Here is a 72,089-nt window from a genome sequence, read left to right on the forward strand (position 1 = left end):
CACCTTGATGCTGGCCCTTTTCAAGGATCAGGCAGAGTGTCTGTGCAGCAGACGTGTGCAGTGGGTGTGGGTACAAGGTGCACCAATAGCACGCTAAAGGTGCACCAAAGGCAAGCCCATCTGTGCCCGCCTGCTGTCAGACTCTGGCATTAGCCAAGACCCCTGGTCCTTTTTCTACCCGGTCATACTCAAGGGAAGCATTATTGAATCTTCACAAAGACTGTAAGGCTGTACATTGTGTTTTCTATGGCTCTAATACTAAGCAAGACCTTTATTGTTGTCTGGGTTGTGAGTTTGGTCTGGTACCAATTAACCATTTCTCCTCAAACTATGACTTGCCACAGTCCATCACCGGTTTTAAATCTCACAAGAAGGACTCTCCACAGACTATTGCTTGCATATTGCTGAATACTTGATCCCTAATAAAGAATAAATACGCCTTCGCTGACTTTGTGGAGCAGCACATATTTGACATTATTCATCACAGAAACCTGGGCGTACGTTACTTCAGACCCTGATCTTAAAATCGCCTTACCTACAGGCTTCAACATTGAAAGAGTCGATCGTCAGGCCAAAAGAGGTGGAGGTATTGCAATCATGATTATCTAAGGCTACCTTTGAGCCTTTCACTCAACAGCGAAGCGCTCATCAGCTTTAACAATCTTAACTGGTTTTTTGGCATTTTACTATATTGGCCACCTGGGCCAAGAGATAAATTAATCTTGACTCAACAAGGTTTTATTGAATCTTGCATGGAATTTGATAGTTTCAGCATTCTGAGTGACTTTAATTTCCATCTAGAATTACTCGAAAACAATGATACAGAACACCTTGTAAACAGCCTTAGCTATTTTGATCTTAGGCAGATTGTTAATGTACCAACTCATTAACCAAATCATACTCTTGACGGGGTTTTTACCAACAATCCCACTCTTAGTTTTACTAAAGCCTTGCCTTTAATCTGGACAGACCACAGGGCTGTCTTCCTATCACTAAAAGCATCTGCTAATAACCCTTTCACATCCACTACAGCCACTACTTTCAAGTTCTGTCATCCATGGAAGAATATTGATCCCAAGGAATTAAATGCTAATATTGATAAATCCAAACCCATACTCTCATATAATATTGAAGCAGCAACTACAGACTATGCAAATTGGATAGATGCTGCAGTCTCTGCATTTGCTCCAGAGAAAATAGGGACTTGTGGCAGGGAGAAACCTTCAGCCCCGTGGTACTCCCAGAAGATTGAAGAAATGAGACAGAAATGTAAATTGCAAGAACGGAGATGGAGGAGGAGATATTGTGAAGAAGAAAAAACTAAACGCAAACTTCTACTCAATGTATATAAAAATTGAATTATCAACACAAAATCCAAATTTTATAGTGAAAAAATTATCTCTGCAAATAATTTTTCAAGGGAACTCTTTAAAACGGTAAACTTCTAAGCCCATTTAAATTACACAACCTCTTTTTGTCCTGACCAGTCCTTCTGTAACAAATTGTTCCAGACTAAAGTGAATCAGATCTTTCAAGCTTCTATCTGAAGTCAAAAGGATCCTATTCTGAGCTCTCCCAGGCTTGAGGTTGAGACTATAGGAAGGCAAGAAATAAACATTGATAGGGGACATAAACTCTTTGAAAAGTTCTCCTTGCTCTCAGCATTGAAGATTGGCAAACTTATCCTGTCCACAAAGTCTGGGGCCCCCTCGAATCTGTGCCCTCTCCGCAACTTCCATCAGGTCTCTTGCTCAGTGTCAGCATTTCTCACAGATCTACTGAATAAGACCTTGTCAGAAGGAACATTTCCTGTTGCTTGGTAAAAAGCCTTGTTTCTCCCACTGATTAAAAAGGTGTCCATGGACTCTCAAGGTGTTAAAAGCTACTGGCCCATCTCGCGCCTCCCATTACCAGCTAAGATTTTAGAAAAAACAATGAATGAGGGGATATTGGCCTTCTTAGGTTCTAACTACCTTCTGGACTCTTCCCAACATGGCTTCTGGTCCAACCATAGCAAGGAGTCCGCCTTATTGGCAGCCTCAGAGGAAATAGAAAGGGTGGTTGACAAGGTCGGGAAGCAGCGTTGATTCTTCTTGATGTATCGGGCGCTTTCGACACGGTAAACCACTCACTCCTTATCAGCCGACTGGAGACCATTGGTTTTAGAAACACAGCCCTTTCCCTTCTCAGATAATTCTTGCAAGACAGAGAGCAAGTTGTTGCCCTTGGTGATTTTATTTCTGATCCTCTCCCCCTCCCATTTAGGGTGTAACAGGGCTCCTCACTCAGCCCTATTCTTTTTAATATCCATGTCACCCATTGGCCAATCTTATCTGAAGCCATGGCTTTGCAGTCATTTCCTACACAGATGACACACAAATTGTGGTGTCAATAACTTCTAATGCAGTGGAAATGGGGTGCAGTAGAAGCGGCCAAAAAGTTCAGGAAATGTATGACTCATATTGTCAGCTAGATGGAGGAAAACTCTCTTAAGTTAAACTCATCTTACTCTGAATTTCGGCACTCCCAGCCTCATTGTATGTTTGTTGACTGGCATTTTAATGTTTTAATCTTTTCAAATTTGTAACACAATATGTGGCCTGGGCATTTTTAAATGGATGAATTGTTATACTGCAGCGGGAACACTAGACAAAAAGGGGGAAGCATCAAATTAAAGAACTGTAGCTTTTTTTGCCTCCTGTTAACTAGGTTGGGCCTGCCTACATACGTGCGGCTGTGGCGCAGGCGAACCGACTGAATTTCGGTACTCCCAGCCTCATTGTACATTTGTTGACTAGCATTTTAATGTTTTAATCCTTTTAAATGTGTAACACAATATGTGGTCTGGGCATTTTTTAATTGGTGAAGTGTATTACTGCAGTGGGAAAATTAAGCAACAAGCATTTGCAGTGCAATAGGGTCTTGCATATTTCGAACAAGTTAATTGTCATCTTTTGACAACAGCACCCAGGAGCAAAAACACAAAAAAAACACATATGTGGAAACTGAAAAGAAGACTTAACAAAATAAAATAAAGTTAGCTTTAAAAAATAAAACCTTGCAATTTTGTTTGTCCTACTGGGCACGTTTTTGCCAACCAGCACATATCACAACCACACATTTTAATGTCTAGTGTGCCACAGGGCTCCACCTTGAATCCGTTGCTTTTCAATGTATATGTGAGACCGTTGGCAGATATTGTAGAGAACTGGGACCTTACCCTTTTCTCATATGCAGGTGATACACAAATTGTGGTCATCTACGGACAGTCCTAATGTTACAGCTCTGCCCTCTTGTCTTGATCAGGTGTCAGCAAGGATGAGAACAAACTCCCTGAAGTTAAATGGAGACAAGACAGAGGTGATGTTGGCAGGTAATCCCGCCATACACTTTTGTGGTCTGGTTGTATGGACAATCCTCCCATCCCTGTGTGGGTGGTAACAAATTTGGCACTGTGGCAGGGCCCGGAGCTCACAATGAATCAACAGATTATTAAGGTAGCCGCTACTTGTTTTGGAATACTTAAATGACTCAAGAACACCCTTTATTACCTACCATTCACGGCTCAGAGGACATTGGTCCAAGCACTGGTGACGTCCAAGCTGGATTATAGGAATGACTTATTTTAAGGGTGGCTAAATCATCACTGAAACTTCTCCAAACTATACAAAATGCTGCTGTACGCCTCCTGCTTCGTCCTCCCAAGTTTACAAGCTCGGCCAGTATGCTAGGATCTCTATATTGGCTGCCCATCAAATGGATGGTGCAATTCAAAGCACTATGCTATATGCACAAATGCCAACACAACACTGGACCTACCTATTTGAGTTCATTGGTTTCCTGCTATTCCACCAGCTGCCCGCTTAGGTTGAGCTAATAGAAGCTGGCTGTGCTTCTTAGAACAAGGAAGATTTGTCAGGGGGAAGGCCTTTTCTTACTTGGGGCTTAAAGTTTGGGAATGGTCTGCATGTTAATTTGAGAGAATGTGAGTCTCTGTTGACATTTCATAAACTGTTAAAAACCTGGTTATTCCAACTATGAAACCCTTATTTACTCTTTCGGTATGCTGCTTGAAGTGCTGTAATCCTATAATTCATGCCAGCGCTGAGAAACCTTTTTTGGTAGCCATGCCCTCTACAAATTATGTATAATAATAATAATAAAACTGAGGTATTAGTGTTCAGGAATTACATCTCTTTCCGGTATTCCTCCTGGTGGCCATGAAGCATAGGTTCGCTCCCCATTCCAGTGGAAAAGGCAAGAAAGTGGGAGTTATTTTTAACAGGAACTTGTGCTTTTTTGAGCAAGTTAATAAAATCACTTCAGCCTGTTTTTATCTACTAAGAATCTTAAAAGGAACATTTCTACTCATTTCCTCAACTCTTCACAAGACTGTGATTACGGCATTAGTTACCTCAAAAATTGATTCCTGCAAAGCCTTGCTTTTAGGCTTGAAGCACCGGTTATTACACAAACTGCAGTCGTTTCAAAATGCAGGCAGTAGGCTTCTTTTGAAAATTCTGAAATTTGCTTTGGTTTCACAGACTATTTGGCACCTTCATTGGCTCCCAGTTCGGGGAAGGATAAAGTTTAAAGCCCTTTGGTGGTACATATAGCCCTCCATCAGACGGTCAATATATGTTCACGTGTCACATATCAAGACATACACTCAGATCAGGGTCAGCTAAATTAGTTGCCGTTCCCAGAATAAAAAAGGCGTGGTAGGGTGGCAGGAGTTTCTCTTTCTGTGTCTCTAGACTATGGAATTCTCAATCTAATCTGCTTCTCCTTAGGAAAGGGCTAAAAATCTGGCACTTTTCTCAGGCTTTCAACTAAACATCACCAACCATTGCATTCTGTTTGGGAACTTCAGTGCCTCGGGCATTCGAGCGCTTTATAAGCCGAATACATACTTACTTACCAGATACAGCAATTCCTGCCTTATGCTTTTTGGTACTATTTTTCATTTAAAACTTTAAAATGCATATCTCCAGTTCTACTTATAGGATTTTTGTTGTTCTGGAATCATTTTCTTTATTACAATGTATTCTATGTGTCTACATTGGTTTGGAATTTTTCCAGTGTTTTCACTTTATTACTGCTTGAATGCTGCAGAAATATTTAATAGTTGCCTCTAAGTGTGTGGCAAGCTACCAGGTAGTTAAGCACAGGCTTATTTACTGACTTGTGGTTTACCCTGGTAAAGACTGTGATTATTATTTGAGGGGGGTATCAGTTCCTTAACTAATACTTCAGTTTTGTACAGGCTGGAATTACATCGGCTGCCTGCACCTAACTTACCCTCCAATGATCCTTGCTAAAGTGTACTCATACCAATTACAGGCTTCAGTAAAGTCCTGCGTTGTTTAAATATATTTATAAAAAGGGAGGTAAGTTTGGGGCAGTTTACCACACCATATATAATAACTGTATATAATATATCTATATTAAAATATATATAAATAATAAATGTATATATATATATATATATATATATATATATATATATATATATATATATATATATAATATATGTAAATGTATGTGTGATATATATATCTATATAGTTATATCATCAACACCTGTAAAAGAAAACACCTAAGATGTTTGCTGTTCCCCAGTGCCTACATAAAGTGAAAGGAATAAATTAAAATGAGGTTAGAGTTTACACTTAAACATTCTAAAAATATATACTAAATGTAAACAAACTTAAAAAACAAAATATAAAAAAATGGAAACCGACATATAAAAGCTGAAAAAATGGTAAAGGTACATGATAAGATGAAATTCTGATAAAGTAAAGAAAAAAATATGGCATCAGAAATTGTGTTTGGGGAATTAATAATATGCAACTAGTGCTTAACGAGGTGACTTTAGGTCCTGGAGACCTAGGGCCACATGTAGGTAGCGGTTTGCACGTCACAAACAGCGAATTTCGCTGTTTGCGATGTGCAAAAAGCACATCGCCATGCACAAACCCCGTTTTGTGATACAGTAACCTGGTTACCGAATCGCAAAACGGGATTGCGACTCGCAATTAGGAAGGGGTGTTCCCTTCCTAATTGCGACTCGCAGTGCAATGTGGGATTGTTTTGTGACCGCGAACGCGGTCGCAAACCAATCGCAGTTTGCACCCATTTCAAATGGGTGCTAACTCATTCGCAAAAGGGACTGGGTCCCCATGGGACCCGTTCCCCGTTGTGAATGTCACTGTAGCCACTGCCTGCTCTGAACAAATTAAACAAAAACGTTTCATTCTTTGTTTTTGTAATGCATCTTGTTTTCCTTTAAGGAAAACGGGCTGATTTAAAAAAAAAAAAAAAATGCTTTATTGAAATGCAGTCACAGACATGGTGGTCTGCTGTCCGCAGCAGGCCACCATCCCTGTGAGGGCCACCATTCGCAAGGGGGTCGCAAACTGCGACCCACCTCATGATTATTCATGAGGAGGGCATTTGCGACCCCCTTGCGAATCGCAGATGGTGTCAGGGACACCACCCAACATTCAGATTTGCGACTCGCAAATTGCGAGTCACTCTGACTCGCAATTTGCGGGTCGCAATTCTGAAATTTGCCACATGTGGCCCCTAATCTCTAATCCTGACTCTTAACTAAAAGTATTCGGGTTTTGTGCAAATCAGTTAAGATCTAATTTTTGGAGGGAACGGAAAATCCTCTAATATCTGGAAGTAATTAACCTGTGGGTTTATATTTCCTCCACAATGCTGTCCCCATAGTTGAGGGAATGCCACTGGTGCATTCTCCTCAGCATTTAAAGATTTCTCCAGAAAGTAGGCCCTCAGTCGCCCTCTGCCTAATATTGCTAATATTGCAAATATGTTTAAAATATAAAGCAAATGTAAGTATGTAAAATGCAAAGGCATTGTATAACTTCTAATGTAAGTATGTAAAATGCAATGTCTTTGTGTAAATTATCAAATGCCTATGGACCAGCAAAATACGTTAGCTAGCTCCAATAATATACTTTTTATTTTAACATTATTAAAATCATTTTAAAGCACAAATATTACTTTCTTGATGAGATCCCAAGTCCAATATTTTTTCTGAAAAATATTGGTTTTGAATTGCAGAATATGATAGTGAATATATGGCATTTTTCTGGTAGCCTATAGCGGCAAGGTGATGGGGCAGGAAGCACATAGAAAGCACATTTCTTGTTGAGTTCATTTATTGAGGATCTGAATGTTTTTTGTGGGTTTGCAGTCATGCTTTTTCTTGGTTTATTTACCGATGCTACACAACTTCAGCAAAAAGCCTTTTGTTTTTCACTAATGCTTAAAGAATTGGTAAAAAGCATTGGCAAATCCAATAGGTCACGAAGGTGAGACCTTTTGGCTTGCTGACACTTGTTTATTTTTGTAGTCATCCTTGTGTGTTTAAACTATGCATTTTCTTTGCATCCATAACAATCATATTTTCCTGTGACACTAAAAATGGTTTCTACACTTGTTCTAACCACCGCTGCAAGGAGATACTCGTATTGTTCTATTAAAATTATAACCAATGTATTTTTTTAATTTTAAATGTGGTATTGCAAGTATATGGCTGCAGTCAATCCTTCATTTTTTCTTATTGCTTTTTAGGCATATGTTTGCTATGAAAAAAAAAAAAAATCCCTGTTGTACCAACTTGCCGAGTCAGTTCGTCTTCTGTAAGGCAACGCTAAGGATTCTCCTTTTCCATCAACACTACTTTCGAAGTTTTATTCTAGTGCAACCTCACAACCTGGCATAGAACTTAAGAACCACGTTTTAGCCGCGCAAAAATACGCCATGTGCAATTTTTATACTCTTGATGTATTTACACGCCGTAATAAAAGTCCCCCTTCCTCTCAACCTGGTGTTCTGGTTTTGATCCTTAAAGCTTCCCTCGGGGGTTTACAGCACAGAACCTGCAGCAGACGAACATTGTCTTTCTTCAAGACGACTGATTCCATCACTCGTGCGGCCTTTAGAGCGCCCTGGTGACAGATATGTTTTAAGCGCTGAATTTCACCACTTTCTGTCTGTAGATAGTTCGCGTTTCCTTTGAGCAGGTCTGTCCTTGTGGCTGACATTTCGCTCCTCAGTCTGTGTGGTCCCAGTTCCAAAGCAATCAGGAGATTTTTGACAGTTCCAATCCAATCGTAATAATGCTATGAACTATGTTCGTACTTGCAAAGCAATTTAAAAGATGTAGACCAAGCATAAACTACTGGTTAGTGAGAATATACAACTATGACTGACCTGTACTTTACTAAAGCCCTCAGCTGGGCCAGGAAATGTAAAGATTCTGTTAAATGCATTAATACACATTTAACATGATTTTTTCTACATATTGAAAAGAGTTATTTTAAATAGTTATTACCGTATTACTAATATGATAATACACTGTTACTACAAGGGAGATAGGTGCTTGTTAACACAAGGTAAAGCCATTTAGAAAACCATGCTGAAATACTGACCCTCATCTGGAGAGGGCCAGTAATCCAGTTTGCACCCAAATCAGAATTAGGAGTAGGGTACAAACTTCATACTTTTTTCCCAGCACTAATATTGTTAGGCAGTATAGCATGTTATGTGTGTGGGGAAATAAAGTGTTCTAGGTTTCACTCCTCAGAATGCGGGAAAAGCTGCAGTATTACCGTGCTATTCCGCATTTTTAGATAAGGAACTAGGAATGGGGAGGTAAAACCATATCCCTTAAATATTGCGAGTGGAATATTGGTATTCACCAGATGCGATTGTTCCTCTGCAAATATTGGGCCACTCAAAATGACGTGCATTGTAGCTATATGTTATTCCCCGTTTAAAGCTACATTCGCGGAATTGTCATGATTATCTGGTTAAGTAATGCCATTACCATTTCATGATATTGATAGGGGAGGTGCACCTTGTTAAGGGAAGTTTGGTCGTTGCATCTGTGGTTAGCCGGGCCCATGAGAAATAGGCAGAATTAGGCACCCAAGTTCTGCATATTTATTGACTCACTCCTTGACTGAAGGATGGACAGGTGCCTGCTGGAGGCTTTACAACTCCTGCAGTATTCTGGGTGGTAATACTGCAACCAGTCAATATTGTTAATGCAGGCTGCAGTATGCTTGGGGTGTAGTATTTCCACACTATTCTGTATTTTCACATTGTCAAATCGAGGGTTGCAGAATAATTATTTGTGTTTTAACCCATTACAAGGTGCAAAAACGCAGAATGCTACAGTTATACAGCACACATGCCACCAGATTTTACAAGGTGAAAATGTCTGGGGAAACCCCATGGGTACAGTAATTCTAACATATTTTTCGATTATGCTTTACATAAGGTCAATAATTCTTTTCACCCAGCATAAGGGGTAGAAAACTAAGCATAAAACTCAACCAGCACAATTCAAATTGACAATATGACCCATTTGGCCATACAAGGAAAACTCCAGTCTGAAATATAGTTAAGGATTTTAATACAGATTCACACTCAAATGTATATAAATGATTCGCAAAACAAGATTATAAAGATACAGAATCACCATGGGTTGACCAAGGCGATGAAAAAGATTCAAGCAAACTAACATCAAAAGAACTAAACTCTCGACAATAGCAGTATAAAACATCAACAAAATCATTTGATGGGTAGAAAAAAAGCACTGTTCCGTTTTTTTAAGCATTAAAGCAATTTAAAATCATCTACATTTGCTAGCTAGTGCAAGGGAAATCATTACAGATTAGCAAATCACAAATTAACATGCACTGGGTTAAATACATGAGGACATAAAATAAAAAGGAAAAGGACAAAAAGTATTTGGAAAAATGTAATAAGGGGCAAAAGGTGGTTAATCAAACTTGGAAAAAAGTAGGTAAAAAGGGAAAGCATCAGCATGTCAAAAGCTCAGTCAAGCAAATCACAAATTAACATATGAACAAATTAATATATGAAGGGTTAAGCACATGAGGACAAAAAATACAAAGAGAAAGGACAAAAACAATTTGGAAAACTGAAACCTGGGCAAAAGGTGACTAATCAAAGTTGGCAAAAAATAGGTAAAGAGGGGAGGAGTCAGCATGTCAGAAGCTCGGTCAAGAGTCTTCTCTTTGGGTCAGGAGAAAACTTTCTAAGTCTCAGCAAAGCATTGAAATAAAGGGTAAGGGTAGGAGGTCTGTACCTTTCAGAGTCCAATGGGATCCAGAAAGAAGAGTGGAGTGAAGAAGAGAGAGGGGCAGGATGCTGTTAGTCCAGCTGGGGAACAGTATATTAAAGTCCAAAGTGCAAGATGACTCGCTCATCCATCACGCCACATGAATCGGAAGGTGTAACTATCAAAGTTCATTATTAGCCTCATGATCTGGGCAGGGGACTATAATTGTGTATTGGATGGGGAGGAGGATCGTTACCCATCCAGGGATGGCACCAAACCAGTGATAGTGGGCACGCTAAGGGATGCAATGCAGAATCTGGGACTGCTGTATGAGTGGTGCCTGTTACATGCTGATAGCTGAGAATATGCGTGCCACTCTCTGACACATAATACTTATTGTCGACTTGACTGCTTACTGGTGGGTGGATTAGATCACATCCGAATAAGTGCAGTGATACTCATGGCGAGGTTCCTCTCGGATGATGCTCCAACTCTACTGACTCTGACCTGGGGAGGGAGGCTGCATGGACATCGGACATGGCGTATGCCATATGATCTGGTCTTGGATACAGCCTGTAAGGTGGAATTGGGAACTACTATAGAGAATGATATTACTGAAAACTGGGGACCTGTGGACACTAGGGCTGTTGAATGAGGGGCATTAAAATCTGTAGTTTGGGGAGAATGCTTAGGTACTGTCTGTGGAGTGCGCAGATGACTCATTGGAGACCTGAAAAAACAGGAGGACCGATTAGCTGACCTTCAAAGACAGGAGTCTCTTACAGCAGAGGCGTATGTGGCGACTTTAGCAGCTCATAGAGAAATCCACTCCCTTTGGGATACACTAGATAAAACTGGCCTTAAACCTTATTGACAGATGTTGCAGAGGGAGGGAGATAAATCTGGCAGACTGCTAGCACGGCTCCTTCGGCGGGAGACGGAGATACCCCCCATTTTGTCCATACGCAACGCACAGGGTCATTTACAATCTTGAATACAGGATATTCTGTCACCTCTGCTGGGCCATTTTGAGTCAGTTTATGAGCTGGCCCACAGGACAATGGGGCAAGATGGAGGAATTCCTGGCTTAGGTGAGGTTTCCTCAGTTACACATGGAGGCTGTCCAAGAACTATAGGAAGATCTCTCCTTGGAGGAAGTGAGTGCAGCTATAAAGGTACTTAAAAGCACCAAGTGGTGGTGGATTCCCAGCAGAATTCTATCACGCTTATGCTCCCGTCATGAAGGAAAAGTTGCTGGAGGTCTATCGGGAGGCAAGGGAGAAATGTCTTCTTCCTCCGACCATGAGAGAAGAGGAAGTGTGCCTGATGCTGAAGCCTGGGGGAGACCCTGGGGTCCCTGCCGGATAAAGACCCCTTACCATGCTCAATACTGACCTCAAAATACTATGTAAAATATTGGCAACAAGGTTAGCTGGGGTGGTTCGAAATCTAGTTCATGAGGACCAATGCAGCTTTGTGGCGGCACGTAGCACTACACACAACCTCCGCAGACAAGCCCATGTTCTCCATGATATATTGGAAAGGGAGGGTGAGAAGGCGTTAGTGGCCCTAAACCTTGAAAAGGCCCTGGACACCGTGGAGTGGGCCTTTTTGATGCCAGTGCTACAGGGCATAGTGCTTGCGCGCTTCGATACAACTTCTGTACACAGCTCCTTGTGTACGCATCAGGGTAGGGGGTAAACTCTTGGATGCTTGGTTGGTGGATGAGGTACTAGACAGGGGTGCCCTCTTTCACCCCTCCTGTTTGCCCTGGCAATTGAACGCCTTGTGCTGTTACTGCATGGAGAGCTGACACTCCAGGGGATCAAGGTGGGTGATACTGTCCATGTTGTCTCGCTCTACACGGATGACGCATTGATATATATACGTACACCTAGGGTATCTGTTCCCCTTCTATTGCAGCTCTTGGGAGATTTTGGCTTGGTTTCAAGTAAGTCACTACTGTTCCCCCTGGGTGACTTGGTTGGGAAACAATGATAACAGTTGCCAGATGTGGTTCTTCGGTGGGAATTGGAGGGATTTCGATATTTGGGGATCTGGATCACGCACAGTGAGGCACAGCATCGGAGAGAAAATGTAGATAGGGTGTTAAAGGGGCTGGAGAATTCAGTTAAATTCTGCAATAGGCTGCTTCTATCAGTGATGGCCAAGGCAGCTCTGGAAAAAATGTTTTTCTCTCTCGCTGCCTCTACCTCATGCAAAACTCCCTGTTTCTGGTGGAGGATCGTTTTATACGCAGGCTGGATAGCTTATTGATATCTCTTTTGTGGGTGGGTAGGCGAAGCCGGGTGGTGCTTGTAATACTGAAGAAGGATTTGGAGGACGGGGTTGGCGGTCCCAGACGTGCAGTTCTACTATGAAGCTGCATACCTGCAGCATGCAGCCGAGTGCCTTGCACCATCAGACAACTGGGAGAAATGGCTTTTGGAGACTGTATTCGGAGGTGACATTTTGCCCCAACTGTTAATTCAGGGGTACAGGTCGGAGTGCCCTGTCCCATACTTGGTCACATATACGGCCGGTATATGCGAAAAGTGGTTCATAAAGTAATTTGCAAAGCCCCCTTCAGTAGGGAATTGAAACTATGGAATTTGATGCTCTTTAGGAATATTGACTCAATCATGTCTATGGAGCAGTGGCGGGAGGGGGGATTTATGGAAACAGGGGATGTTTACCTGGGAGATACCTTCATCACATTCCAGGAGGCACAAGACACTTTTGGGAAATGACCAAACTATTTCTTACATTATGCAAAACTGTAAAGTGTGTCATGGTAGCTCTTGTTGGATTTTTCGGGGCGCCCCGGCTCTCTGTGGCCCTGAATGGTCTTATTGGCTGGGGAGAAGGATGCCACTTAATTACCTTTTTTTACAGAGCTCTGAGATCTGATATGCAACCACGCCAATTTCCTGCGCAGGGGGCCTGGGTGAGGGATTTGAGTACACTCATCTCAGACTTGGACTGGGCAGACAAATCGGGCCTGGTCTGCACTGTATCCTGTAACAACAGGTTTAAACTCTTGCACTTTCATTTTCTACATGGTACATATGTTACTCCTCAAAGCCTCAATAAAAAATTCCCCACTGGGGGGGCCACCTGTGCGCGTTGCAGGGAGGTTGGGGCCAATTTCTTATATTTGGCATGGGAATGTGTGCAAGTTCAGGCTTATTAGGGGCTGGTGGTACCGCGTATCGAGCCGGTTGCTGGACTTCATATTCCCTTGACCCCACTTGCTTGTCTTCTGGGGGTGATGGTATGCCCCAGGGGGCGTAAGATTCACATTTCCACAGATCTTCAATGCACTGGGCTCAAGGTTAGTCTCTCTGGCTCACTAGGCAACAATAGGACATCTATTTCCAAGCTAACATTTCAGGAGAACAAAGTCTGAAAGAAACATGATTTTAGCAAGAATGTCTAAACATTTTTTAACACAATCATGAAACAGGGCCTTGAAGGCCTCACTTAGGCTAAAAAAGTGAGTTCAAATGACACATTCATTTATACCAAGCAAGGCACATTTAACATTCAGAATTATAAATTCAACATTAATAAAATTTGTCAGTATTTATGTTACAGTAGATTTAAAAACGAAATAACTCTGTTAATACACTACCATTAACTATAGTGCAGATCTGCATATTAAACATTTTGCATGTAACATTAAAAAAAATTCTTCCTAGAAATTCATGAGCGTTTTAGTGCAAACTATTAATTAACATGATAAAGAAACACATGAAATCAAAACAAATGATTATAAGTAAAATTATAGGGCTACATTACATCACTTATATTTCATTATTTTACAGTGAATGCACGTTAATCTAGGCTTTCAGAGCACCACTTCACAGTTAATATCTTAGGGCTTCAAATAACAAAATGCAAAGATTGTCACCTATGGATGATTTGTGTGATATCAAAGGTAGCAATCACATTTCAGCTACATCAGTAATAACTACAAAACACAGAGTTCTGATTGAGAGATAAACTCAATGTTGCAACCAAATTCGTATTACAGCGGAGGTAGAATGAGGGTTCACATAGCTAGCGCTGGCAGTGCGCAGCCGTAATACTGGCTATGAGTCTTTGGGGTTCACCCTCTGATTTGTCTGCAGCCTTATATATTAATCTTGATAGCCATTAAGAGTAGCAATCCAAAATATTGTGAGTAGCACTCAAATATTGCCCGAGTGCATGCGCACAGAGAGGCAGTGTGCTAGTTAATACATTGAAGAGGGGTCGGGATTATACTTTGTGAGGTGTGCTTTCACTTATAAAGCAGAGTCTGGCACAAGTGCTTCCTGTTGGTAAGTGTGTACACTTACAATTGATAACATTTTGAGGTGCTATTGGAGGCAACCAGACCACAGATTACTAAGGTACGAAGGGAACATGACACTATTTCCCCGCCTCCCCCCCCACATCTGGTCGCTCACTGACGGTCAGTTATGCATTAGAGTGACAAACTAGTGACAAACTCACTACAGCAGGGCGCAAGTACCTTCACTTAGACCTTTTTCCATATATTTGTCCTGAACCCTTTGACCAGACACACCGCCTTGACAAGGTCCCACGCTTGCATGCCATGTGCGTGAAACATGTTGGTTGCAACCAGTATTACTTGTTACGAAAAGAAAAGAATAATGGACGCATCCTGAGAAGTCCAATTGTCTTCCTCTTGAATTTCACGTGTTTCTTAACCTTAATGTTTACTAATGTAACCTACTCTCAGGTGTATGATATGCAGGCGAAACCTTTCCTAATATGTTTTACAGCCATTTGAGAAGTCACAGCCTCAAAATACCATTTTTTTCTACACAAATGTGCGAAGGTGCCCAAGAACTCACTGCTTTTGTAAAAAGTAGACATACGAACGTAAAGCAAAAAACATTTCTCAGGTGTTTCTAGATATTTTTTAGGTAAAAATATTTACTTTTACTGGAAAATGGGAATATTCAGGGTATTTTCATCTACAATTAGCACAAATAGGATAGTGTCCTCTTTGCACTTTTAATACTAGTGAGTTTGACGCTTCAGTCCAATTCGTAAATGCAGATAGAGTGCCTAAAAGAGTTTTCCTGCAGTACTACTTCTTATACTCGTAAATGCATTTGCAAATCTGCCCCATAATGTGCTAGCTGTGGCGGCCGGCAGTTTTAAGAGGGGGGGGGGCTTGAAGCACACTCACACTTTCACACACACAGACACGCATGCACGCACGCACGCACGCACGCACGCACATCCATTACCAACACTCATCAACATTCAAACATACATGCATGCACCAAACTTTCATTTAAAAAGATCTCACACTCACACACACACACACACGCACTTACCTTCAGCCTCGGAGGTCCCAGGAGGATTGGGACTGCTGCCTTGGGTCAGCCAATAAGGGGAAGGCAGCAGTACCAGCCTTGTCACAGAGTGGGATGGGGTCAGTGAGACTGCTTAAACCAGAAGCGCGCAGGTCGAACTCAATGGGTGACGCATTCCTCGTCAACCGGGGGGAGGGCCTCGAGGCACCTATGCTGAGCCGAGGAGGTCACACCCATAGGAGCTGTGACCTCTTCAGCCCAGCAAAGTACAGTTAAGGCAGCCAGGGGTCTGCGCAAATCGCGCATGTCTGCTCCTGGCTGCCTGACCTGAACATGAAGAGTGTCTGTCAGGCTGACCTTTGCTCAGCCTGACAGACACTCTTCATGAGGGGCAAAAGGTGGGGGGGGCGTGGCCCCTCCGCCCTAAAGGATGGGCCGCGCCTGTGTGCTAGATATATCTTGCTTATGTGTTTTAACCAAGAGAGGCTATTAAAGTGGGTGCCTTCGTCTGGGCAATAAGGCAAGAGAAACTCACCCTGGCACTGCCATTGCACCCCATCACTTCATTATACAAGAGGGTGGACAGTGTGCATTAGGTAGTTAACCAGCTAGGCAGTGCCTAGACAATTTTCTTGGGTATCTTCAATTCTTTCTGAAATATCTGCTGCATTTCCTATGGTACATCTATTTTCATGGTCTGTGTCTGAGGAAAGTTTAAGGAGCATTTTGGTTGATATGGGATTTCTTTCTCAGTAAGTTATGTAAAAAAACGCTATTCAACCGAATGTGGGAAACAGATGTGAAAAAACACAAACTGGTAAAATGTGCTTCAAAAATGAGAATGTTTACTGTGCCACTTAAACCATCTCTGCTTTTCTTGAAACTAAGTAGGGATGAGCATTGCCTTCGCTTGGTTCCACAACAGAGCACTCATTACCCTCACTTTTCAGGTGAAAGGGTACCTAAAGAATAACCATGACAGTCATTTGGTTACTCGAACAAAATCATGGTATTGTGTTATAAAAATACATCGATGTGAATGACTAAATCTAATGGCCACAGGAAAGAAAGTGCATGCAGTAAGAAGGTGACCCCAGCGTATGGCCAGGACTTTATTTGGAGGTTCTTATACATTGATTTTAGGAACTGGGTGAATTTAAAGCTGATTTTACCATGCTTAAATTGTGGAAGTCTGCTGTGTTTGGTGCATGCTTTTTACAAGAAATCACTTTTCTCTCATGACTTTTATGAAAATTGTGTAGAATGGTTAAAAAAGCGGAGTTGAGGGTAGATTTCCTATAAGTTCACTAACTTCTTCCTCGTTCATCCTAGAAAATAGTCTCACATGTTGTTTGAAGCATTCTCTTGGCAAGTGTTTTCCAAAACTGGAAGCTAGGCTTCTGAATAGGATTCTCCCTGGTAAATGTTTACATTTTGTGTAATGTTAAAATGTTGACAAGAAGAAAACCATTCAAATGCATCATTTTGGCTTTTTCTTTACAACTCTCTAATTTACAAGGCAGACTACCAATCACTATTTTCAACACGCTGCAGCATAAAGTTTTTAACAATCATTTACTTTTCCTTATTACAGCTTTACAGAGTCCATTGCTAGGCATTACCATAGTTCTCTGTAGCTTCCTCATATACCTCAAAAATAATTATAAAATCATGCCAAGTGGGACTGCTCTTCATCAACATCACCATAATGGGTAAGTAATTCACCCTCTCCAATAGAATCTGCAGCAGGAGAAAGCATTGCTGATCATATAATTGCTGGTACTGTGATACGAATAGAGAAACTTTGTTGACCTAACAAACTGACCAACAGTTTTAAGAGTTAAAATGGCATCCCTCTGTCTACTCACCACTTCCACATCTTCTACTTCCCCCCTACAACTGTTGCTGTCAACCTTCCTTACAGCTTCCCATATTTATACTAGAAGTGGGCAAAAAGTTCCGCTCCATTGTCAGAGTTCGCAGAGTTTTGCCGACTCTGCGCTGTGCTTAGAGCACGCAGTTCCGGAAAACGTAATCAACCACTGTGTGGCAGAGTTTTTTCTCTTGTGTGGCTTGCCAACGTTATGATAGAGAGCACGGGCGAGGATTTGCATCTTCTAGCATGATTTTCTACCAAAAGACGCTTCTAGTTGAGATGTCTAAACACGGTGGTCGCAGCGGGTCACAACCACTCACTTTGAGAAAGCTGCAGCTCCAGTAGAAAATCTACTTGAGTGACAGAATCAAGCAGTACCCTCTGGCACACGGCATGGTGCCATTTGCATTGATTTTACAGTCCAGAACAAGCTTCCAGTGCTAAAAACCAATGCGAGCAGTGCGACGTGCCTAGATTCTACTCACTATCAGAACTTAATGGAATCTTGTGGAGTTTTTATGTAACTGCCGATTTCTATGGAGTGAAACTCTGCAAATTTTGCCCACCCTAATCTAAACATTCCTCACTCCTGATATTAGACAGAAACAATATGTGAGCTACAGTGGGAAACAGGCTTGCACACTTCTTTTCCCCCTTCTTTATGGAATACAATATGGCTCAAGATCTGCAAAACCTCCTGTGCTGCTAACACAACTCAAACTTTATTTTTAATTTACAACCGATTTCTGATTATCCCAGCTACCTTGAAAAAGTTTAATCTCAATGTTCTGTCATCCTGCTGGTCCTGTAACATCTCTGTTCTAGATGTTAAGCATATATTATTTGAATGCCATAACAGCTATAATTCTGGTTAAAGGTTTGGACACAAATCAATTATAATTTTCATACACACATACCTTTCTCCTATGCAAACTTATTTTTAGGTAGCCTTTCGGACGATTTGAATGGCTGTACTTTCAATGTGAAAAATGTAGGTTTACTAATTGCTATTGCATTTCAACAAATAACAAAAACTTGTAAAAATACTCTTGCTATATCTTTTTAAGCATGTTGGTATGTTTTTTGTTACAATCCTAGACTGGACAGAAAATACACCACACCAATGTCTATTACTATTAAAGGAGACATTCTTTGGTCCCCAGTAAAAATTATTTTACATGCCTGTGCTCTAATGGCTAACTTACACCAAGCCTTAATTGAAGAGGTATCTAAACCTCCGTTACCTCCCTAGTTATTTAACTGAATGTTTATTCCAATTGTATTGTTTTATTCAGTTTGTTATTGTAAAATTTATTTTACATTGATACGATTTTGACATTTTTAAGCTCAATCTTTTCTTCAATGCTTAAAATGCTCTTGTTTTTACTTCTCTCACCCTTCCTCCCTTTTTTCTCTTTCTCCATTCTTGTTTTGAAACATAAGTATAAGTACTATTTATATCAGTAGATACAAACATGTATTTATTATAGTGTTGACCCATCATACTGTGGAATGCTATTACTGATCTCTTTTTACTGCTCAATAAACTTTGGGACAGATCTAAGAGCTCCTTGCACCATCTACCAACATATTATCATAATATTTTTACACTAATGTGGCATTAGATGGCCAAAAAACGCTGCGCCAGATTTACAAAGTGGTGCAATGCATGCATTGCGCCACTTTGAAACCCTTTGCGCTACATCATGAATGCGCCATGCATAATATATCCAAAGGGGTGTTCCCCCGTTAGGGGGGCCAAAAACAGAGGTGTTTTATGCAAAGTGCCTACCTGTAGACTTTGGCATCTAGCTCAGCCGGCACCTAGGGAAACCTACCAAACCTGTGCATTTTTTAAAACTAGAGACCTAGGGGAATGCAAGATGGGGTGACTTGTGGGGCTCTGACCCGGTTCTGTTACCCAGAATCCTTTGCAAACCTCAAAATGTGGCTAAAATAACACGTTTTCCTCACATTTCGGTGACAGAAAGTTCTGGAATCTGAGAGGAGCCACAAATTTCCTTCCACCCAGCGTTCCCCCAAGTCTCCGGATAAAAATGATACCTCACTTGTGTGGGTAGGCCTAGGGTCGGCGACAGGAAATGCCCCAAAACCCAACATGGACACATCCCATTTTTTGACAGAAAACAGAGCTGTTTTTTGCAAAGTGCCTACCTGTAGATTTTGGCCTCTAGCTCAGCCGGCATCTAGGGACACCTACCAAACCTGTGCATTTTTTAAAACTAGAGACCTAGGGGAATGCAAGATGGGGTGACTTGTGGGGCTCTGACCAGGTTCTGTTACCCAGAATCCTTTGCAAACCTCAAAATGTGGCTAAAATAACACGTTTTCCTCACATTTCGGTGACAGAAAGTTCTGAAATCTGAGAGGAGCCACAAATTTCCTTCCACCCAGCGTTCCCCCAAGTCTCCCGATAAAAATGATACCTCACTTGTGTGGGTAGGCCTAGCGCCCGCGACAGAAAATGCCCCAAAACACAACATGGACACATCCCATTTTTTGACAGAAAACAGAGCTGTTTTTTGCAAAGTGCCTACCTCTAGATTTTGGCCTCTAGCTCAGCCGGCACCTAGGGAAACCTACCAAACCTGTGCATTTTTGAAAACTAGAGACTTAGGGGAATCCAAGATGGGGTGACTTGTGGGGCTCTGACCAGGTTCTGTTACCCAGAATCCTTTGCAAACCTCAAAATTTCGCTAAAAAAACACCTTTTCCTCACATTTCGGTGACAGAGAGTTCTGGAATCTGAGAGGAGCCACAAATTTCCTTCCACCCAGTGTTCCCCCAAGTCTCCCAATAAAAATGATATCTCACTTGTGTGGGTAGGCCTAGCGCCCGCGACAGGAAATGCCCCAAAACACAACGTGGACACATCACATTTTTTCATAGAAAACAGTGCCTACCTGTGGATTTTGACCTCTAGCTCAGCCGGCACCTGGGGAAACCTAGCAAACCAGCGCATTTTTTAAAACTAGAAACCAAGGTGAATCCAAGATGGGGTGACTTGTGGGGCTCTGACCAGGTTCTGTTACCCAGAATCCTTTGCAAACATCAAAATTTGGCCTAAAAAACACTTTTTCCTTTCATTTCGGTTACAGAAAGTTCTGGAATCTGAGAGGAGCCACAAATTTCTATCCACCCAGCATTCCCCCAAGTCTCCCAATAAAAATGGTACGTCACTTGTGTGGGTTGGCCTGGTGCCCGCGACAAGAATAGATCACACAACGGTCAATGTTGGTCCTTACATGAGGCAGCCGTTGACCCTGGGGTGATCCATTCCTGACGCAGGCACTAGGTGTAGGCACTCAAGTGGGGTAGTGTTTTTATCAGGACAGGTGAGGAATCACTGGGTGGTAGGAATTTTGTGGATCCCAGCATATTCCTGTAGTTTGTGTGACAGAAATGCGAGAAAAATAGAGTTTTTATTCAACATTTCAGCTTTGCAGGGTATTCTGGGTAAGAAAACTTTGGGGAATCCACACAAGTCACACCTCTGTTTACTCCCCTGAATGTTTAGTTTCCAGAAATGTTTGGGTTTAGTGTGTTTCTCTATATGGCCGCTGAACCCAGGACCAAAAACACAGGTGCCTGCCTTACAAAACCAGTTTGTTTTGCAATAGATAATTTTGATGTCTCCACAATACAATTTGGGCGGTGGAATTTGGGGCTGAACTACATTGGGGAGCTCCCAAGAGAGCACTCTCTCTCTCTCTCTCTGCTTGCCGCCGCATTCACCTGCTCTCTGGGTTGGGCTAACCCACTATTACCCAGTTGCACAGACTGCTTGCGAAGGAACAGCAGGACTGTCCTCATCACCTCCCTCATAATGTACTGGAAGAGGAGTTATTGAATGGGACTCCTCCGACTGAAAAATCACTCCCAGAGTCTGTGCCATTGTCCTATCCCTCAGATGCTGTCTCAGTATCTGATGTCTCAGTCTCTGATCCTATGTCAGAGCTGTCCTCTATAACCCGAGTGCCGGCAGCAGTCATCCATCAAGATGCCATCTCTGCTATTGGCTAAACTGTTGCTCTAAAACACTAGCCGACGGAGACAGTCACAAAATCGATGGTGTGTGTCAGATACGTGCAACAGTAGAGGCCACCTTACCTGCGCTTCTTCCCTCAATCAGCACGTTCTTTCAAGACACTCAAAAAACACCTTGTCACATACCATTCGTCACAGTCTTTAGCACCTCCTGCGCCCAGTCCAACAATCATTATTGGTGCTCCAACTCCCTCTTCCTCGGATTCCCTCATTACCACCCAGCAAAAGTGCCCTTCATCTCTCCATAGCCGCCCGCACATACATTTAATTTGTATTATTGCGCAGGTAATGCCTGACTTTACTAATGTACTCAGCTATTGACATAAAATACAGATTTGCTCTTTGCAGTAGTCATATAAACCTTCTGCGCTTCTTTATGGCACTAAAACTGCCACTAGACAAAAGTCTGATCCTTTCAAAGCAGAAACATATTCACAATACTTACTTGACTTTTTTATTGCTGTCTAAAAGCTACAGGTGAAATGCGTCAGTTGAAGTATGTGCATTGCTTTGAAGATGCAACTGCAAGACAACTGGTGGCAAATCTCTCTATATATATATATATATATTTATATATAAATAACTATGGGGGTCATTCTGACCCTGACGGGCGGCGGAGGCCACCCGCCAGAGTTCCCCCACCAAAATACCGCTCCGCGGTCGAAAGACCGCTGAGGGTATTTTGGGATTTGCCCTGGGCTGGCGGGCGACCGCCAAAAGGCCGCCCGCCAGCCCAGGGCAAATCATCCTTCCCACGAGGACGCCGGCTCAGAATTGAGCCGGCGGAGTGGGAAGGTGCGACGGGTGCAGTGGCACCCGTCGCGTATTTCAGTGTCTGCATAGCAGACACTGAAATACTAAGTGGGGCCCTCTTACGGGGGCCCCTGCAGTGCCCATGCCATTGGCATGGGCACTGCAGGGGCTCCCAGGGGCCCCGCGGCACCCCCTACTGCCATCCTGTTCCTGGCGGGAGACCCGCCAGGAACAGGATGGCGGTAGGGGGTGTCAGAATCCCCATGGCGGCGGAGCGCGCTCCGCCGCCATGGAGGATTCACATGGGCAGCGGAAAACCGGCGGGAGACCGCCGGTTTTCCGCATCTGACCGCGGCCGAACCGGCGCGGTCAGAATGCCCTGCGGGGCACCGCCGGCCTGTCGGCGGTGCTCCCGCCGACCCTGCACCCCCTATGTATATATATATATATATATATAGATATATATCACTTTTATATGTGGGTCTGGTTTTCCTGGGGGTCGATCGCAGCCCCCAGGGAAACCACACAATTATTGACAAAAGTGATAGATATATATATATATATATATATATATCTACATAGATATATCTATAGATAGATCTATATATATATCTATAGATCTATCTATAGATATATCCATGTACATAGATATATCCATGTACATAGATATATCTACATATGCAGATCTATATATATATATATATATATATATATATATATATATATATATATATATAGATCTATTCTTTTTGTTGTTGTATGGTTTCCTTGGGGGCCAAAATGGCCCCCAGGGAAACCCTACAACAACAACAACAAAAAAGTGCCCCCACAGAGGGTCGCCCTGCCCACGGGCGACCCCCTGTCCATGTATTTTATTTTATTTAAAATTTTAATATTAAAATTTCCGAGGGGGCCGACCCCCCGAAGTGAAATCCCTGGCGTCTAGTGGTGTTTCCTGGCCCCCGATCGCAGCTGTGCTGCACAGCTGCGACCGGGGGCCAGGAAACACTTTCAGGAAGGCCTCCTAAGAAAGAGGAGACTCTCCCCTTTCTTACGAGGCCTTCCCGAACGTGGGGAAGGCCGTTTTCCCCAGTGGAGCAGGAAGCGACCGCAAGGCTGCTTCCTGCTCCGATGGGGAAATCAACTTTGTTACGTCAGCACGCCTCGCGGCGCGCTGACGTCACAAAGGGGCGGGTGGGTATTCGGGGGAGACACGGAAGCTTCCGTGTCTCCCTGGGACTTAAAAAAAAATAAAAAATCCTCGGGTGCGACGCACCCGAGGATTTATTAACCCCCTCCCTGGTGTCGGCCACTGGTCGTGACCCGCACCAGGGAGGTAGTGTGGGCGTCGGCCAGTGGCCGACACCCGCATTGAAAAGGTTAGGATAGACTTAGATGCACTTCTCTTGAACTTAAAATATGCTTGAGATTTTTAATTGTAATTGTATTTACATAGCACTTCCTACCCCTGACAAGGCAGTGTAGTCCATTTCGGCGAGTTGCACTGTACTCCGGAACCCAAGGTGGACTAGTGGTGGATTAGTATAGGAAGCCTGTTAATTGGATTGAATAGAAAAATGGAGGGATATATTTGGGAGTGCCAAGTAGTAAAATGAAAGAAGTAAAGGCTGAGACATAGAGTAGTGAACTGGAGAGCGTTGATAATTTTTTTATCCGCAGTGGAAGTAAAGTAATAAAAATATAGATATTTTAACTGCATAAAAAAGATATACATGTACATGGAAAATATTAAAAAGATATACAATTTTATTATATTAAGTCCCACATACGTAATGCATGGACAAATATTTAGAAACTCAGGCTCTCAAAGTGTTGCTATACATAAAACTAATTTAATTATTTATTTTATTTTATTTGGTAATTTTATGTTTTTGTAATTTTATATATTTATTTATTTTCATTTATATTTCCCTAATATTTCAATAGTGAAACACTTATAGATAGAATTGTTATGATCATAGTTGCACAGTGTGATAAATAAAACAGAGAGCCATAAGCATGTAATCAAATGACTTACATAAACTATGCAGTGAGCTGTATACATGCAAAGCATAAAATTTGCCACTGGGTCGTTATACTTAGGATAATTTTTTGTGTTGCTAATAACTTTGGCCCCCAATCTACACAAAACGTTCCAAAAAAGTGCTAAATTTGGACTAATTTGCGCATGGAAATTTTCAGAGTGATCCGTCAAGCAGGGGCCGAGAAAAACGTGCTTTCCCCATTCAATTTTCCCACAGGAACTTTAGACACTGCTACAACCCAAACCTCTGAACAGATTTACACCTAATTTAGCAGAAAGCTAGATCTTGGTCCAGACATTTTTTGGTGTAAATCCATTCAGTAGGTATGAAGAAATACAGATTAGAAAAATTGCATACATATATTACACCACCGAGGATCCGCAGAGCCAACCGATTTCAAACTAAGGGGGTCATTATGAACATGGCGGCAAACACTGTCTCCTGCTGTGGCGACGGTGAACAGAATCCCGCCATTGGCGAAGAATAGAAACCCACCATATAAAGATGCAAAAAACAGACTCCGTCAAAAATATTCCTACCACCAGCCACCACCAGTGCCTTGTCGGCGAAAAAGCTGCACATCCCACCCCACCACCACAAAGCACTCAAATCCCCCGCCCTCCAAACAATGATGCACAAATCACCGCGGAGGTCAGTGGATGTCGAACGACCATTGGCAGTACAGACCGTCACGGCCAACAAGTGGACCCAACAGTATGAAATGCACACATTGGCAAGTTTGAAACCCACACACCTGACACACATCCACAACACTATAAAACACTCACAGACACACCCCACAATCCTTTGCATCGCCAATAGGAGAAGCCAGACGGACAACACTACAGGCAGACACTGAATGCCACATCACACGACTCACACACTCAACCACATAACAGCACCTTCTCACAACACACCACCCACAACACACATCATGGCACCCCCCAAGCAACCACGCTTCACAGAAAGGGAGCTAAGGACCATGGTGGACGAGATACTCAAGGTTGAGTGACAAATATTCGGGGCACAGGTCCAGCACACACCCATCGCCAGGAAGATGGAGTTATGGCAGACCATTGGCAACAAGGTCAATGCAGTGGGAAACCATCCACGCACGAGGGACGACATCCGCAAGAGATGGAACTACCTGCGCGGGAAGGTGAGGTCCATGGCATCCAGGCACACCATTGCGGTACAGAAGTCTAGGGGAGGCCCTCCACCAACACCCCCAACTACACTGACTGTGAGGAAAAGGTACTTGCCATCCTGCACCCTGAGAGCCTCACTGGACTCACTGGAGGAATGGACTCGAGTAAGTCATCCACAATTACCCCATATCCACCACACCTTGAATGCATGCACCACCCCAACCCACCCCTCTAACTACCACCAGGACCACTACCCCACCCAGGCCACAATCACTAAATCCAGTCACCCTGCATGCCCACAAACCCACTAACATGCCCACATCCCTCCACATTTGCACAGCCACCTACCCCTGGAAGGCATCATAATGGCACTACACCACCCACAATGCACCTCCACATCCCAAGCAAAATGCAATGGTAACCTCACAAAAGCACCCTGAATGGCCCACCAGTGGAAGCCCTGCACAAAATAGGCCTGCCCTGTGCACCCCATCTGATTTTGCAATTGTAACATACATGTCCATTCCCCCCAACAGGCACCACCACCCATGCCACCCGAAGGACAGAACAAGGAGTGGCAGTGGTCCACATGGAGACAGAGGTACCACTAAGGACACTGGGGAGGGAACTCTGGACAGTGAGGAATACCCTGGCCCTTCACACAGTCCTGGGCTGTCACCGTCCAGCAGCCCCACCCAGGACACCACTGACACCCCTACCACCCAGGCACCAACATCAACTCCGGGCAACCGGCCCCACACCTGTGTATCCAGGCCACAGACTGGTGGAACACAAGGACAGAGGCCACAGTCACCACCTACTAACAGGCAGGAAGACGATGGCCCCAGTACAAGGGGCACCACCAGACCTGTGCAGGGGACACAGGCTCGGGGGCTAGGCCCAGTGGGAGGGCAACAGTGGCCCAGGGGGAGGCCAAAGAATGGATGCTGCAGCCCAGGAGTTCATCTCTGAGGTCCCGGGAGTATACCACCATACCCAGGACAGGATGGGCCAGATCGTGGCCACCCTGGAACAGAATCAAAGGCTGCAGATAGCACACCACCAGTAGGCCCTGGAGCAGTGGAAACAGCACAATGCCACCATGGCTACTATTGCAGGGGCGCTGCTGCACCACTTCCCAACCCAGCCTGAGACCCCCACAGACCAGGAATCTCCTACCACAGACCAAGATACAGACCAGCCATCAACAGCAGCAGCAGCAATTGGACTGGTGCCACAATCTAAGGACACACAGGAGACCAGCACCTCCACCTGTACAGGCCAACACCAGGCACCCAAACGGTCCCTCAGGCCCAGATATGGCACAGAAACACCTGTCAAGATAAAGACACCCTCAAAGAAGTGACTCTGACACGAACTGTCCCCCAAGTGTGCCACTCAACCACCATCCCCACCGTGCAATATCAACTCAACAAAATGTAAAATACAGGTGGACATATTACCACTGCCAACAATCGCTGAGACCATGTAGCCAGTATAGACATCCACCAGCAGCCCATTCCCATCACTGTAAAGAACACCCTGGCATCCCAGATACCTAATAAAACACATGTACACCAATGTCAATGTCCCCTGTCAGTATGTTGAATGAAATTGTACAGTGCATGCAATTGTCATTGTAATCATATAATCATACATTTATTGCAGAAATGGCACCCCAAGAACAACATGGGGTGGTGTCAACAGAAATATCTAACAAGTTGTTCATCATGACACATGCAAACCTTGTTACAGTGTAAATGTCTATTGACCCAACACCCACATAGGGGATAAGTCAGACAGACAGTATGCAGCACAGACAGCAACAGCAGCAAATAGTACATCTTAGTCACTGGAAACATAGTTGGATCAGTTGGTTCCTGGGGTGTACATCTTCCCCTTCTTCATCATCACCATCACTCTCATACCCTCTTAGAGGAAGCTGATCTGGATACACAGCACCCTCCTCCTCCAAGAGGGGAATGCATTTCCTCACAGCCATGTTGTGCAGCATGCATCAGGCCTCCACTATTCTACAGACCTTTTCAGGGCCATAGGCCAGGGATCCCCCAGAAAGATAGAGGCAACAGAATCTAGCCTTCAGGAGATCTATAGTGCGCTCTATCACCCTCCTAGTACGTCCATGGGCCTCATTGTAAATCCTCTCTGCATCTGTCCTAGGATTCCTTACTGGTGTCCGGAGCCAATGCATGTTGGGGTAGCCAGAATCACCTGCAAAAAGTGGGCAGAACAGGACTGTAACTAACAACCCACAGTTGCAGACAGGCTGGCTGTCAGCTACGTGTAGAAAATGTGTCAGACACACTTACCTATGATTCATCCTCTGTCCCTTTGTAGTTGTTCCATCATGTGTGGCACACTGCTGTTCCTCAGCACAAAGGAATCATGGACAGATCCCGGGAACATGGCATTCACATGTGAGATGTACTGGTCAGCAGTACACACCAATTGAATGTTCATAGAGTGAAAGTTCTTCCTGTTTCTGTACACCTGTTCACTTACTCTTGGGGGGATATGAGCTATGTAGGTGCCATCGATGGCACCAATCACATGAGGGATGTTGGCAAAGGCATAAAAGTCTGACTTGATGGCAGGAAGTTCAGCACTTTGGGAAAACCTCACATATGACTGCAGGTGTAGTACAAATGCATTCAGGAATCTGGACAGTATGAGGCAGAACACTGGCTGTGAGAACCCTCCACCCATGCACTCTGTCACCTGAAATTAGCCTGTGGCCAGGAAATGGAGTCCACAGAGCACTTGCACTTCAGTAGGGATGGCATGCTGTTTACAATTAGCCGGTCTCAGTGCTGGATCCAGTAATGCACAAAGTTCATGAATAGTAGCACAAGTGAGTCTGTAATTGATTATGATGTTACGCTCCACCATGATCTCCAAATCAACAAGTGGTCTGTACACCGATGGGGCCCTCCCTCTCCGCATGGGTCTGTACCTAGGAGGAGTGAAGAACACATGCGAGGTACACATATTCATCTTCCCAAAATGTTGATTATTCATCACCGCTGGCAAACAAGTCGATGACACATATGCATTGCAGGATGTTAAACTGGAGTGAAATGTCCTCACTGATACATCTGGACTGTTGTGGTGAGTAAATATTTTTTTGTCCATGCATTTGGGGGATGGGGTCCATAGGGCCTGCATGGGGTCAATGAGAAATTAATAACTGTGTAGTAGTGTGCAAAATGTCTACCCCCAGTAATCCAGATATGTAGCAGTGGAAGTGACCTCATACCGCTAGCGGTTGTCGTAATGGCGTAAGGTGGTGTTCACCGCCGTGCACCCAGTCAATGGGGAATATGGGCCTATCATTATCGCTGACGGTGCACACCGCCCCGAAGCGTACGCTATCTCGTCACTACAACTTCACTTGACTCCCGGATTACGTGTATGCAAGTACTCCACTGAGTGTGCTGCTGTGTCCTGACCCTGAAAATGGCACGAGTGGCAGGAGAAAGGGCCCCAGCCTTCACCACTGAGGATCTGGAGAAGCTGGTGGACGGGGTCCTACCCATGTACGCCAAGCTCTATGGTCGACCAGAGGTACAGGTGAGTAGGCGGATGGGGGTGCATGGATGTGTGAAATGGTGGTAGACGGCTGTTAACATGTGTGCACGATTTGACGCTGTACAGCTGTGGAATGCATGATATACTGCGTGTGTGAGGTGCTGTAATGCTGTTTTAAATGTCCGTCCCATAGGGGACATATAGCCAGTTGTATCATATGGGCATTGTCTGACCTCTGTGCCACTTTTCTGTGTGTCCCCTACAGGTCAGCACCCATCAGAAGAGGGGACTATGGCAAGCCATCGCCAGGGAGATGCGGACCCTGGTGGTCTACAACCGGTGGAGCACCTACTGTAGGAAGCGGTGGGAGGACCTGCGGCGCTGGGCCAGGAAGACCTGCGAGGCCCAGCTGGGGAAGTCCTCCCAACGAGGAAGGGGTGCCCATCGGGCAATGACCCCCCCTAATGTGGCGCATTCTGGCTGTGGCGTATCCAGACTTGGATGGGCGCTTGAAGGCTGCACAGCAGACATAAGGGGTTGAGTACAGAGACCATTGTATGCCTCCTTGATGGATGTCTGAGGGTGCTGTAGTAGGTATGCTGTCTAGTGGCAGAGACTCTAACAGATGTCATTTGGCATAGTGGCCCCCATGGGCAGTTAGATGATAAGGGACAGGTGTGCAGTTCTTCAGGTCCTTCTGTGATGTTGGAGATGGATGTACACAAGGGTTGTGGCCAATAGTCAGAGGCATAGCCATTAGTATAGCTGTAGGTGCTGGATGGTGGTATATTTGCTGGGTGGGTGTATGTGTGAACCAGATATGTACATCCATTCAGCTATTTACAAATGTCTCTCCTGTTTTGTCTCCCCACCCATATTCTCTTGTGTTGTCTGTGTACATCAGCATCCTCTGGCAAGGGAGCAGTGGCACCGGCGAGTGGGGATGCAGCGGCCAATGGTTCCAAGGAGGCAGAGTCGAGCGATGCCAAGGGGACCAGTGGGTTGGAGGGTGAGGGGAGTACCACGGGGAAGGCAACTACCACTGAATGGAGTGATTCTGACACCTCCTCTGATGGGAGCTCCCTGCTGGTGGCAGACCCTAGTGGGCCTACCCATTTTTTGTCATCATCCGCCACCCCCCATACCATCACCACCCTCCCAGTTCCTCCCCACCCAGTTGCCCGTGCCCACTCACCCAGAAGGGTGGGCATCTCCTTCGCCCCAGGCACCTCATCCCCTGCCCCAGTCAGCCCTGCTGCCCTCACGGAGGAGGCTATTGACCTCCTGAGGACCATCTCTATAGGGCAGACAACCATCGTCAATGCCATCCACGGGCTAGCATCACAGGTGCAGCAGACCAACGCCTACCTGGATGGCATTCATGGTGCTGTGTCTGGCCTACAGAGATCTTTTCAGGCTCCGGCTTCCTCTTTGACGGCAGCCAGTGTCCCTGGTCTTTCCATCCCACGTCCCAGCACCTCCACCCCTTCCAGTACCCCACTCCCTACACCTGTCCCAAGCACACATTCTGACAGCCATGCACACACCTCAACACACAAGAAGCACACAGAGAAACACAAGCACCACACTTCCTACCACAGGCATACACACAGCCAACATACAAAGGCACACACACCAACATCCACCTCCCCCAGTGTGTGAGCCTCTCCGGCCTCCCTGTCTGTCACCTCTACATGCACACTCACAGGCACTGCACCTTCATTCACTGTTTCTAACCCAATTCTTACAGTCACCACGACATCAGACATCCAGTCATGCACCCCAGACACCACACCTGCACTCACCACAACAACATTGACTGTCACATGCAGCACACCCACCAGACCTGCAGACACCCAGACAACATTCATTTACACTGACAGCCTGTCTTGTCCCACTGTGTCCACCCCCCTCCTCCCAAGACACTCAAACGTTCCCAGACTCCCACCCAACACACATCCATCACCCTCAGCATACTGTACAGTCACCTGCATCCACGTCACACACACCTACATGTGTTACGACCACTCCCTCTACCTCCACTCCCACACCTTCCTCCAGGTTCACCCCGATTGCCCCTAAGAAACTTTTCCTATCCCGTGTAGACCGGCCCACCCGGTCTCATCCCTAAATGTGCCCACCTCCTTGCCCTGTCCACTCCTTCCACGTCCAAGTCCACCCCTGTCCACCCTTCACATTCCTGTGCACCTTCCTCTGTGAGCAAGAGGCCCCCTGCTGGCCCAGGTACATCTACTGCACCACAGTCAAAGGCCGCTCCGCCACCTTCCAAGACAAAAACCAAACCCCCTCCTTCTCCCAAACGTAAGCCCAAGCCCCCCCTCCCAGATGTAAGTCCCCACCCCTGCCACCCCTGCCCCTGTTCCTTGAGGTGCCTGGCTGCCCCATTGATGCCCCTTTATGGTGGAGTACCATGTGCACATGTGGGAGTCAAGTTGGGGCCATTTGGGCCCATCAGCCTTTTAGCTATGGACTGGCCATTGGCCTAATGTGGATGTTCTTTTGCTCAGGGAGCGTAAATAAAGTTTGTGTGGCCAGTGTTGTTATTGGCACACTCTGGATCCGTGATTACTCGTTTAATTGTGGGGTGGGGGTGTTGTTGTGCACATGTGTGTACTTTGGGCAGGTTTAGATTGACTTGTGTCGGGTAAGTACCTCTGGCTCTGGGGTGTATGGCTTGTGCTGTTGTGACGGGTTGTGGGTGTGTTGCTGGGTGGGTGGAGTGGATGGGTATGTAACTGTGCCCTTTCTTCCCTTGTTTAGTAGGTTGTGGTACTTACCATCATCGTCTTCGTCGGTGGTCTCGGTCGTGGAGGTATATAGCAGGGAGCAGGACTGGCATGATTGACAACTCTCTCTCCATGTCTGCTTTGGCGTGTTGTGTGAGCCTCCAGTGAGTGTTTCCTTTTATTTGGTTTGTTTCCGCCTGGCTTTGCGTGGTGGTGGTTCCCGCCCCAGAACTGACGTCAGTCTAGTGCTTCATTATTTGTTGGGCAGGTTGGGCCTTTCTGTAGGCCTGTGGGCGGCCCATTCCGTCATTGTTGGCACTCCTCTGCTGGCTGTGAGTGTTTTTCAGGCTCCCTGTTTTTCATGTGCTTCGTTATTTGGCAGTCAAGACTGCATGACTGTTGGCAGTAGTTACTGCCACCGCCGGCGCTGTGGTATTTCCCGTCGTGTTCATAATGAGGGCCTTAGTTCTTATTGGCTGCCACCACCTCAATCAGGAAGTGGTGGCAGCCATCTTAGGACTCAGGATTCAGGTCGTCATTTTGAGTTTGGCAGTAACCTGATAGCCACGCCGGTGGCGGTGTTGTGACCACCGCTAAGGTGGTGGTGCAGACCGCCATATAACGAGTAAGGCGGTGAACCCAATGTAACACAACACCACCGACGAGCAGCATCCAGCAGCGGTAGGCAACTTCAGGCTGGCGGAAACCTATGTGCCACCCACCACATTCCGAGTCAACACACCACCAGGATATTCGAGGCAGGCTGGCTGTGATGAAACTCCTGTCAGAAACAGAAATTACAAAAGGAGACACCCACCTCCAGGCACAGAGACACGGCCGTGGCCCCCATGGCAAATGAACTGCTTGTCTTCCCAGCGTTGTATCTCGCCATACACCTTCAGGGCCAGTGACGACGAAGACGATAACCGTAAGTACACCTAGCACAGAGTGGAGGAAATGGCAGTGATACACACCCACATATAACACACATTCCCGGCATGGACAGTGAAGGCAACATACACACGCATACATACGTACCGTAACATCACACACATCCACACACACAGACACACTCAAAATACGTCAAAGCCAAGTACCCAATACACACACAAAGCCAAGCAGATATGTGCTAAACATCCAGCAAAATGCACACCAACACAGTCATACACATCCATACATAACACCCCATAACCACACAATGACAACTAGACCACAAACATCTCAATGCAGGCATAGATAAGCACATTGTGAAACATCACACATACACACACACACACCATAAACTGTATGTAGAAATGACACACAATCAACAACAGTGAACACACATCCAAACAATGACACAGGTGACACGCCACGTACAAATACGTACAAACAACATGCAAGGAAAGCCACACATGCATCACGAACCCCACAAGCAAGTAGTGAGACACATAACAACATGCACATGGCACAACCTATCTACCCAGCGCATGCAACAACACAGACACAACCCATTTACAGGCCACACACACACACCGTTGCACACTGATGTCACACCACCATGTAGAAGGAAACCAAGACAAGCATCTCAACTTGCCAAGCACAGCAATGTGGGCAGATATATCTTTTTAAAAAATATATGACAATAAACTATTTGCAAAATGTGCCAAATGGCAAGTTCAATGTCCGGTAATGCAGGACACATTGTCCAGATATCATGGCTCCAGCTTGACTCCTGACAGCAAATAGGCCTCCACGGCATAGAGGCATCAATGGGACAGGCAGGCACCTCAGGGGTTTGGAGGTGTGGGGGTGCGGTATGGGGTGGCTTTAATTTGGAAGGGGCATGTCTTGGTTTGGGCCTGGGAGGGGTGACTGTGGCTCTGGGAGGGGTGGATTTTTGGCCGGGTGGAGGAGCAGGGGAAGCACCAGAGGGGGCACCCGAGGAATGGGAGGTTGTAAGGGCCTGGGAGGGGCAGGGGGACATGATATTTAGGGGTAACACGAGGTGGGAGGGAAGTAGGGAAGAGGTCAAGGGCGGCAAGGAATACTTTTTTAGGTACACAGGACAGTCACATGTTTGTGGGTTGGGAGTGGAGGCAGAGGGAGTGCTCATCTGACGTGTTGGTGTGCTGTATGTGGATGCTGGTGTGTGCAATGTGGGCATGTCTGTGGTGTGTGAATGTTGGGTGGTGGAGTGGCTGCATGTGAATTCATTGGGAGGAAGGGGATAGAGATGTGGGAAGAGGGAATAGGAGATGTGTGAGTGAATATTGGGGAGGTGTGTGCAAGTGAGGTGGATGTGCTGCAGATGGCAGAGAAGGTAGTCGTGGTGAGTGTAGATGTGGTGTGTGGGGTGGGTGTCTGTGAGTCTGCTGTTGTGGTGATTGAGGGTATGACAGGAATGCTAGCAGGACCAGTGTGTGATGATGCAGTGCTGGCAGGTGTGAATGGAGAGATGACTGTAAGGGAGGAGGTGGTGGGGGAAGTGTGTGTTGTTGTGTATGCAGATGTGTATTGTGTGTGTACATGCCTGTGGGTTCGTTTGTGATGCCTATGTCTGTCTTTGTGCACCTTTTCTGTTGCAGTGGGTTTATGCTGATCTGTATGTGTGCCCTGGTGGATGGGTGTAGGGAGAGGGGTTGTGGATTGGGAAGAGGTACCTGGAAGGGGGATGGAAGATGAAGAGACACTGGCTGCCGTCAATGAGGAGGCCAAAGCCTGAAACGATCTCTGTAGGCCAGATAAAGCATGGTGAATGCCTTCCAGGAACTCACTGGACTGCTGCATCTGAGATGCCAGTCCCTGGATAGCATTCACAATGGTTGTCTGTTCCACAGAGATGGACCTCAGGAGGTCAATAGCCTCCTCAGTGAGGGCAGCAGTGTTGACTGAGGCAGGCGCAGAGGTGCCTGCAGCAAAGGAGACACCCACCTTCCTGGGTGAGCAGGCATGGGCAACTGGGTGGGAGCTACAGGGAGGGCGGTGCTGGTAAGGGGGGAGGTGAACAAGGATGGGGCTGAGGTGGTCCCAGATGGGTCCGCCACCGCCAGGGAACCGCCATAGGAAGAGGAATCTGAATCTGATTTGGTTTGTGCTCCAGTCTCCCCCGTGGTGCTTCCCTCAGCCTCCGTCCCACTGGTCCACTTGGCTTCGCTGGTGCCAGCCTCCTGGGTCCCGTGGGCTGCTGCATCCCCACTCGCCGGTGCCCTTCCTCCTTCACCTGATGACGCTAATGCACACATAGACAGAGGTGGCGAGAGAAGGAGGGTGGGGGGTACAGAAAGGGAGGAAACAATGATAACCCACCACATCCACTTCCATACAAACAATACAAAAATTAGCCCCTGCCATGTAAACAACAGACCATTTTGCAGTCAATAACAATAGAGTCATACAAGCAATACCCAAACTTATCAGTGATCACCTCAACCCTGCAGCCTATACACCTGATTAAAAACTACTGCATGCCTGTCAACTGGCTAAATGACTAATCCAACAATTCAACCCAAGAACATACCCAACCACGTCATCCATTACAGGATGAAACAAATCTGAGCTCAGAGGAACTGTGCACACAAACTAACTGACAGGAATGTGTGGGGTACATGTGGTGCAGAGGTCCATTGATTTTGCAATTGAAGCATTTGCAATGTTAACGAAACATACCTCTCATTACCCAAATACAGTGCCAAAATGATCACCTTGTACTACTACAGTACATGCATAGATGGAAGATGTACCCAGCGACATGATAGAACATTTGAGCGACCCATACGTACAGTTGAATGTGTGTCACAGTACCACCACTTCTGTTCCTACATGGCTCTACATAGCTAATGTGTCATACTTCTACATGATTGGTGTGACAACTAGGAATGTGCACTCCCTAAATCTCATCTGACCACATAAATTCCAAGTCCAGTGAGGGTCACAGTACACAACCATGCAGAAGTTACCTAACAGTCTACACGTGCCCCCTTGTGGCTGCTGTGCTGCGCTCAAGCGCCCATCCAACTCTGGGTAGGCCACTGCCAGTATGCGGGCCATTAGGGGGGTCAGGGTCTGACGGGCACCCCTTCCATGTTGGGAGGCTGTCCCCAGCTGGGCTTCTGTGGTCTTCCGGGCCCAGCGTCTCAGGTCCACCCACCCCTTACTGCAGTGGGTGCTCCGCTGGCTCTGGACCCCCAGGGTCTGTATTTCCTTGGCGATGGCTCTACATAACCCTTATTTCTGGTGGGCACTGATCTGCATGGGAAACATTCCAAAAATGGGGGACATGCTGTAAATGATACCAATATAGCTGCAACCTTTAGCGATACACAACATACACGGACCATGCACACTGCTAATATACCACACACATCATGTGCATGCAAAACCCCAAATCAGTCATTACATGTCGATGTGCACACACATTCACCCTCAAACACCACCCAAAATGCAGCACAAAAGATGTTGTACTGACCTGTTGCCCTGGAGCAACGTACAACCACTCATACAGGGGTAGGACCCCTTCCACCAGTTTCTCTTGCTCCTCACTTGTGGAGGCTGGGGCCCTATCCCCTGCAGTGCGTGCCATCGTTGCTCCAAGAATCAGGACACAGCAGCACACGAAGTGGAGGTCAAGTGAGCTGGCCCATACAAAATGTCTGTTACAACCGCAGCCGTCATGACTGTCAGCCCCGGCGGTGATCATCATTGGTCCTAGTTTCCCATAGATGTCAATGTTATCCAATGAGGAGTTGCACAGCGGTTCTGACCACCTTCCGCCATGATGACTGCCGAGGTCAATTCCATCTGTCCAATGCATGCAGGACAGGCGGATGCCATTTTAGTATGTTACACGGCTGTCCTGGGTTCACACTGCATCATCACCTGCATATCGTCACAAATTCATTCATTTGGGTTACACTTTGTGGATAATCACATATGTAGTGAGTGTCAGGTGACATGACCACACTTGTCACTACATTTGTCAGTATTGACAATCCTTATGGTGAAACACATGGAAGGTGTATGTGTACATGTCCTGTACACGTCCATTCTCACAGGGATTATGTGGCATTGTCTGGTTGGGAATGGAGTGTGGAGTAATGTGTCTTCCCACAACATGACATCCGACTTACATGACCAATTATTTGTGATTCTCAAATGTCATACTTGGTGCTCAACATTGTGAGATGTTCCCACTTTGTTGTTTGTCTCCCTACCTATATATCACCAAGATGGAGTGATGAGGAATGCACCAGTCTACCGACCACTCTTAGATCTTGAAACCATGGAAGAGCACCACATCATTCTGACCGATTGACTTAACCGTTTGTGCATCAAGGAACTGGTCGCCTAGTTGAAGGCAGACTTCCTGCCGGCTTTGAGAAATCCCCATGCCATCCCTCCAACAGTCCAGGTGTTGTCAGTCCTGCATTTGCTGGCGAACGTCTCTTTTCAGGTGACTGTGGGACTGGCTGCAGGGATGTTACAGCCCAAGTTCAGTAAGGTGTTGCAGGATGTGCTGGATGCCCTACTCAAGCATGTGCACAGGTACATCAGGTTCCCACAACGTGCAGAATTGGCCACTGTCAAAGCAGCCTTCTACAATATATCAAATGTCCCACATGTAATAGGAGAAATTGATGGGACTCACTTCGCCTTGGTGCCTCCGAAGGCCAATGAACAGGTCTACAGAAACCAGAAGAGTACATATTCGCTCAATGTACAAGTGGTGTGTCTTGCAGATGAGTACATAACACATGTAAATGCAAAATTCCCAGGATCAGTACATGATTCCTACGTCCTGAGGAACAGCGGTGTCCCTGCATTGATGTAACAGCTACAGGGAGAAAGGACCTGGCTCATAGGTATGTGTGCTGCTCTCCATGTTAGACGTTTGTACCTCTCTCTCCACAGTCTGCACTCTGCCTAGTATTGTTACCTATAGTCATGTCCCCTTTTCCACCCAGTTGACTCTGGATACCCAAACCTGCCCTGGCTCCTTACACCTGTTAGATGTCAAACTACATGAGGGGAGAACAGGTACAATGAGGCACATGGCCGGATGACGTGAGTGATTGAGAGGACTTTCGGACTCTTGAAAGCTAGATTTTGTTGCCTCCATGTGTTCGGTGGTGGCCTACAATACCAACCAGGGAAAGTCTGCAAGATCTTTGTTGCATGCTGCATGCTCTATAACCTGGCCCTCAGAAGGCACATTGATGCCGGAGCAGTGTTTGGGGCCGGTGACTCTGATGCTGAGGAGGAGGCAGACGAGGATGAGGCACATAAAAACAGGACTGACATGCTTCGTCACTACTTTCAATGATGAACAGGTATGTGTGATTTGTATGTCATCTGCACTTGGAATATGTATTGTTAATTCCAGTCTGTACCCATATTTTGCATGCATCAAGGTGTGTGTGGGGACTACAGACTTACATCCTTTTTTCCGACCCTGAAAGATAGCTGACTTACCATGAGGGGTAGTGGAAATGCATTGCTGCTAATGACATGTGTGGAATGCTGGTGCCATTACAGAACACCCTTATGGTTGAACCAAATGTGTTGAGTCCTCACTCTGCCTGTTTGGGTTAATGTAAGGGGGACTTATCAGTCTTGTCCTGCTGTGTAGGCATGTCATGCTCCATAGTCAGCTGGTGTGTGGCAACTACCTGTTCCTGACTACTCAGGGAGGTGGACAGTGAAGGATGGTACCTATATGACATCTTTCCTGTCCAACACATGTGTGTGAGTGACAGTGCCGGCCCTTACATATGTGGTATCATAGCTGCTGGGACAGTCATCCTGTGTTTGTGTTCAACTGCTATTGATGTATGACTGTTGATTACATACCTTACAACATTGTGCAATTCAATTTAATTTTCCCTCTTCAGGTCACATCTCTGTTTGCAATCTTCCGGTTTGGGAAGGTGGGCTTTGCTGTGCAATGGATGCCACAGGGAAGGTTGTTTCAGTTGTGGGCAGGGTGAGGTTGGTGTTGGTGGTGGACTGACCACTCATGCCTGATGGGCCATGTAGGAAGTTGGCTCTGTATATACTATCTCAAAGTGAGAGATAGTGTGCACAGAGTCAACCCTTAGAGGTTGATAGTGGCAAAATTAGATAATACTAATGCTCTATTTTGTGGTAGTGTGGTCGAGCAGTAGGCTTATCAGAGGGTAGTGTTAAGCATTTGTTGTACACACACAGGCAATAAATGAGGAACACATACTCAAAGATTTAACTCCAGGCCAATAGTTTTTATATAGAAAAATATATTTTCTTAATTTATTTTAGAACCACAAGATTCAAGATTTGAGGTAAGTACATAAAATACAAGGTACTTCACACAGGTAAGTATAGAACTTTGATTTAAAACAGTAGTACACACAATTTTGGTTAGAATGGCAAATAGCTATTTTAAAAGTGGACACTGCAAAAAATCAACAGTTCCTGGGGGAGGTAAGTTTGGTTAGTTTTTGCAGGTAAGGAAAGCGCTTACACAGTCAGGGTCGGGTTCCTTTGTTACCAGGCAGTCGCCGTCAGGGGGAGCCTCTGGGTCTTCTATGCATGCGTTGTTGTGGGGATGCAGGGAGGTCGACTCAGGGTATCCACGTTGTTGGAGTCGCCTGGGAGTCCTCTCTGCGGTGTTTGTTGTCCTGGACGTGAGCCAGGGGCATCGGGTGCAGAGTGTGAAGTCTCACGCTTCCGGCGGGAAGTGACAGTCTCTTTAAAAGTTGCTTCTTTGTTGCAAAGTTGTTGCAGTTTCTGAACAGTGCTGCTGTTCTCTGGAGTTTCTTGGTCCTTTAGGTGCAGGGCAGTCCTCTGAGTCCTCAGAGGTTGCTGGTCCCGTCTGATGCGTCGCTGTGCAGGTTCTTTCAGTCTGGAGACAGGCCGGTAGGGCTGGGGCCAAGTCAGTTGGTGTCCCCGTCATCTCTGCGGGTCTTTCAAGTCAGCAGTCCTTCTTCTTTCTTTAGGTTGCTGGAATCTCATTTCCTGGGATCAGGGTCGCCCCTAAATACTAAATTTAGGGGGGTGTTTAGGTCTCGGGCGCAGTAGCCAATGGCTACTGTCCTTGATGGTGGCTACAACCTCTTTGTGCCTCCTTCCTGGGGGGGGGGGGAGGGCACATCCCTATTCCTATTGGGGTAATCCTCCAATCTCAAGATGGAGGATTTCTAAATGCAGGGGTCACCTCAGCCCAGGGTACCTTAGGGGCTGTCCTACTGGTGGGTGACTCCTCCTTGTTTTCCTCATTATCTTCTCCAGCCTTGCCACCCAAAGTGGGGGCAGTGGCCGGAGGGGTGGGCATCTCCACTAGCTGGGATGCCCTGGGGTGCTGTAACAAATGGCATGAGCCTTTGAGCTCGCCGCCAGGTGTTACAGTTCCTGCAGGGGGGGTGAGAAGCACCTCCACCCAGTACAGGCTTTGTTCCTGGCCACAGAGCGACAAAGGCACTCACCCCGTGTTGCCAGAAACTAGTCTGGCTGTGGAAGGCTGGCAGAAACTGGTCAGCCTAGCACTAGGAGTTGGACTGGTATTCAGGGGACATCTCTAAGATGCCCTCTGGGTGTATGTTACAATAAATCCCACACTGGCATCAGTGTGCATTTATTGTGCTGAGAAGTTTGATACCAAAATTCCCAGATGTCAGTGTAGCCATTATGGAACTGTGAAGTTCGTATTTGACAAACCCCCAGACCATATACTCTTTATGGTTAATCTGCACTTACAATGTCTAAGCTTTTGCTTAGACACTGTAGGGGCATAGTGCTCATGCACTTATGCCCTCACCTGTGGTATAGTCCACCCTGCCTTAGGGATGTAAGGCCTGAAAGAGGGGTGACTTACACAGGCAGTGAGAGGTGGGCATAGCACCCTGAGGGGAGTGCCATGTTGACTTAGTCATTTTATCCCCACCAGCACACGCAAGCTGTGAGGCAGTGTGCATGTGCTGAGTGAGGGGTCCCCAGGGTGGCATAAGACATGCTGCAGCCCTTAGAGACCTTCCCTGGCCACAGGGCCCTTGGTACCAGGGGTACCATTTACAATAGACTTATCTGTGTGCCAGGGCTGTGCCAATTGTGGGAACAAAGGTACAGTTTATGGAAAGAACACTGGTGCTGGGGCCTGGTTAGCAGGGTCCCAGCACACTTTCAATCATAATTGGCATCAACAAAAGGCAAAAAGTCAGGGGGTAACCATGCCAAGGAAGGCATTTCCTTAGAGGCCAGGTTCGTCATCCATATCCAAACATCCAGGTGATTCGTCCACTATTGGACCTGCTTCCAGGCCTGGGCTTTCTGTCAATGGCCTCCTCTGCTGTGTGGCAGTACTTGGGAGACCTGTGGAATGAGAGGTATTGTGTCACATGGTATTGTAGAAGTGATACACATGGTTGTATGCCATCATTGTCTGGATTTTGCAGGGCAGTAATAACAGTGACAGTTATTAGACCACTGCTTGTGTTTCCATCAGAGGAATGTTGCAATGGTCCTATTTTGGGGAATAGTTGATATTTGTCTTGCTACTGTCATTGCCATGTACTGATGTGCATTCCAAATACTTTCTGGTGACGGGGAGTGACATAGTTTAACGTGCAAGTGCTGAGATATGAAGTGGTTGTAGCAGTAATGCAAGGGTGGGAAGTGTTGCATTGTGGTAGTTGTAATACTTGCTGCAGTGTGGGGTATCCATGCACTAGGTGGGCCTGTGAGGGAATGGTGTTGGTAGGGAGCTGTGGCCTGCAAGGGTGGGCATGGGTCCATGGTGGGTTTGTGCACATTAGGGTGGTGTGAGGGGGTGAGAGGGTGGTGGGGGTACTTTCTGTACACGGGTACATGGTGGCCGGCGTGTGTAGTTGACTTACCAGTGTCCAGTCCACTAGGTATTCCCGTCAGCCCTTCTGGGTGTAGGATAGCCAAGACCTTCTCCTCCCACGTTGAAAATTCTGGGGGAGGAAGTGGGGGCCATCCAGTTCTTATGATGGCTATTTGGTGCCTGGAAGCCAGGGCCTGTACCTTGTCCCGTAGGTCGTTCCACCTCTTCCTAATGTCCTCCCTTGTGTGTGGATGGTTCCCCACAGCATTCACCCTGATGACTATCCTCTGCCACAAGTCGTTTTTCCGGGCAATAGATGTCTGCTGGACCTGTGTTCCAGACAGTTGCGGCTCTGATGATTTTGATGACCATTATCCTCAGCTCCTCGTCTGTGAATCTGGGTTTTCTTGTGGTGCCATGGTGGTTGGGTTGTGGGTGGGGGGGGTGTGTTGTGCAGGGATGCTGGGTGTGCTGTTTGTTGGTGTGAGTTAGGGTAATGGGATGTGCATGTGGTTTGTGGTGTTTGTGTGCAATGGTGTGTTTTGTGATGCGTGTTCAGTGTGATGGTGCCTGTGATATCTAGGTGCAGTGCCTTCTTTCAGTGTCCTCTTGCCTCGTTTTCACAAAGTTTCTGGGTGCAAAGGGTTCTGGGTATGTGTGGGGGGGTGTTTTGTAGTGCTGTGGTCAGGTGTATGTATGTGTATCAGGTGTGGGGTTATGTTATTGTCCAATGTGGTGCAGTGTTCTGGTGGAGGTGCATTTTTTTCTGCGGTGGTTTGGACCGCCAGTGGAATAACGCCATGTTGAGACCGTGGTGCAGATTTGTGGTTCATTATTTGGCGGGCAGGATGTTCTCGGCGTGGCGGTGCTGGTTGTGCAGACTCCTCCTTCACACCATTGTTTCGGCTGACGGTGTTGTTTTTTGGGTGAATTTTAGGCGATGTTGTGTTGGTGACTCGTAATGCGGCGGCTGGGTTTTTTTTATCAGCCACTTACATGCCGGTCTTCGGTAAAGACCGCCAAAGTCAGTATGACCACCTTAGTCCCGAGTCCTAGAAAAAATGTAAAAAAAACATAAGGGGGTAGGATACCCTGACCCCCGTAGTCCTGGGGCAAAAATCATTTTATTTTGTGAATTTTACCTTGAATTTTCAGAGTATCCACAGCAAACTGTAAAAAACAAAAAGTATGGGATCCTGTTTTTCTTTTGTAAACTCTCCTCTTCTGGGGTGGGCCAGGGCTCAGGGGGATGACAAACGTTTATCTTCATTGGGGAGGTGGGAAAGCTGCTCACTTCCTAGGCAATTTTTTACCCCCGGGACCTCATCCCCAAGGCCCTGAAGTATTTTGTACATCCCCTGGAGCTCTTTAAAAGGCCCTGGGGACCCCATCCCCATAGTGCCACCACTATTTAAAAGGGAGGGGCCGCACCATCTCCAGGGCCGGCTCACGTACTGTGTCTCTGGGAGCCCACCCCGGGACACAGTAGTTTCAATGCCCACACTGGTGCAAGCAGGGAAACTTGTGTTTGCTCCTGCATGTCAGGAGCATTTTCAAAACTACCTCCAAATGGGAGCAAACACAAAGTCTGCTCCAGCAGTTGCGAACTTAAAAAAGGCTGTGTCTGGCTAGGAGAAGACTTGAGATTTGTATCGCTGCCCGTACTGATACGGACAGGGTAGCAGATTACAATAGTGCTCCTGCCTGGATGAAGCAGCATAAATAGCTGCTCCCTGAGGGTGGGAGCAATGTCGGCTCGAGCAATATGCGGGGAGCCGGCTGGGGCTGCGGGGAACCTGATGCTCCTCCCACAGCCCGAACATTGTGCATGGTGGGTGCCCTGGGTGGGAACATGGGTACCAACCTTGAAATTATGTGGGCTGCAAGGAATGCGGTCACTGAGGCCATAATAGGTTCAGGCGGGGGGGCACTCCTTTAAAAGGGATACAGCCCTGTGGGATGGGGTTCCCATGGCCTGATGAGGCTCAGGGAGGGGGCGCATGGCCCCCTCCCCTATTTAATTGTGTTTGACGTGGAGTTGGCTGCCGGTGACCACCCCCCTGCCCCGCATGAATGAAGGCCCTGCACAGTTTGGGGTTGGCTGCCTTTGGTGGGGGGGTGGCCACAGTGCCTGGCCAGAGGCCAGGCACTGTGGCCAGCTCCCCACTGCTCACTACCAAAGGTTGTGTGTAGCATAAGGTTGGCTGCATGTGGCGGTTGGGCACAGGCCAGGGCCTGCAGTTACTCCCCGCTGCGCAAGCCCGAATGGCATGTGTGGCAGGGGGACGGATTTATGTATGGCAATAAATGATTACTTTACATTAAAAAAATACATTAAACTATAAGTAGTGTATACGTTTTACCAACAAATATCTAAATACATACATATAATCAAATTATACATCATTACATAGACATGCATATGCTTTTGGTTTGTGTCTTGAGTATGGTGATCATGGTGGAAAGAGACAACTCTTGAGTATTCTTCTGAAGATAACTTGGTTATCCATGGCTCTTATGTTTGGAGGTCATGAATTCCATAGTTGGGCTGCTTGAACAGAGACAGATGTATCACCCATGTTTCTTTTTGTGTGTGCTGAGGTTTTGAGGTGGGGTGCCTATCTGGAGTGGATGTTTCTTTGTTGTATGTATTTGGGGATTCATTCCTAATGAAAAGTGGTTCTTTTCCATGTATTGCTTTGTGGGTGATACAAAGGAGCATGAAAGTGTATCTTCTGCCACCCTGCAACCAATATAGGGCCCTCAAGAGAGGAAAGATATTTGGTTTGTGGCTTTATATGGAGGAGCGTTGTAGTCTTTTCATAATTGATAAAGGCAGAGGCCATTGGCATAATGAAATTCAGACAGTACAAGATAGATAGTGGCTTGGAGCTTGTGTGGAAATCCTCTGTGGGGGGGCGATACATCGCAGAGTTTTCATCGTAATGAAGTTTGATATTGCTAACTTATTCACTTGGGCATTTATTGATAGATTATTGTTGATGGTTATCCAAGTTTTCTTACTTCCTTGGATACTTTAAGAGGTGATCTCAGATCCTCAGGCCAGACATAGATTGGGTCATAAAGTTTCAACCACAACAGGTATTTCAGTTTTGGAGGCATTCAATTTGAGATGGGTCCATGTCATCCACAGATCAATGGCTCAGAGTTTCCAATATCTTTGGGCTTTCCAGTTTAAGATGTATTTGTGTGTCATCTGTGTAGTGATAGCATGTGAGCTGAACTTCATTGCCCATTGCCAGTAATGACAACATGTAGATGGTGAAAAGCATGGGTGAGATGACTGAGCCTTGAGGGATCCCTGTTTTTGTGAATGAGAAACGGGGAGTATGGATAGCATTGCTTCCATTTTGAAGGTATGATTGTGTATGGATGAGTTGCTTCTATTTTGGAGGTATGATGTGATCCAGTTGAGAGCTGTCTCCTCTATGCCATCTTCTTGGAGTCTTTGGATTAGAGTGCCATGATTAACTGTGTTGAAGGCAGCTGAAAGGTCCAAGAGAAGTAGTGCAACAACCCCATTCTGTTCTACTGTGTTTTTAAGGTCATCACAGATGGCGATTGTTCAGAGATGCCATTTGGTCCATAGTTAAGGTGAAAACAGAGAAGAGAGGTAGCAGAGAGGAAGGAAGAAAAAAGAAAAGTGCAAGAGACACAGAAATAAGGCATGAAAGAGAGGACGAGAAAGAGAGTGTGTGTGTGTGTGTGAGCGAGGGAGCAAGAAAGAGCTTGTGAGATAGCAAAACAGAGACATAGATGGAGAGAGAGAGAGAACTATCCAGTTCTATAAAATGTAGGTGTAGGCTTTACAGCCTACAATACTTTCAATAAATTTCTGTCCCCAATTTATAAAAATCACTTTATTACAACCATGCTGTTTCATGCAGCTCCAATATCCAGCTGGAATATCTGAGGCACTTATGCAGTTCTCCCATTGTGATCCTAATTCTTGCAATATCATATGCTGAGAAGATTGCATTATCCCTTACTCAGGTTTTTGCCAAAGTGCAAAACTGATAGAAATGCAGAATAAGAATCCAACATGAACTCAATCACTGACTCAGTAGATTTGAAAATAAGTGATCAAAAATCAAAGGGAGGCATAGCAGAAACATGTGATATGACTTTATCTTCTCTGTCCCACATATTTGGAATTTAGTTTTTGTGTGGGTAGTGTAGGAAGCTGGTATGTGGTGGACATCTATGGTGTTTGCACCTTATACCAGGTGAAGGCAACCCCTATTAGTCAGTGAAACAGTGTCTATGAAGCCAGGGCTCTCTAGTGGTAGCTGTGGTGAACAGCCAAGACTTATCTAGGAGAAGTGTAAAGCACTTGCACTACCACAGTAGTCACACAGTAACATATCTCACACAAAAGGAACCACACAGTGTTGCAAAAATAAAGGTACTTTATAACAGTAACACTGAACTAGATTACTTATAGGCAGTCCCCCAACTGTAGGTAAGTACAAACTATATATACACACAGTAAGTATTAGAAAATAGCATAGAAAAGCAACAAGCATTGGCAAGAAATAGCAGAAAATAGCTAGGGCCTTATAGGGGGGCCCAACCATATACTTAAATATTGGGATGCAGAGTGAGATTCCCCCACCCAAGGATGTGGAATAGTTAGAAGGGAGCTGGGAGAACTTTGGATTCCTGAAGGTGAGTACCTAGATGACCCCCAGCGACCAGGAGAGCAGAAGTAAGTTACCTGGTCTTCCCAAAGAGTAACAAGGGGACTTGGAAAAGGAAGTGTACAAGAACCGGACCAGTCCAGTAGAACCCAATGGTGGATTCCAGAGGGAAAGGGCCTGCAAAAGAAGGGGACAGAGTTCAGTCCAAGCAGGAGTGTCCAGGTGAGCAACTGCCCACCCTTCTGTGGCTGAAGTTCTTGGTCGACAGGGGAAGATGAAGATTAGCTGTGGAGCCCATGAGCTGCAAAGAGGACCCTGAAGTCATGCAGAAAATGTCCCACTCCGGTCGCCAAGTCACAGATGGGTCGGCAGTCAGGAGGACCACCAACAAGCCTTGGCAAGTGCAAATCTGGGCAGAAGAGGATTTGCAGAGAAGAAGAGGACTAGCAAGGTCCAGGGGTACTTGACCCTTGAAGGGGAGTCCAGGCTGACCCTCAGCAGGCCAGAGAGCCAGAAGAAGCAGTCATAACCCCCACAGGCAACCCACTGGCAGCAGGCACAGTAAGTTGCAGTGAGGCTCAGTTAGCACACCTGGAGAGGAGTCCCACCCCACTGGGGAAACAGATGAGAGACTGTCCTGGCAAGGATGAAGTGCTGGAGGCTGGGGCTACTTGGAGCCTGAAGATCCCTTGGAGCAGGAGTCAACAAGCGCTGGTTGCTTCAAGAGTTGCGGTGCACAGAGGTCCTGTCCTGCAAGGAAAGGCAAGGGCTCAACGTCTCCCAAGTTGGAAAGAAGGCAGAGAGGACCAAGAGGACCACTCAGAACCACCACCTGTGTTGAAGGATCCATGCAGTTCCTGTGGAGAGTGGATCCCAGCAGCCAGTCGTTGTTGCCTTTGGTGTCTGAGGATGCAGGGGAGTGACTCCTTCACTCCAGGGGAGATTCCTTCTTGCTTCTTTGGTGCAGCTGAACCCTTGCTGACCCCAGAGGATGCACAGCTAGAAGGAGCCAGAAAAACAATGCTGCAAGGCGAGGTCATTTCAGGAGTTGCACGCTTGTTTGGTTCCTGTGAAATCCAGCAGCGGTTTCAGTGGCCAGGAGCAGAAGAGGTTGATGCAGAGGAGTCCTGGTGGAGTCTTGAACACTGAATCTGAGGACCCACCCGCAAGGGAGTACCTAAATAGCCCTAACAGGGGGCTTGGTCACTCTGCAGGGTGATTACCTATCAGAGAGGTGACCACCTTCAGCCACCTGTCATGACCAAACAGATGCTCCCAGGGGCCTCTGCCCATCTTGTTTTCAAGATGGCAGATTCACGTGGTCACCTGGAGGAGCTCTGGGGTGGTGATGGACAGGGAAGTGGTCTCATCCCTTTCCTTTGTGTTGCTTAGTGCCAGAGCAGGGACTAGGGGTCCCTGGACTAGTGGAAACCGGATTATGCAAGGACGGAACCAAATGCACCCTTCAAAGCAAGAAAGTGACATGGGGAGGCTTCCTCTCTCCAGCCTTGTAACACCCATTTTCAAGGAAGAGGATGTTGCATCTCCTCTCCCACAGGAAATCTTTTTTTCTGCCTTCCCCTGCTTGAGCTGGTCAACCAGCAGGAGGGCAGTACTCTGTCTCAGGGCCTCTAGTAGCGTGGACTGCTTTCAAACCCTGACAGACAATACTGGGGGGGGTCCTCTAAGGAGCCCCCAGATTGCATGGAATCATACTACCAATACTGGTATTAGTATTGCAGTATGATTCTGAGATGTTTGCTATCAAACCTGCCTAGATTCAGAGTTACCATTATGTTGCTGGACCACTGGAGTTTGAAGGGGCACCTCTGCTCATGCAGGGGTGCCCTCACACACAGGGACCTGACCCTGCCTTTTGGGCTGAAAGGGCCTACCATAGGCGTGACTTACAGTGACCTGCTGCAGTGACCAGCACTGAAAGGGTGCATGCACCTTTTCACGTAGGCTGCAAATGGCAGGCCTGCATACACAGTTTGCATGGGCTCCCATGGGTGGCATAATACATCCTGCAGCCCATGAGGGACCCCTGCTGTACCAATGCCCTGGGTTCCTAAGTATCATATTCTAGGGACTTACAGGGGTACACCAGTATGTGGGTGTAAAACGTACCAAAGCAACCAAATTTAGAGGAGAGGGCACAATCACTGGGGTCCTGTTTAGCAGGATCCCAATGAAAACAGTCTAAACATACTGATGACAGGCAAAAAGTGGGGGTAACCATGCCAAAAAGAGTGACTTCCCTACAGGTAGATTGACAGGAGATTATGCCCCTCATTATGACCCTGGCGGTCGGCGGTAATTTGGGGAAAGGTACTGCCAACAGGCTGGCGGTACCTTTTCCCAAATAATGACATTGGCGGTTTGGGTCAAGCCAAACCGCCAATGTACCACTCCGTCCACCAGAGTGATAATGGCCATTCGGTCTCCAGCCAGGTGGCCTCACACTCCCACCCTCGGGATTATGACCCCACCTACCGCCATGGTTTTCGTGGCAACCGTACCGCCACGAAAACCATGGGGATAGGCACTATCAGTGCCAGAGAATTTCTCCGCCTCCCCCTCCCTCTCCTGCCCCCGCACATTTACACACCCACATGCGCACACATACACACTCATACACACACACATACCCACATCCACCCACGCATGCACACATACATACCCACACACTGCAACACACCCCAACACACATTGTCGCACACAAGCATTCACAACACACAACATACACGTACACTCACATTCAGTCATTCATGCACTCATTCAACATGACTCACACCTGCATGCATGCATACAAAAACAGACACACACCCCCACACACACACACAACACCCCCACACAAGCACACACCACCCCTCACCCCCCTCTCCTTTTGGCGAACCTGACTTACCTGCTTGCAGGGGGTCCTCCAGCAGGAGACGGGATGCGGCGCTGCTGCCAGCAGCAGCGTCCGCCAGCAAAACACCTCCAGGCCGTATCATTGCTCATGATACGGTCGGTGGTGTTTTGCTTGCGTGGCGCTGCTGCTGACAACAGTGCCACCTTACCGCAGTCCGCCACCATAACCGTCGATGGTATTCTGCCTGCCTTCTGGCGGAATTCCGTCTACGGTCATAATGCGGGTGGGCAGCTGGTAGCCATGGCGACGGTATGTTGGCTGCCATCGCCGTGGCAGTAGGCGATCAATACCGCCAACGTTGTAATGAGGGCCTATATGTAATCATTTTTATTGGGGATATAGTTTCCTTTTAAATTTAGTAGATGTAGGGGTTGTGAACCTGAGTTTTCTCGACCATGCCAAGTCTTTCATTTGTAATTTAATATTTTTATAATAGAATGACACAAGGTGGCTTTATGTGGGGGTAAGGATTTTATTACATAAAACTTCTACTGATTGTTCCATGCTGTCATTGATATATTTTGTGGATAAACAGTGGAATATTACTGTTATGTCCTGTTTGCAGTTGTTTGAATACACTGAGGCCCTCATTTTGACTTTGGCAGGTGGCGGATGCCGCCCGCCAAAGTCTATGTCAGGATGACCGCATATGCGGCCGTCCCTCCGCAGTACCTATTATGTGCTTCCTTCTGGGCCGTTTCCACCCGCCAGCCCAGCGGGAAACACACCACAACATTGAAGCTGGCTCATAATCGAGCTGGCGGCAATGTCGCGGTGCACCCGTCGCGCTTTTCACTGCCCGTAAATCAGGCACTGTAAAGCGTGACAGGGCTGTCCATGGAGGCCCCCCTTTCCGTCAGCCTTTGCATGGCGGTGGAACCGCCATGCAAAGGCTAGCAGAAAGGGGATTAGTAATCCCCAGGGCAACACTGCTTGCAGCGTTGCCCTGGTGGATTGAGACCGCTGGCACCGCCAGGCTGTTGGCTGGCAGCAACCTGGCAGTGCTGCCGTCAGACCATGGCAGCTCTGCCATGATTGTAATGTGGAGGCTGGACGGTTGCTTTGGCGGCGGTCTGACCTCCACCGTGACCCTGGTGGTCTCATGACTGCCAGGGTCGTAATGAGGGCCTAAGTCTTTGAATTGTTAGTCAATTGTCATACTTATATGACAGTATTTCATAATGTACTTATTTATTTCAGAAGAGAAATCCTCTTTCCCAAGCTTTCGGATCACAATTACGTATTTTTAATGTTGCTGAAATTTCATCACATCTATCCAAGTTTGGAATAAGTCACGAAACACATTTAAACAAATTATCTAGAAAAATTTGTGACTGTTAACTTTGGTCAAAAATCTGTGCCTGTATGTGTGATAGATTAACACATCCACTGCATCCAGAATTAGAGCTTCTGATCAGCAAATCTTTCAGGGATCAAAAGATTTTTATTTTATAGAGTGAACTCCTGAAGCATGTGGGCCCTACATTCAAGCTGCATAGTACTGAGACATATTTACCGCACTGAAAATTTGCAAATGTACTGTTACTGTGCAGCAACACTGTCCCAGTACTGAGCTACTACAAGTGCAACCCCATGGAATGAGGAATTAACATGTGGGACAAATTTTTGTAAACCACAAGGAATTTGCCATTCCTTGGGGTTTTACTGCATACATGCACCATCAACTCTGTGTAGGGGGCACATGTATATATGAGTGGTGTGGAAGGTTAGAGTTGTGAGGGAGGAGGCGGTAGGAAGCAGGAGAGGGAATATAAATGTGTTTCCTATAAAAAAGACCTTTAGAATATTAGATAGAAAAAAATTGTTTGAAAGAAAAAAAGGAATGAGACGTAGATGCTTCTGCAACCAAAGTCTCCTGCAATTTTTCATCTAGCTTTACTGGCCAGAATAATTGGGCGAGAAAAACCTCTAGCCCGTAGTAATCTGGCAGAGCAGAATTAACACTTAAAGACAAGAGTTAATTTTGTTTCTACTGACTTAAAAACAGCTCCATACTCTGAGGTCTAATCTTGACGTTCCACCATCACTTTTGGGTTATCTTATTTTTTTAAATGGCATCTGTTTTATTTGTTAAGATTAAATGAGTTGTTGCTAATTCTGATTTTAGACATATATCTTTTGGAGTATAAATGCTTGAATTAGAAGATAACATTAGGGATTAAACACCTTAATAAATTTGATTTTGTTGACTTTTGAAAATTGAGTTGTACTTTTATCTGCAAAATTTTCAATGTATTAAAGTTCTCGTTCAGTTTTAAGATTAGATCAATTGTGTTCAGAAAATGTAGCCCTTAGTATTTAAGGTAGGTTTGGTGACATCCTGGATATTAGTTGACTATCTGGTTTGCTATTTTGAGTATAAAATAGTTTTATTGATTTCCAAAGTTGTAACACAATAATTCATATGCATCATTAAATATTAACCACTCAGAGCCATTGTAATACTGCCTTCCAAAGTCAAATATATCCCTCTGTGAGACTTTGGACTCCAGTTCAGTACCCACACAGTGAAATTTTATACCTTTGCAAGTCTATCCTTCCTACCAATTAATATCATCTCTCTGCAAATTGTTAGATTTAAGGTTCTCTTCAGTTATTACACCTTTGAGGGCAGGTGTAATAAACTGGATTATTAATTGGGGTGACTGACTACCTACCTCAAGGAATAATGCCAACCCCTGTCATGCTGAACCCTTAAACTTACTAAATTAACCTGAGCCCAGCCCCTGGTAGCTAAGGCACACAGCAAACATGTAAAAATTATGTATGCAGTACCAAAACAGTAATGCAGTCAGAACAGATCAGATATTTCGTTACTTGGTTGGATTAAATCATAGAAGTACATCAGGACATCAATGTAAAACAAACAAAAAGAAGAAAAAACTTCATTACATATAAACGAACATTTCGTGGTACAGTACAATGTGCAAATATCATTTTTAAGACACAGCCAAAATTATGATTACTATGACCCATCAGGGGACTCACTCAACATTCACCTGCTAACAGGTGTGTTCTGGGCCACATATAATCATCTTTAAAGTCGTTAAAATGTAAGTTCCTTTTCATATTATTAAGTGAATTGATTGTGACCAGTTCGGCTGCATCATTGATGTCAAATAAATCAAGGAAATCAGACTTTTGACGTACAAGTCAATTGGGTACTTTACAGTCAAACAAAGAACAATAAAAACGCTTTGAAATAAAAAAAAATCACAGGTGTTGAAGTTGAGCATGAATTCGCATAAAAACATTATAACCTCCTATCATTTTTCAGACCGTACTTTGGTGAGATATGCTGTCACATGGGTATCTAGGAAGGGACCTGAACTAGGTACCCTGTACAAGAAAAGCAAAAAGAAAGGGCACAGTAAATAATCTTAAACGTGTAAGGTAGAATCTATGTTGTGCATTACGTGTTAAAACGAGTTATGGTTCCGTCCTCACCATGGTAATCGGATTGAGGTAGTTAGTATCTGCCTGCAATGACTCTCCCTTCTGTGCGCGAGCATTTCAGCAGTGATCATGGTACAAAGATTTCACTTGCTCTTTCGTCATAGGCGTACTCAGAACTGGGTTACGAAAAAGTTCCAGAACGCCTAGCTGTTCAAACATCCTCTTAACTTAACCAGGGGATCTCTCCCATTTTCTCTAGAGCTAGACAATCACTCAACAGTGACCTTGAGAAATCTGCTTCAAGCCTGCACCACATCTTAACCCGTAGCTAAAAAGGAGCCACAGGGGCTGCATCATCTAAATAACTCAGACATAATTCAATGTGGCCGATAAATGAAGATACAGAATATAGACTTGCCCGTAGACAGGTGATAAATGTGTTTGCTGTTTTCTGAAGGACATCTGCTCTAACATCTCCCAGTACACCGACACTATCGAGTCCTACAGAAATACATTTATTTCTGTATACTTGGATTAACTCCTTTATTGGCTTAGAGCCTAGCCTAGTTGAAAAATGAAAAAACTGCGTCAACGGCTCCCTGAAGTCGCTGAGGTCTAATAATGAGTAAATGGCCCTAGTTACAGCCAGTGTTGGCAGGGCCGGCCTTAGCGCTTGTGGCGCCTGTAGAAAGCTGGCTCTGTCTATACTACATCAAAGAGAGATATAGGCCCATATTTATACTTTTTGACGCAAAACTGCGCTAACGCAGTTTTGCGCCAAAAAAATTAGCGCCGGCTAACGTCATTCTGAAGCGCCATGCGGGCGCCGTATTTATTGAATGGCGTTAGTCGGCGTTAGCCGACCGGCGCTGCCTGCTGTGCGTGAAAAAAAACCACGTACACCAGGCAGCGCCGGCGTAGGGAAAAATGGCGTTTGGGCGTCCAAAAATGGGGCAAGTCAGGCTGAGGCAAAAAAATTGTCTTAACCCGATTTGCGCCATTTTTTTACGACGCCCATCCCCCATTGAAATGACTCCTGTCTTAGCAAAGACAGGAGTCATGCTCCCTTGCCCAATGGCCATGCCCAGGGGACTTATGTCCCCTGGGCATGGCCATTGGGCATAGTGGCATGTAGGGGGGCACAAATCAGGCCCCCCTATGCCACAAAAAATAAAAAAAATTATACTTACCTGGACTTACCTTAATGTCCCTGGGGTGGGTCCCTCCATCCTTGGGTGTCCTCCTGGGGTGGGCAAGGGTGGCAGGGGGTGTCCCTGGGGGCTTGGGAGGGCACCTCTGGGCTCATTCTGAGCCCACAGGTCCCTTAACGCCTGCCCTGACCCAGGCGCTAAAATCCAGCGCAAATGCGGGTTTTTTAGTCCCGCCCACTCCCGGGCGTCATTTTTGCCCGGGAGTATAAATACGACGCATATGCAACGCAGTCATTTTTTAAGACGGGAACGCCTACCTTGCATATCATTAACGCAAGGAAGGTGTTCACGCAAAAAAATGACGCTAACTCCATGAACTTTGGCGCTAGATGCGTCTAACGCCAAAGTATAAATATGGAGTTAGTTTTGCGTCGAAAAAAACGACGCAAAGTCGGCACAAACAGAGTATAAATATGCCCCATAGTGTGCACAGAGTCAAGGGGCTCCCCAGAGGCTAAAGTAGATAATACTAATGCTCTCATTTGTGGTAGTGTGGTCGAGCAGTTAGGCTTATCAGAGGGTAGAGAAAAGCATGTGTTGTACACACACAGACAATAGAAGCACACACTCAATGACTTAACTCCAGACCAATGGTTTTTATATAGCAAAATATCTTTTCTCAATTCATTTTTAGAACCACAAGATTCAAATTGCAGAGAAGTACTTCAATAGATTCATATTTCACACATGTATCAACAGTACTTTGTTTGAAATCGATACGCTATACAATTTTTGAAATATTGGCAATAATCTCTTTTAAAACTTGACACTGCAATTTTCAGAAACAGTTCCTGGGGGGAAGAAAAGTTAGATCAAAATGCAGATAAGTACAACACTCACATTTCCGGTCTCCGGGGGTTAGGAAGTCCACAGGTCGGGGTTCAAGTTATCCCCAAACACCCACCACCAGCAAAACGGGGCCGGCCAGGTGCAGAGGTCAAAGTGTAGTCAAAATTAACGTGGGCTTCTACGGAGATTGGAGACACTCGGTTTCAGATCTGCAGGCAGGTAAGTGCCCGTGTCTTCGGAGAGCAGACCTGGGGGGTTTAGAGGAGCACTGGGGGGGCCACAAGCAGGCACCAAACATACACCCTCAGAGAAAATGGGGCGGCCGGGTACAGGGTGCAAACAAAGTGTCAGGTTTCCAATGATTATCTACAGGGGGACCCAGGGGTCACTCAGAGGCTGCAGGCGAGGTCCTGGAAGTCGTCTCGGGCAAACCACAGGCTGGACAGGGAGAAGGGCCACCTGCTGAATGTTGCTGCACTGGAGGTTGGGTTCTTCAAGGCCTTGGGGTTGCGGGTGCAGTGTGTCTTTGGGCATCGAATATCTTTGTCCAGAGCTTTCGTGGTCAGGGGATCCTCAGGATTCCCTCTGCAGGTGGCATCTCTGGAGGGGTGGAGAGGTCAAACCAGGGTGGGCACTTGCTCAGAATCACCTGGGGATCCTCTCTAGCTAGTTGGACCACCTGGACACGGGCCGTGGGCGTCGGGTGCAGAGTGGTCAGGGCTCATGCATTCGGAGTGGGGTTGGAGTCCTTAGTTGTTGTTTCTTCTCTTGGACAGGGCCGCTGTCCACTGGAGTTCTTGGTCCTTTTGGGTGTAGTGCAGTCCTTTGGAGCTTGGCAGAGGTCGCTGGTCCCTCTGGATGCGTCGCTGTTCTTGTGCAGGTTCTTTGAAGCAGGAGACAGGCCAGTAGGGCTGGGGCCAAGTCAGTTGTCTTCTTCCTTCTTCTCTGCTGGGAGTTCAGCTTAGCAGTCCTTCTTCTTTCTTGTCAGGTTGCCAGGAATCTGGTGAGCTGGGTTCAGGAGGCCCTTAAATTCTGGATTTAGGGGTGTGACAGGGGTCAGAGGGCAGTAGTCAATGGCTTCTGTCCCTGAGGGTGGATACACCCTCCTTGTGCCCGCTCCCTTTGGGGAGGGGGACACAACCCTAATCCTATTGGTCCCTGTCCTCCAAACCAAGATGGAAGATTCTGCAGGGAGGGGGTCACCTCAACTCTGGACACCTTAGGGGTGGTCCTGGCTGGGGTGGTCACTCCTTCCTGTTTTCCCGCCAGACTTGCCGCCAAAAGTGGGGGTTTGTCCGGGGGGCGAGCATCTCCATTAGCTGGGGTGCCCTGGGGCTCTATGACATGAGGCTTGAGCCTTTGAGGCTCACCAACAGGTGTGAAGCACCTCCACCCAGGACAGGCTTTGTTTCTGACCACAGAGTACACAAAGGCTTCCACCCCATGTAGTCAGAAACGTGTCTGAAAGTGGCAGGCTGGCACAGACCGGTCAGTCCTGCACTAGCAGTTTGGCTAACATTCAGGGGGCATCTCTAAGATGCATTCTGGGTGTGTTTTTCAATACATTCCACACTGGCATCAGTGTGGGTTTATTTTGCTGAGAAGGAAGTTTGGTACCAAATTTCCCTGTATTCCGTGGAGCCATTATGGAGCTGTGGAGTTCATAAATAACAAACTCCCAGTCCATAGACTCAATATGGCCACATTGCACTTAGAATGTCTAAGAATGGACTGAGACACTGTAGGGGCATATTGCTCATGCATCTATGCCCTCATCTGTGGTATAGTGCACCGTGCCTTAGGGCTGTAAGGCCTACTAGAAGGGTGTCTTACCTATGCCAAAGGCAGTGGTTTGTGGGCATGGCACCCTGAGAGGAGTGCAATGTTGCCTTTGCCTTTTTCTCCCCACCAGCACACACAAGCTGCAAAGGCAGTACACATGTGCTTGGTGAGGGGTCCCCGAGGGTGGCATAATACATGCTGCAGCCATTGGGGACCTTCCCTGGCCACATGGCCCTTGGTACCAAGGTGCCTTTTACAAGGGACTTAACTATGTGTCATGGGTGTGCCAATTGCAGAAACAAAGGTACAGATTGTGGGAAAGAACACTGGTGCTGGGGCCTGGTTAGCAGGATTCCAGCACCCTTTCAATCAAAGTTGGCATCAACATTAGGCAAAAAGTGGGGGGTAACCATGCCAACAGTGACACTTTCTGACACAACCCCCCCTGACGAAAGAGGAGGAGACTAACCTTTTCCAAGAGAGTCTTCATTATCTAAGTGGAAGAACCTGGAAGGCCGTCTGCACTAGCATGGGCAGTCCCAGGACTGTGTTCCACTGAAAGTTCATTCCCTGTAGGGATATGGACCACCTCAAAAGTTTAGGGTTCTCACCTTTCATTTGCATCAGCCATCTGAGAGGTCTGTGGTCAGTTTGAACAATAACGTGAGTACCAAATAAATATGGTCTCAGCTTTTTCAGGGACCAAACCCCAGCAAAGGCATCCCTCTCAATGGCACTCCAATGCTGCTCCCTGGGGAGTAACCTCCTGCTAATTAAAGCAACAGGCTGGTCAAGTCCATAATCATTGGTTTGGGACAGAACTGCTCCTATCCTATGTTCAGAGGCATCTGTCTGCACAATGAACTGCCTAGAATAATCTGGAGCTTTAAGAACTGGTGCTGAGCACATTGCTTCTTTCAGGGTGTCAAAGGCCTTTTGACAGTCAAGAGTCCAGTTTACCTTCTTGGGCATTTTCTTTGAGGTCCGTTCTGTGAGGGGAGTCACAATGGATCCATACCCCTTCACAAACCTTCTGCATTAACCAGTCAAGCCAAGGAATGCCCTGACTTGAGTCTGGATTTTTGGAGCTTCCCAGTCCAGAATGGCTTGGATCTTGGGCTGTAAGGGTTGCACTTGGCCTCCACCTACAAGGTGGCCCAAGTATACAACTGTGCCCTGCACTATTTGGCACTTAGATGCTTTAATAGAGAGGCCTGCTGATTGCAAGGCCTGCAAAACCTTCCCAGGGTGGATCAGGTGATCCTGCCAGCTGGAGCTGAAGATAGCAATATCATCTAGATATGCTGCACTATAGGACTCCAAGCCAGCAAGTACTTGATTCACCAACCTTTGGAATGTGGCAGGGGCATTCTTTAAGCCAAAGGGCATAACAGTAAACTCATAATGCCCATCAGGGTACATAATGCTGTGTTTTCTTTTGCACCAGGTGCCATCCCAATTTGCCAGTACCCTGCAGTTAAGTCAAAGGTACTTAAAATGTGGATGCACCTAACTTGTCAATTAGTTCATCTGATCTGGGTATAATGTGTGCTTCTGTCTTGGTGACAGAGTTGAGCCCTCTATCATCCACACAGAACCTCATTTCTCTCTTGCCATCTTTGGTATGAGGTTTGGGAACTAAGACCAGTGGGCTAGCCCAGGGACTATCAGAGTGCTCTTTCACCCCTGGCTCCAGCATCTTGTGGACTTCTACTTTGATGCTCTCTTTGAAATGGTCAGACTGTCTATAGATTTTGTTTTTGACAGGCAAACTGTCTCCTGTATCCACATCATGGGTACACAGGTGTGTCAGACTAGGGGTGAAAGAGTAGAGCTCAGCATACTGCTGTAGATCTTGCCTGCAATCAGCTTGTGGTTGGGCAGAGCGCATGTCTGAATAGACAACTCCATCTAGTGACCCATCCTTAGGGTCAGTTGAGAGGAGGTCAGGGAGAGGTTCACTGTGCTTCCTGATCCTCATCAGTAACAATCAGCCTGGGTATGTCTGCCCTATCATTGTAGAGTTTCAGGCGGTTAACATGAATCACCCTCTTGGGTGTCCTGCTAGTATCCAGGTCTACCAAGTAGGGGACCTGACTCTTCTTTTACAAGATTGGGTAAGGGCCATTACATCTGTACTGAAGTGCTCTGGGAGCCAGAGGCTCCAGAACCCAAAACTGTCTGCCCTGGCTGGACTTCTACCAGTGCAGCCTTTTGGTTATACCACAGCTTATGGAGTTGTTGGATGGCCTCAAGGTTTTGGGATGCCTTTTGCTTGTACTCAGCCATTCTAGAGCAGAGGCGAAGCGCATAGTCCACCACATCTTGTTTAGGCGCATGGAGAGGTCTTTCCCAGCCTTCTCTAACAAGTGCCAGTGGTCCCCTTACAGGATGGCCAAACAGAAGCTCAAAGGGGGAAAACCCTACTCCTTTTTGTGGTACCTCTTTGTCGGCGAAAAGCAAGCATGGCAGGAGGACACCCCCATCTCCTTTTGAGTTTTTCAGGGAGCCCCATGATCATGCCCTTCAATGTCTTGTTGAATCTCTCAACACGTCCATTGGTTTGTGGATGGTATGGTGTGGCAAACTTATAAGTCACCCCACATTCATTCCACATGTGTTTCAGTTAAGCTGACATTAATTTTGTACCTCTATCAGAAACCATCTCCTTTGGAAAACCCAATCTGGTAAAAATATCAATCAGGGCCTTGGCTACTGCAGGAGCTGTAGTGGACCTAAGGGGAATTGCTTCAGTGTATCTGGTAGCATGATCCACTACTACCAGTATGTATTGGTTCCCTGAGGCTGTGGGTGGCTCAAGTGGACCCACAAGGTCCACACCAACACTTTCAAAGAGAACCCCCACCACAAGAAGTGGAATGAGGGGGCCGTTGGATGGCCACCTGTCTTGCCACTGGCTTGACAGGTGACACAGAAGCTACAAAACTCATTTACTTTCTGGGACATATTGGGCCAATAAAAGTGGTTGACAAGTCTGCTCTATATTTTGGTTTGTCCCAAATGCCCAGCTAGGGGGATGTCATGGGCCAAAGTTAGGATAAACTCTCTAAACTCCTGAGGCACTACCACCCTCCTGGTTGTACCAGGTTTGGGGTCTCTGGCTTCAGTGTAAAGGAGTCCATCTTCCCAATAGACCGTGTGGGAGCCACTGACATCTCCCTTCTCCTGTGCAGCCGCTTGCTGCCTCAGGCCTTCAAGAGTGAACAAGACTGTTGTTCCTAGAACAGCTGTTCCCTGGGGGGTCCCGGTGGGCCTCAGAGCTCTACCGTAAAAGGCTCCAGCTTCATGGACTCAGTTCCCTCAGGGGATAAGACATCTTTCTGAGAAGAGAGGTCCTGTTTCTTGTGCTGTTCAGAGGCTGGTCCCCCAGTCCTCTTACCTTTTCTCTTGGAAGGTTGGGCCATTATTCCAGGCTCCCACACTTCTTTTTTACCCTGTGCTCTGCTTTGTGCTCTAGTTTTCACACACACCAGTTCAGGGATTCAGAGCATGGCTGCATGGGTTTTTAGCTCCACCTCAGCCCAAGCAAGCATTCCACTGGGATTGCAGAAGAGACCACTATCTGTTTCAAGCCAGTAATCCCTCCCCATTCTATTGTCACCATAGACATGGGATGGACTTTAGCCACATTGTCAGCATTGGTAACTGGATATGTCTGTCCAGCCAAATACTGTCCTGGGAAACCACTGTCTCTGTCACCATGGTGACACTGGCACCTGTATCCCTCAGGGCTTCTATGTCAGGAAAACTATTGCCAGCATTGTTAAGTTCTTCCCTCAGCAGAAATAATTCCCCTTTTCCTTGTACCCACGTTTGTTGCAGCGGCGGGCTCACTCCCGGTGGCTCTTGCGGAGGCTGTTCTTAGAACTAGCTTCTTCAGGTTTAACTGCCACTCAAGATGGTGGCCGCGAATCCTTGTGAGGTCAGCGCTCTAGTGTTTCTACCTTAGTCTTGTGCTGAAGCTTTCCTCCAGCTGTTTTTTTCTGGGAGCCCTGCATTTCAACTGTCATCCTGAGGAGAATGGGCAGTGTTCCTTAGGCACTTAGGTCCTCATTACAACATTGGCGGTAAATGCCGCTTATCGCCTTGCTGACGGCCGCCAACATACTGTGACCGCGGCGGTATGCCACTACGGGTATTATGACCCACACAGAGAAATCCGCTACTATACAGACACACAGAAGTCCGCCAGCCCAAAGGTCAGTAATAATCTGGCGGTAGCAAAACCCACACTGTTACACCAACAGAAATAGGCCCACAGCATCATGACCCACGAATCACCATGGCAGACATTCAACCGCGGTAAACCATTGGTGGTACATACCGCGCTCATAATACACACTCACTAGCAAAACAGCACCACATTGGACAATTCAAACTACACACACATGACACACATACACACACCACACCCACACACCCAATCCAATATAAAACACACACACACAATACCCGCAACCCCTTACAACGAAAACAAATATTGCCAACTGAGAGAGATACAAGCCAGGAGCACCCACTGAACCTGAGCCACAGAACACCATCACCCATACACCATCCATGCACCTCACAGCACACACCCAAACACAGAATCCCACACACCCTCACACATACCATTCACACTACACCCATGGCACCCCAAAGACACCCTAGGTTCTCTGAGGAGGAGCTAAGGGTCATGGTGGAGGAAATCATCCAGGTAGAGCCACAGCTATTTGGATCAAAGGTGCAGCAGACAACTATTACTAGGAAGCTGGAGCTATGGTGGAGAATCGTGGACAGAGTCAACGCCGTGGGACAGCACCCAGGAACAAGAGATGACATCAAGAAGAGGTGGAACGAGCTACGGAGGACTGGCAGTGGTCCCACACCTCCTCCCCCACAACTAACAACATGGGAGGAGCAAGTCTTGGCGATCATGCATCCTGAGGGCCTCGCAGGAGTAGCAGGAGGACTAGACTCTGGTAAGTCAAATCTTTACTACTTTCATCCCCCATACCTGCATGCCATCACAAACTCCTACCCCTACCCTCACCCCCATCACTCAACCATCTCACATATACCTCACCATCACAACCCACCCATCCCAATACCAAGCCCTGCATGCAACACCAATGCATGGACCCCCATCACAGACCTGCATGGACACACATCACCACAGCATGCACACTAGTGACAATCACTTAGCCAACAAAATCACAACTCACACAAGCCAAAGCTGCCTTGCTAATAACAACCATAGAGGGAAACATATCCATGCACAAGATGGCTCACGCAGATACAATAACACTGCATTTACATCCCCACAGGACCCCCACTCAACGTCACCGGAGAGGAGGTGCCATCAACATCCAGTCCCGCCCTCCCCCAGAAGAGGCCCACAGTGATGATAGCAGCTCTGCACGCCTGGATCACGATGACGAACCTGGCCCATCCGGGACCTCTGGACAGTCGGTTACCCTGCCACAATCCCAACCCACCACAGAGCCACCCCCCTCAGGAAACACCAGCTCAGTACCCACACAGCGGGCCCATACCTCTGTCCCCAGGACACGTCAATCAGCTGTGTGTCCAACACTACAGGGCCACCAGGACACCCCACAAACCCAAGACAATCAGATACCTGGGGTCAGTGGCAGTGGCACAGGACAACAGGGAAGCTGGGAGGACTGCTGTGCGACAGGGGGAGGGCAGGCCCAGGGAAGCCACTCTCCAGGAGGCACTTGCAGGGATCCTGGGAGCATACCACCATTCCCAGGAGACCTTGGGCCAGATACTGTACAAGTTGCAGGAGACCGAGTGGCTGCAGAAGGGACAGTACTTGGGGATCAGGGAAGACATCAAACACATCCACACCATCCTGGTCACCATTGCAGGGGTGCTGGCTGACATGGCCAACACCATGAGGGAGGCAGTGGCACACCAACGGGCCCCTGACACTAGCCACACCGAAGAACAGCCCTCCACCTCCGCCAGCGCTAGTGGACAGGAGCCCCCACCACAGGACCAACAGGCCACCAGCACCCCAACTCCTGCAGAAGGAGAACCACCCCGCAAACGGTCCCTGCGATCCAGGCAGAAGCCAGACAACATTGCCAAGACCCCCGCCAGGAAATAAGACTCTCCTGATTGTCACCCCTCGGTCCCACTCTGTCACCCTGTCCACCTTGAACTGCCATTTTTACATTCCTATGCCCCCTTGGACAATGCTCCTGTGATACAAATAGACTGGACTCTACCCTGGACTTTCCTCCATCAGCAACTCAGCCCCTTGCAATACCCCCTCCACTTATTAGCACCGAAGTAAACACCCTTGGAACAAATACAAGTAGGGAGTCTGTCAATTGATTGAAATATGTATTAGTTTAACAAGCTGTAAACATTGCATTTCCAATCTACTGTAAAAGTAACATAGGTATAACCTGTAGTGAGCAGCAGTAAACACACCAGGAGCCAGAGTGGGACACAGAGATCTGAAAATAGAGATGCCAAAGGGTACAGTAAGTGGCCATAGACATAGGGAAATTAGGCTGCCATGTCCAATGTCAAACAAATAAATGCAATGGACGGTGAAGTTACAGTGTCTTACCTGTGTGTCACTGGAAGTACTGTTGAATGAGTGTATGTCTGTTGTCCACATCTTCCTCTTCTGCCTCCTCTTCGTCACTGTCCACATGCTCCTCCGCTGCCACAAGACCATCTCCAGGCTCATCCTCCTGCAGAAAAGGCACCTGGAGTCTCAAGGCCAGGTTGTGCAACATGCAACAATGATCTGGCACACCTTCTTGGGTGAGTAGTACAGGGATCCACCTGTCAGATGGAGACACCAGAATCTGGCCTTCAGGAGGCAAAAGGTTCTTTCAATTATCCTCCTTGTTCGCCCATGTGCCTCATTGTAATGTTCCTCTGCCCTTGTCCTGGCATTCCGCACTGGGGTCAGTAGCCATGAGAGGTTGGGGTAACCAGAGTCACCTGCAAATGTCGAGGGATACCTGTTAGCCACACACTTGCCCTAAGGGCCAAACCCACACCCATATACCTACATCAACTGGGTGGGGACCATGGGCTCACCTATCAGCCACACCAGGTGCCTCTGGAGTTGAGACATCACATATGGAAGGCTGCTATTCTTCAAGATAAAGGCATCATGCACAGAGCCAGGATACTTGGCATTCACATGGGAGATGTACTGGTCTGCCAAACACAACATCTGCACATTCAGAGAGTGAAAGCTTTTTCTATTCCTGAACACTTGTTCATTTCTCTGGGGGCGGACAAATGCAATATGTGTACCATCAATGGCACCAATGATGTTGGGGATATGTCACAGGGCATAAAAGTCATGGAACTGGAACACTGACAGGACCTGCACTCGAGGGGGGATACCTGTGGGCTGGCGGATAGCTGAAATCAGGTCCGGCTCTAATTGGGCACACAGTTCTTGGATTGTGGCTCTATCAAGTCTGTAGGTCAGGATGATGTGCCTGTCTTCCATTGTCACCAGGTCCACCAGGGGTCTGTACACGGGGGGATGTCCCATCTCCTATTCATCCTCAGCGGTTGAAGTCTAGAGAGAAAAACGGTGAGCAGGCGGTCATATTCACACATGTTATAATAAAATACATTTCTTCCTTTACAGAAACAGTATGTGAAATCGAGAGTCAGTTGATGTGCCAATGTCTGCTGTGACACAGTTAGGTGCCATGGCTGTGCCCCCCTGAAATGGCAGCTGCCTGACCTGTGAAGAGAGACAAGTGGAAATGAGGTAATTCCGCTGGCGTTGTGTGCCGTTGCGGTCGGCGGTCGATGACCGCTGCTCAACTTCGTATTGGTTATCATTGGGCCCTATTGGTTCCAGGAGCCAATGGCGATATACGCCGGCGGTGACGATATGCACCGCCGCGGACGTGACCGCCATTTTCTATCTGTTCACTCACTTGCTACCTGACCTTCTACAGGATAGGACCTACACTGCAAGTGCTGCTGTGACCTATGTCTGGAAGTGACAATTGCTCGAGTGTCTGGGGAAAGGGCCCCCGCGTTCACTTAGGAGGAGTTGGAGAGACTGATGGATGGGGTCCTACCCCAGTACACTTTACTCTATGGTCCTCCAGACAAACAGGTGAGTACTGCATGTCTGGTAGTCAATGTATGTGCGTAAGGGGATGGGAGGGATATTGTGGGCCATGAGTGTAACAGTCCGGACAATATGAATAATACCTTTTCTGCTGTATTTTTTCGACAGGTCAGTGTCCATCAGAAAAAGGGTATTTAGCGTGCCATCGCCAAGGAGGTGCGGACCCTGGGGGTCTTTGACAGGCAGAGCACCCACTGCCGCAAACAGTGGGAGGACCTGCACCACTGGGCAAGGAAGACGGCGGAGGCCCAGCTGGGGCTGGCCTCCCAACGAGGAAGGGGTGCCGTCGTACTCTGACTCCCCTGATGTTCCGCATCCTGGCAGTGGCCTATCCGGAGTTGGATGGGCGCTTGAAGGCATCACAGCAGCTACAATGGGTGACTACAGATTCAGAATCATGACTTTGCACTCGTTAAGGTTTTACCTGGGTGGGGGCTGTGGGCTGTGGGTGCCCCTAGGCCAGGGCGAACTGGCAGGGTAGGTCCCTTGTTGGGCAGGCTCTGAAGGACTCCAACCCCAATAGTGTTAGTGGCCATCTATTACTGGGCAGGGTCCGGTTGGTTTCAGGTGTGCAGCTAATGGCGTTAGGCAGTGTACCCCATGGGCTGGTGACTGGTATTGTAACTGGTAGTGCATGGCCTAGTGCATAGGACTGTTCCCTGTGTGTTGTGTATGCCAACGGTAGTGTTGTTGCTGGCATTGACCAAGTGTATCCTCTGTCTCTCCCCCCCTTTGTGTTTTGTCACCCTGTCCTTGTGTGTATTAGCATCATCCGTCGGAGAAGCAGAGGCACTGGCGACGGAGGGAGCTGCATCCCATATGGGCCTGGAGGCCGAGTCCACCAACGGTGAGGGCACCAGTGGGGCGGAGGGCGAGGGGAGCACCACGACGGAGACAGGAGGGGACACTACCGACAGCGACTCCTCCTTCGATGAAAGCTCCCTGGCGGTGGTGGACACCTCTGTGCCCACCCCAATAACAGATACAGCCGCCACCCCCCATACCAGCACCACCCTCCCAGCAGCCCCTCAGCATGTTTCTGTGCCCGCTCACCCAGGAGGGTGGGCATCTTCTTTGCCCCAGGCACCTCTGGCCCTGCCTCAGTCAGACCTGCTGCCCTCAGTGAGGAAGCTATTGACCTCCTGAGATCCCTCTCTGTTGGGCAGTCAGCCATACTGAATGCCACCCAGGGTGTAGCAGGGCATTTGCAACAAACAAATGCACACCTGGAGGGCATTTACTCTGGCGTGGCGGCCCAACAGAGAGCATTCCAGGCTCTAACCTCTGCACTGATGGCAGCCATTGTCCCTGTCTCCAGCCTCCCCCCTCCCACCTCCAACTTCCTCTACCCAGTCCCAATCCCCTCAGCCCCAGCCTATCCCAAGCACACCTTCAGACCAGCAATCACCCAATTCAACACACAGAAGTGGTTCAGGCAAACACAAGCACCACATTTAATCTCACAGGCACTCACACAAGCACCATCCCGATGCAGACACACCAACATCCACTGCCTCCACTGTGTCCCCCTCCTCCTCATCATCCACCTCCCTCCCAGTAGCATCTCTACTCACACCTGCATGCACTACATCCTCATCCACTACCATCACCAGCATGCCTATCATTACACGCCCCTCACTGGCAGTCACCACCCCCACATCCATGCACATGTCCCCTGTGTCCTCTCCCACTGTGTCTGTGACCCCTCCTCCCAAAGTACACAAATGCAAGCACACACCCACCCAACAGCCATCCACCTCACAACAGCATCCAGTCCATGCACCTGCACCCAAACACAGCAGACTGACACCTCCTACAACCACTCCCTCTTTCTCCACTCCCTAACCTTCACCCTCTTCCCGCCCCAGTGTCCCTAAGAAGCTTTATCTCACCAACATTGACCTCTTCCCTGCCCCTCCCCACCCATCCTTCACCTCGGGCCAGGGTGTCCAGAACCCAGCCCAGCACCTCAGCCACCCAGTCCATGTCCGCTGTGGTTTCAGCAGCTGTGAGAGGCTCCAAGGAGGCACCCGTCAGCCCAGCCAGTGTGCCACCAACACCTGCCAAGCCGAAGAAAGTTCTGCCACCTGGCAAGTGCAAGAAGGGGACAGCAGCCAGCAAGGGGAAGGAGGCAGACCCAGCCAGCATGGGCAAGTCAAAGACTCCAGCTGGCAGAAGCAAGGAGGCACCACCATTGGCCAAGGGCAGGAAGGGGCACAAAACACCAGCCATGGCACGTCAGCCGTCCGAGGCTGCAGGTGAAGGCCTGGAGGCTACCACCACAATCGCCAGCACTGCGGCCAGCACCGCCACCTGCACCGCTGCAGGGAGCACCACTGCCAGCAGCAGCAGCCCCATTGGGAAGCCGTCTGAGGCTGCAGGTGAGGGCCTGGAGGCTACCACCACCACTGCCAGCACCGCCACCTGCAGTGCAACTGCCATCCACTGAGCAGCCGTCACCGCCGGAGAGCAGTGTGTAGTGGTGACTACATGGGCTGCAGTGCTTCCTGGCCCCTGCAAAAGCTGTCGTTGTGACACCCAGGTGAGAGACTGTGACCTTGCCATTAAAAACATCTGCATCACAGGGCGCAAAGCCCCCTCCAGAACCAGTGGAAGAAGGCATCCACTCAGCCCCTCCTTGCCAGGATGAAGCACACTGGGCACAAGGCCCCCTCCAGAACCAGTGGAAGAAGGCATCCACTCACTGCATCCTTGCCTGGATGAAGCACACTGGGCACAAGTCCCCCTCCTGAACCAGTGGAAGAAGGCATCCACTCAGCCCCTTTTTGCCAGGATGAAGCACACTGGGCACAAGGCCCCCTCCAGAACCAGTGGAAGAAGGCATCCACTCACTGCATCCTTGCCAGGATGAAGCACACTGGGCACAAGGCCCCCTCCTGAACCAGTGGAAGAAGGCATCCACTCAGCCCCTCCTTGCCAGGATGAAGTACACTGGGCACAAGGCCCCCTCCAGAACCAGTGGAAGAAGGCATCAGCTCAGCCCCTCCTTGCCAGGATGAAGCACACTGGGCATAAGGCCCCCTCCAGAACCAGTGGAAGAAGGCATCTACTCAGCCCCTCCTTGCCAGGATGAAGCACACTGGACACAAGGCCCCCTCCAGAACCAGTGGAAGAAGACATCCACTCACTGCATCCTTGCCTGGATGAAGCACACTGGGCACAAGGCCCCCTCCTGAACCAGTGGAAGAAGGCATCCACTCAGCCCTTCCTTGCCAGGATGAAGCACACTGGGCACAAGGCCCCCTCCAGAGCCAGTGAAAGAAGGCATCCACTCACTGCATCCTTGCCTGGATGAAACACACTGGGCACAAGGACCCCTCCTAAACCAGTGGAAGAAGGCAATCACTTGAGAGACTGTGGCTTTGCACTCCCCAGGAGCAAGCAGTGGGCAAACCACCCACTTGAGAGACTGTGGACTTGCACTCCCCAGGACCAAGCAGTGGGCAAACCACCCACTTGAGAGACTGTGGCCTTGCACTCCCCAGGACCCAGCAGTGGGCATGGAGCCCCCTCCAGGAGCAGTGGCATTGTACCATCTTTCGGCTGAGGTACCCCCCCATTCCCCATCCCCCTGAGGTTCCTATGTGTTTTCGACCTGATGCCCCTGCAGTATTCTCTCCGTATTGAGGCTGGAGTCAATTGTGGGCTTGGTCTATGTGTTTTGGCCCAGTGGGCCAAGGACAATTTTTGAGAGGGCATTGTCCCTCATTTTGAATATATTTTATATATTGTACATACTGTTTTTGCTTTCTGAACGTATTTCTAAGTATTACTAATATTACACTCATTTGACTTCATTCCTTTTGTCCTTGTGTTATTCCTGAGGGTTACGGAGTGTATATGTAATGTTGTAGCATGTGTTTGTGTGTATGGTGATGGGGGTGGGGGTGTTGCGTGTTGCGTGTGTGTGTGTCACTCTATTTTTCCTCCCCCCCGCCCTTGTGTGCTAAGTGCAGTACTCACCGTGGTCGTCGTCGCCGGCGTTCATGCTCCTGGTATATGAGAAGATACACCAGCATGGGTAAAACCTGCAACTCGGACTCCATGGCGTCCTGGTTCTTCCTTGAGTATCGAGAGGTGAGTTGTTTCCCTTCTGTGTTCTGTTTCCACCGTGCTTTTGATGGCGTTGGTACCGCCCCAGAAAAGCTGGCAGATGGGCGTGTTTTAATGCATTGGGCGGTACATTGTCTTCCGTCTGGCTGTTGGCGGTTTCCGCCGTGGTCATGATTCCATTTTTTTTACTGCTGGCCTGTTGGCTGTGTTACCGCCGCTTTAACACAAACTGCCAGTGTCGTAATGAGGGCTTTAGTTTCATAGAGAATTCTTCCAGTTTTGAGTAATTAATTCTTTTTCTTGTTACGGTGTGCACACCAGCTACTTTTTCCCTTTTGGAGAAGCTGAAATTCTTCCCTCTTCCAACAACTGGGTATCGTCTCTCTGAGGAGAATTCGTTTTGGCTTAATAGAACTTCAAGCAATTGCAGTAAGGAATCCTTTTGTATGATTTCCAGACTTGCCAATACATATATATATGTACATATATATTCAAGAACTCTTTGCTTTGCAGACTTTTCAGTCTTAGAGACAAACCTCAGTGCTCAGACTAATTCTTAGAGACTGTGATTGAGAAAACTGAACCTTGAGAAGGAGTTTTCGTTTCCTGTAAAAGACATTAGTAGTTTGTATATTTGTGAACTTTTGAACTGTTCTCCAGAGAACCTTGGAAACCTCTGACTCCTGGAGAAAAGAAGATATCAAGTTAACATTGTTCTCTTAGAGAGAGGCTAGTCTCTCCAAAGATCCAGGTTAGGAGAACGATAGAATTGGGTGAATGTGAATGGCTGAACAGTTGAATGTACAGTAGGAGTGTAGTTATCTATGCTCTTATCACCCGACTGCAGGTCCTTCCTTTAAAGAAATCCCAATTAAAAAAAAGGTGCAGGTTTTCAGAGACACACACTGAATACACTATCTTCAAGTGGGAAACACAGGCTGGAACTTAATGTGGAGTCAGACTCTCTTTTTCTATTCCCATTCCCCTTTCCCCCTAGTGGATGCAGGGTTCAGAAAATAAGTTAAAGTCTGAGCACACATCTGTTGGAGGGAGTTGGGTAAAAGGCATCTGCTCCTGTGGAAGTTTGATTTAATGGGTAATCTTCTGACATGCTACTTTTGTCCCATTGATTAAGAGCTGCTGTCTGTATTTTTGCATGTTAGGCGGCCAGGCAGCCAGTGTGGCTATATTCACCCCACCCTCAGAGACTAAAGTAGCTTCGTTGTGGACCCTGATTCACTCTGAGCACACTGTTGATCCCACCTGGAGACTGGCTATTCCAGTACTAAACGGAGTAGTGCTAGTGGGATTTTTCTTGGGACAGGCCATGTCTCCAGTTTTGTGTCCATGCTGTCAACAGGTGTGACACCAGGCCTTCTTGGGATCAAAGTTTTTACCCTTGTGCCCATTTGTGGACTGTGAAGAGGCTTGGGCCAGTCTCCTGAGCAGGTTTTTGGGGCTCTTGTGAAGCCTCTTTGTGTTTTTCCTTAGGTGTCTCACTACCCTTCTCCTAGGGAGGCTTTGTGACCCTTTTCTTTTGGTCACCCCCTGTGGTCACCCTAGTCGTGACCCAATGGTCTGCCTTCTTTCCCAAATCTTGGGGAGAAATTGGACCTTGGTCTACCAGATGTTGATGCAACTTGTCATTGAAGCAGTTACTTAAAAGTTGTTCCTTCATCAACAAATGATAAAGACCATCATAGAGCATCATAGGCGTACACTCCACTATCCAACCGTCTAGTGTTTTCACTGAGTAGTCTATAAATTCAACCCAGGACTGGATTGAGGATTTGTGAGCCCCCCTGAATCTAATTCTATTCTCCTCAGTGGTGAATCCAAAGCCCTCAATCAGGTCATAGGATTCAGCATCTGTACCAGTGAGTGTGAGGAGTCTATCCCTACACTTACCAGTAAACAGTTCCCAAAGGAGAGTTCCCCAGTGAGATCTGTTTAACTTTCTGGTTGCAGAAGCCCTCTCAAAGGCTGTGAACCACTTGGTGATATCATCACCCTCTTCATATTTTGAGATAATCCCTTTGGGGATTTTTAGGATGTCAGTATTATCTCTGACCATATTTATATTGCTGCCACCATTAATGGGTGCTAAGCTCATTTCTGGCCTCTACCTTTCTATAGCCAGGAGTTGCTGCTCCAAAGCTAACCTTTTGGCCATTGTTGCTAAAAGGATGTCCTCTTCATTGAGGCTGCATCAATGTTCCCAGGGGAGCTGAACTCCCCTGTGGAAGATCCAGATCCAGTGAGCACTATCCTTGGAGACAGGGATATTGGACCCTGGTCTCCCTACTTAGGTGCAGAGGGGGAGGTTATCCTCCTCATCTCTAACTTCTTTCCTTTCTAAGTGGAGGTCTTCCTCCTCAGCAGGGAGGGCCCTGGTGTACTCTGCCAAGAGCTCCTGGAGCTTGTCCTTGGTAGGTTTGGATGGAACCTGTTCTAATCTTTTTCAGTTTACAGAGGGACCTTAACTCTGCCATCCCTAGATGGAGGTAAGGGGTGAGGTTGAGTCCCACAATCATTTCCTCTTAGCTACTCATTATGTTACTAAACGTTGGGACTACTTTTTAGAAACTAAAAATGACTTCCAGTAACTAATTCCTAACTTACAGTAACTTTTAAATCTAAAACAAAATGCTAAGGGGACTTAACCAAGGCCCTAGCAGGACTTTATAAATTTGGAAAAATATACCAAATTCAAAAATCAGTTTTCTAAAGGCAATTTTGGAATAGTTGTGTGATCAGGTATTGGCTGAGTAGCCCAGCAAATGCAAAGTCGTAGACCCCAGCGCTGATACACCAGTGTAGGAAGCTGGCTCTGTATATACTATATCAAAGTGAAATATAGTTGTGCACAGAGTCCAGGGGTTTCCCAGAGGCTTGACAAAGGCCAAAGTAGATAATACTAATGCTCTCTTTTGTGGTAGTGTGGCCGAGCAGTTAGGCTTATCAGAGGATAGTGCAAAGCATTTGTTGTACACACACAGACAATAGAAGAAGCACACACTCAATGACTTAACTCCAGACAAATGGTTTTTATATAGCAAAAATATGTTTTCCTAATTATTTATAGAACCGCAAGATTCAGGTTGCAGGTAAGTACTTCAATAGATTCGTATTTCACACATGTATCAATAGTACTTTGTTTGAAATTGATAAGTTATACAGTTTTTGAAATATTGGCAATAATCTGTTTCAAAACTTGACACAGTGCAATTTTCAGAAACAGTTCCTGGGGGCGGGGGGGGAGAAAAGTTAGACTGATTTGCAGGTAAGTACAACACTTACATTTCCAGTCTCTGGGGTTTATGAAGTCCACAGGTTGGGGTTCAAATTATCCCCAAACACCGAACATGGGGCTAGCCGGCTGCAAAAGTCAAAGTGTAGGCAAAATTAACGTGGGCTCCTGTGGAGACTGGGGCACTCGGTTTCAGATCTGCAGGCAGGTAAGTACCGATGTCTTCAGAGGGCATGCATGGGGGGTTTAGAGGAGCACTGGGGGGCCACAAGTAGGCACCAAACATACACGCTCATCCGCACTGGGGCGGCCGGGTGCAGGGTGCAAACAAATCATCGGGTCTCCAATCAGTCTCTATGAGGGGACCTTGGGGTCACCCGGGGGCTGCAG

This window comes from Pleurodeles waltl, chromosome 10 (assembly GCF_031143425.1).
Source record: "Pleurodeles waltl isolate 20211129_DDA chromosome 10, aPleWal1.hap1.20221129, whole genome shotgun sequence".
Classification (NCBI taxonomy): Eukaryota; Metazoa; Chordata; class Amphibia; order Caudata; family Salamandridae; genus Pleurodeles; species Pleurodeles waltl.